Below are 72,089 nucleotides of genomic sequence, written 5' to 3' on the forward strand. Positions count from 1 at the left end.
CATGAAGTACAATATGTCACGAAAAAACAATCTCAGAATCAGGGGGATCCGTTGAAGCGTTTCAGAGTAATTACCTCATAAAATGACAGTGGTCAGAATTGTAAATATTGGCTTGGTCATTAACGTGCAAACCACCCTCGGGGGTAAAGGGGTTAAGGGAAAAAGAAATCTAAAACTACAGGGCCCTGTGTGAAAAAGTGATTGCCCCCCCCCCCGAAAAAAAAAACATAAATTAACTGTGGTTTATCACATCTCTTTGAAGATGAGTTCAATTTCCCCACTTACACACAGGCCTGATTACTGCCACACCTGTACTCAATCAAGAAATCACTTAATCAGGACCAGCTTGACAAAGTGAAGTAGACCAAAAGATCCTCAAAAGCTAGACATCATGCTGCGATCCAAAGAAACTCAGGAACAAATGAGAAACAAAGTAATTGAGATCTGTCAGGTTGGAAAAGGTTATAAAGCCATTTCTAAAGCTTTGGTACTCCAGCGAACGACAGTGAGAGCCATTATCCACAAACGGCGAAAACATGGAACAGTGGTGAACCTTTCCAGGAGCAGCCGGAAAACCAAAATTACCCCAAGAGTGCAGCGATGACTCATCCAAGAGGTCACAAAAAAACCCACAACAACATCCAAAGAACTACAGGATTAACTATTTTATTCACTTATATAGCGCCATTAATTCAACAGTGCTTTACAGACATTATCATCGCTGTCCCCATTGGAGCTCACAATCTACATTCCCTATCAGTATGTCTTTGGAGTGTGGGAGAAAACCTGAGAACCCGGAGGAAACCTACACAAACACAGTGAAAGCATACAAACTCCTTGCAGATGTTGTCCTTGGTGGGATTTGAACCCAGGGCTGCCATCAAGGCATTACTGCCCTTGCTGCTGTATGGGGCCCGGTGACCAGAAGCAAAGAGCAGGGGCCCGGCTCGGGGCCCCCCCTCTTGTGCTTCTGCTCGCCGGGCTCCGGGGTCTCAGGTGCCGACGCGCTGCTGCTGGCGGCGTACATGTCCTCTGCACAGGGAGCCTTGGAGCTCTCACTGCCCTGCAGCTCCAAGGGAGTACCTCCTCCCCTTCAGTGATGCGCTGGAGACGGCGCATACACAATGACGTCATCACGTACAGCCGTCATATACCAGCACCAGGATGCCAGTTCACAAGTGGAGCTGCAGGGTATCGTATGAGACGTAAGTATGAAAACTTTTTTTTTAAATAGAATTAAATGGTCTTGGGAGGGTGGGGAGAGCACATGATGAACTGGAAGTGGGGAGAGCTCATAATGAACTGGGAGGTGGGGACAGCACATGATGAACTGGGAGGTGGGGAGAGTGCATGATGAACTTGGAGTGGGAGGTGGGGAGAGCACATGATGAACTGGGAGGTGGGGAGAGCACATGATGAACTGGGAGTGGGAGGTGGGGAGAGCACATGATGAACTGGGAGTGGGAGGTGGGGAGAGCACATGATGAACTGGGAGTGGGAGGTGGGGAGAGCACATGATGAACTGGGAGGTGGGGAGAGCACATGATGAACTGGGAGTGGGAGGTGGGGAGAGCACATGATGAACTGGGAGTGGGAGGTGGGGAGAGCACATGATGAACTGGGAGTGGGAGGTGGGGAGAGCACATGATGAACTGGCAGGTGGGGAGAGCACATGATGAACTGGCAGGTGGGGGAGCACATGATGAACTGGGAGTGGGAGGTGGGGAGAGCACATGATGAACTGGGAGTGGGAGGTGGGGAGAGCACATGATGAACTGGGAGTGGAAGGTTGGGAGAGCACATGATGAACTGGGGATGGGGCGAGCACATGACGAATTGGGAGTGGGGTGGGAGCAAATGATGAATACAGGGTGGGGGAGAGAGAGGACATGACAATGAATTGGGGCGGAGGGGGGGCATGTAATTATAATGAATCGGGGAAGTGCGAGGTAGAGTGCGGGGCGTTGAGGTGTACAGGTTCTAATTAATTTATATATTTATTAGATGGGGAAAGTGGCTATTTATAGTTAGTGGGGGAGCACTGGTGGAGTACAATTTATATTTGGAATGGTAGGTTGCATAATAACTATATATTAATGGTGGGTACACTTCTGTATTCAGCTGTGTAGTGTAGAAGTTGGGGAATGTGCTCTAGATAACTGTTATTTTATGCAGAGAGGAGTCCTGGCTGGAAGAAGAGACAGTGGTCTGTGCTGGATGAAGGAGAAAAGCCAAGATGAAGGACTTTAACTAGAGACGTCACCAGTGAGTCAGTATGTAAAGCCACGGCCCCACTTTCAGTATCCGGTCAGTATTTTTCTCAGGAGTGGGTGATAAATGCAGAATTGCTGCACTTGTTTCTATTATACATTTGGACTGATTTCACGGGAATGTGGTCATATTATGGCCGTGTCACGTAAGTCGGAAAAAATCCAACTTATCCCAACTCTTTGCACCCTGCTTATCGTGTCAGCTCGTGAGTGACAATGTAACCCCATTTACCTCCACTATGCTGCAATGTGTGAGCGGCACACAGTGATCTCGGCTCTGCACGGTGTGTCACCCCAGCCTGGACCGGAACATGTTCCGTTCTACGATGTATCCGCACAACTTATCACCCCGGCCTGGATTGACCTGAATGTGTGTCATATGGGTATGTATCTGCACGATTTGCAGTCCCGGGCTATATCCGCATTGGAGTATCACCCTGGCCTGAACCAGAACGCTTGTTGTCCCATGATGTATCCGCTCAATGTATCACTCCGTCCTGGACCTGAACGTATGCCATCCCCGGTGTCCCGGCACGGTGTGGCCCCAGCCTGGACCTGAACGTGTGCCATCCCCGGTGTCCCGGCACAGTGTGGCCCCAGCCTGGACTTGAACGTGTCCCATCCCCGGTGTCCCGGCACGGTGTGGCCCCAGCCTGGACCTGAACGTGTGCCATCCCCGGTGTCCCGGCACGGTGTGGCCCCAGCCTGGACCTGAACGTGTGCCGTCCCCGGTGTCCCGGCACGGTGTGGCCCCAGCCTGGACCTGAACGTGTGCCGTCCCCGGTGTCCCGGCACGGTGTGGCCCCAGCCTGGACCTGAACGTATGCCAACCCCGGTGTCCCGGCACGGTGTGGCCCCAGCCTGGATCTGAACGTGTGCCATCCCCGGTGTCCCGGCACGGTGTGGCCCCAGCCTGGACCTGAACGTGTGCCATCCCCGGTGTCTCGGCACGGTGTGGCCCCCAGCCTGGACCTGAACGTGTGCCATCCCCGGTGTCTCGGCACGGTGTGGCCCCCAGCCTGGACCTGAACGTGTGCCATCCCCGGTGTCTCGGCACGGTGTGGCCCCCAGCCTGGACCTGAACGTATGCCATCCCCGGTGTCTCGGCACGGTGTGGCCCCCAGCCTGGACCTGAACATGTGTCATCCCCGGTGTCTCGGCACGGTGTGGCCCCAGCCTGGACCTGTGACGTCCCCGGAGTCTTGGTACGGTGCGGTCCCAGTCTGGACCTAAATATGTGCCATCCCTGGTGTCTCGGCACGGTGTGGCCCCAGCCTGGACCTGAACGCGTGAGGTGCTGGGGTGTATCCACAGGGTGGTGCAATATTAAGGTAATCAGTGATCACTACAAAGACCTAATAGCTCCTGTGATTCTACCATACAGCAGCACAGCTCTCCGCCCGCACAGCTCTTATCATGGCCGTTCATTCATAGGTATGTGTGGCATGTAACACTAGTGTACGCATCACCTGCTCATACACTATGGCCCCCTCCACCAGCAGACACCTGCCCACACAGCTCAGCTGGGATTTTAATGCCCCAGTTCTCACTCACATTGACCCCAGGGAGCGGCCGTACACACTCGTGCGTGGTACAAGGAAGTGGGTGTTGTTAGGCGGGGAATGAGGGCGCGGCAGGGTCACCTTGTTGCTAGGAGCCACTCACAATCCATGCGAGTGGTTGCTAAGGTCCCAGAATGAGTGGGCGTGGCTTCCGTAAAGGGGTGTGACTGATCACACGGCAGGTGTACTGAGGGCGGGGCGTAGTACGAGTGGGCGGGGCTCCGGCGGTGAAGTGCTGGTTCCAGTCTCACCTCTGTCGTTGTCACCTGTGTCTTCCCTTTCCGCCGGAACAGAAATGGTAAGAGGGGAGAACGGGGGTGAGGTACCGGGAATGCGGGGCCGGGAGCAGGGCACGTAGCGGTGCATGGGCAGCTCTGTGACTACATGACAGGTCCCGCTGACAGCTCGGTGCTCTGCTGTGCTGTGCCCGTCACAGGTGGTCATCATGGGCGGTGGGTGATCAGTGCAGGGGCTGATCATTAACCCTGTCATCCCCACCGGCCGTGCTGAGTTGCTGCCGATCCTCCTTGGGATGTCACATGAGACGTGCACAGGTGCCTGTGTGTGCTGCGTCTTCCCATACACAGATCAGTGTGCACAGGTACCTGTATGTGCTGCGCCCTCCCATACACAGATCAGTGTGCACAGGTACCTGTATGTGCTGCGTCCTCCCATACACAGATCAGTGTGCACAGGTACCTGTATGTGCTGCGTCCTCCCATACACAGATCAGTGTGCACAGGTACCTGTATGTGCTGCGTCCTCCCATACACAGATCAGTGTGCACTGGTGCCTGTATGTGCTGCGTCCTCCCATACACAGATCAGCTGCACAGGTACCTGTATGTGCTGCGTCCTCCCATACACAGATCAGCGTGCACAGGTACCTGTATGTGCTGCGTCCTCCCATACACAGATCAGCTGCACAGGTACCTGTATGTGCTGCGTCCTCCCATACACAGATCAGCTGCACAGGTACCTGTATGTGCTGCGTCCTCCCATACACAGATCAGCGTGCACAGGTACCTGTATGTGCTGCGTCATCCCATACACAGATCAGTGTGCACAGGTACCTGTATGTGCTGCGTCCTCCCATACACAGATCAGCTGCACAGGTACCTGTATGTGCTGCATCCTCCTATACACAGATCAGCGTGCACAGGTACCTGTATGTGCTGCGTCATCCCATACACAGATCAGCGTGCACAGGTACCTGTATGTGCTGCGTCATCCCATACACAGATCAGCGTGCACAGGTACCTGTATGTGCTGCGTCATCCCATACACAGATCAGCGTGCACAGGTACCTGTATGTGCTGCGTCCTCCCATACACAGATCAGTGTGCACAGGTACCTGTATGTGCTGCGTCCTCCCATACACAGATCAGCGTGCACAGGTACCTGTATGTGCTGCGTCATCCCATACACAGATCAGCGTGCACAGGTACCTGTATGTGCTGCGTCATCCCATACACAGATCAGCGTGCACAGGTACCTGTATGTGCTGCGTCATCCCATACACAGATCAGTGTGCACAGGTACCTGTATGTGCTGCGTCCTCCCATACACAGTTCAGTGTGCACAGGTACCTGTATGTGCTGCGTCCTCCCATACACAGATCAGTGTGCACAGGTACCTGTATGTGCTGCGTCCTCCCATACACAGATCAGCTGCACAGGTACCTGTATGTGCTGCGTCCTCCCATACACAGATCAGCTGCACAGGTACCTGTATGTGCTGCGTCCTCCCATACACAGATCAGTGTGCACAGGTACCTGTATGTGCTGCGTCCTCCCATACACAGATCAGTGTGCACAGGTACCTGTATGTGCTGCGTCATCCCATACACAGATCAGTGTGCACAGGTACCTGTATGTGCTGCGTCATCCCATACACAGATCAGTGTGCACAGGTACCTGTATGTGCTGCGTCATCCCATACACAGATCAGTGTGCACAGGTACCTGTATGTGCTGCGTCATCCCATACACAGATCAGTGTGCACAGGTACCTGTATGTGCTGCGTCATCCCATACACAGATCAGTGTGCACAGGTACCTGTATGTGCTGCGTCATCCCATACACAGATCAGTGTGCACAGGTACCTGTATGTGCTGCGTCATCCCATACACAGATCAGTGTGCACAGGTACCTGTATGTGCTGCGTCATCCCATACACAGATCAGTGTGCACAGGTACCTGTATGTGCTGCGTCATCCCATACACAGATCAGTGTGCACAGGTACCTGTATGTGCTGCGTCATCCCATACACAGATCAGTGTGCACAGGTACCTGTATGTGCTGCGTCCTCCCATACACAGATCAGTGTGCACAGGTACCTGTATGTGCTGCGTCCTCCCATACACAGATCAGTGTGCACAGGTACCTGTATGTGCTGCGTCCTCCCATACACAGATCAGTGTGCACAGGTACCTGTATGTGCTGCGTCCTCCCATACACAGATCAGTGTGCACAGGTACCTGTATGTGCTGCGTCCCCCCCCATACGCAGAGATCAGCCGCACGGGTGCCGCCTGTCTGTGCTGCGTCCTCCCATACGCAGAGATCAGCCGCACGGGTGCCGCCTGTCTGTGCTGCGTCCTCCCATACGCAGAGATCAGCCGCACGGGTGCCGCCTGTCTGTGCTGCGTCCTCCCATACGCAGAGATCAGCCGCACGGGTGCCGCCTGTCTGTGCTGCGTCCTCCCATACGCAGAGATCAGCCGCACGGGTGCCGCCTGTCTGTGCTGCGTCCTCCCATACGCAGAGATCAGCCGCACGGGTGCCGCCTGTCTGTGCTGCGTCCTCCCATACGCAGAGATCAGCCGCACGGGTGCCGCCTGTCTGTGCTGCGTCCTCCCATACGCAGAGATCAGCCGCACGGGTGCCGCCTGTCTGTGCTGCGTCCTCCCATACGCAGAGATCAGCCGCACGGGTGCCGCCTGTCTGTGCTGCGTCCTCCCATACGCAGAGATCAGCCGCACGGGTGCCGCCTGTCTGTGCTGCGTCCTCCAATACGCAGAGATCAGCTGCACAGGGGCCGCGTCCTCCCATATCAGAGGATCACACATAGTTATAGCAAGTTTAGAAACTGTTAAGAGCTCAGATCACAGAGCAGAAAAGCCCCCGCTGCTGTCACTTCTCCACATCCCACCTGTCAGTTTTGTTTTGTCGCCGCCTGTGTCTGATGCCTCCAAGGACACTACCTTGTATTCCTGCTGACAGACCAGCAGCGGGCCACACTGGGAATGTGACTACTCCACCCTAAGGGCTTGCTCACACCACAGTGTTTTCGGCCAACTGCTGTCCGTGAAGGCAAACGGAGCAATGTTATTCGATAATGCAGTGCAGATGAGTGATTTCCCTCCTTCCACTCTCCCACTGACCAAATTTGTGTGTGAAAAATCTCAGCATGCACTAGGATGACACGCGCCCATTCAAGTCTATGGGTGTGCAAAAAAATCGGATGCCGTACAAAGACACAGTACAGCATGCGGTTATTACGGATACATCACAATTCTGTAACAGGAAACTGTAAATGGTCTTGTGAATGATTAATAGCTGCCGAGAAAAAAACTGATTGAACACCTATGACAAGTGTGAAAGAAATCGTCCCGCTTTTCTGGATGAAACTCGGACCAATTTTTTCTGTGCTTGTGTGACACAATCCAGATCACAGGACTGTAAAAGTTTCTCCTATCATACAGTCAGTAAAAAACAGCTAGCAGATGAATGGTGTCCGAGCTTCGTCTCATTTTTTTCATGGCCTATAGACTTGCTTTAGCGTGTTTGATCCATGGCTCAGATTAAGGGCAGGTGCAGACGAGGGTATTTCAGTTCCAAGCTTGATCCAACAAAACATCGTATCACACTCAACTATTGGTGTTCTATGGGGCCATGCACATGTCAGATTTTTTTTTTTTTACCTTGGACCAAAGAAAATATCGCTGCATGCTGGAGTTTGATCTGAGATTTGGATTGCACTCAGTCATGTTAGTCAATGAGTGCGTGGAAAACATTGGACTGCACTCGGATGACATCTGAGTGCAGTACAATTACAACAGACTGACAGAATGGAGAAGATGGAGTCATTTTTTTTTTTCTCCATCTTCTCCTCATCCAAGAGAATCGGATCACAATATCATCACATTCTGATCACAGTGTCATTGGCATAATCGTCCCAATTCTCTCAGATTAAAGAATCTACGGCCGTCTGCACCTGCCCTGAAATTGGTCATGTGCTGTGGTGCAGACCTCTTAGGCCATATACGACAGGCATAGTTAGGGGTTCAGCTCAGGGGGAAAACAAAACATCTGAGTGGACCCGCTAACCAGTAACCCTGATTACAACTATGGTTGTGCACTGATATTACCACCGTATGGTGACACATAGTGGTAGACACCAGTCCTGCAGACCATATAAGAGATTACAGTACAGTTATAGATGGTGACTTACAGCTGACGTTTTTTCTGGTGGAGTCGTTCATTTTTAACGTCTTTTACATTTGGCTTAAAACGACATGACCACTTCTTCCAGCCAGGACTTGTCTGCAGAGATTACAGCAAAAACTCCTCGTCCTACTGATACCCCAGTACTGAGCCACTGCTGCCGTATGTGTCCCTATTACTGCACCTGCTATCTGGCACAATAACAGCGCTCCTCTTAGTGCCCCAGATAGTAATGCCCATCACTGTGCCCCCACATAATAATAATGCCTCCTTTGTGCCCTCTAAATCAGGGTTCCCCAACTCCAGTCCTCAAGGCCCACCAACAGGTCATGTTTTCAGGATTTCCTTAGTATTGCACAGGTGATAATTACATCACCTGCACAGGCAATAATTCCATCACCTGTGCAATACTAAGGAGATCCTGAAAACCTGACCTGTTGGTGGGCCTTGAGGACTGGAGTTGGGGAACCCTGCTCTAAATGGTAAAATTGCCCCTTAGAAAATATTATTGCCCTAGAAAACAGTGCCCACATTTTTCCCCTTTGACTGTTACAATACCCTGAGTGCTGGGCGTTTTAGTGCAGGGGTGATGGCGCAGATAATAATCACAGAGACAGTGGGGTGCAGTCTTCCGAGTTTACTCACAGTTGTTAAGTTCCTCAGGTTGCACTGTCCAGCTTACAGCCTCCCACGTCGCGCTGCGTTCACCAGGCAGGGGTTCAGCAATCCCTCAGGTAGTTCAAGAGTGCCTGACAGGACCCCTTTCTATGTGCCTTCCTCAGTCGTCTTCCAGCGCTGGCTCTTGCCCTCCAGCCCTGTGCCTCACAATCAGTGTCCCAATCCGGTAGCCTCGGGTCTTGTCGGGCGACCTGCAGTCCCCTGGACCCTCTGTGGCCACCTTTTCGGCGATATAATTGTGGTTGTGGCCACTGCACCTTGCAAGTACAGCAGCCTCCGGTTCCTAGCTGAGCCTTGTAGTTCTCCACTAGTTTAGAGGCTGGTCCCCTCTGCGGCTTGATCCCTCCACACCAGGTAGATTCGGGTGTATGGGTGGCCTCCAGCACTGCCCGTACCCCTAGGATCCCCTCGTTCCTCCTGCAGCCTTCTCTCCTGCTCCTCTCTGTATTGGGCCTCTCTGCTAGGCCCTGCTCCCTTCAACTCTCCTCTCAGACTGACCTGTCTTTCCAAGATGGTTCCCTCTTTTATACTGCTTCCTTTTATGTGCTCCCCTAATCTGCTTCCTCCACTCACACCCACTACATGCTTCCCCCTCACTTGGTTCCCCTCCACTCCAGCCAGGGACCAGGGACTGTGCTCTCCCTTAGGAGCAATCTCGCCCTGCCCTACTGAAGTGGATGTGTTGGATGCAGCTGTTAGGGTCACCGGCAGCACTCTATCCTTACCTGAGAGTGGGATACCACACCTCTGGGTGAGATGCAGTACCTCTGTGGCGACTGAACCCTCAGGGGCGCCACACAACCACCGACTTACAATTGGCGAGTCTGATCCGAAATACAAATCAAAGTAGTGCATGTTGTGTTTTGTTTTTTTTTTCTTTTTTTTTAACCACCTGTGCAAGAACTTTTATTTAAACCCATTAACTTGAACTGTTCCGTGTGTGGTCCATGTGCTTCCCATTTAACATGCGTAACATACGGTCCCATTATACACTCATCTGAATGAACCTGTGGACTGGGTTCAGACCACCATGAATATTATTGTCACGTGTGAGTGTAACGTGGCGCGGGGTTGTAGCCGTGGGTGAGATACTCGTTTCTTTAGCTGTTACATGACAGTGGGGGTCCTGGCTGGGTGTGTTGGCTTATGCTATGGGCAGGGCCGGCATCAGCAAATGCCGGGGCCCTGAGCAGGCAGAGGGGCCCACTGGCGGTCGCGTACCCCGCTGGGCTATGGGAGGAGGAGAGCGGTGTCAGCGCCCGCCCTTCTCCGCCGCTTGCTCAGGGCCCCGGCAGCTGGATACTTACCTCTCCCCGTGCCTCCGCAGATCAGCTGTCTTCCTGCTCTGCGCTCCCTGTGACGTCTCAGGTCAGAGGGCGCGGTGACGTCTTTACACCGCGCCCTCCCCTGAGCCATCACAGGGAGCGCTGAGCGGGAAGACACTGACAACGCTGGAGTTCGAACCCGAGCAGCGGGCAGCGGGCAGCAGGTAGCCGGTGAGGAGAAGGGAGGTGAGTATTTGATTTTTTTTTTTTTTTTAATGTATGGAAGCATGGGGCAGTATAAAGAGAAGGGGGGGGGCATCCTGCATGGGGCATTATAAAGAGGGGGGGGCATCCTGCATGGGGCATTATAAAGAGGGGGGGTGACATCCTGCATGGGGCATTATAAGGTGGGGAACAGCCTGCATGGGGCATTATAAAGGGGGGGGGCAGCCTGCATAGTGCATTATAAGGGGGGGGGCAGCCTGTATGGGGCATTATGTGGGGGGTAACAGCCTGCATGGAGCATTATAAGGGGGGGGACAGCCTGTGGGGATAACAGCCTGCATGCAGCATTATATGGGGACCGGTATCCTGTATGGAGCATTATAAGGGGACCGGTATCCTGTATGGAGCGTTATATGGGGGCCAGTATCCTGTATGGAGTTTTATATGGGGGCCAGTATCCTGTATGGAGCTTTATAAGGGGACCAGTATCCTGTATGGAGCCTTATATGGGGGCCAGTATTCCGTATGGAGCCTTATATGGGGGCCAGTATTCCGTATGGAGCCTTATATGGGGGCCAGTATTCCGTATGGAGCCTTATATTGGGGCCAGTATTCCGTATGGAGCCTTATATGGGGGCCAGTATTCTGTATGGAGCCTTATATGGGGGCCAGTATTCTGTATGGAGCCTTATATGGGGGCCAGTATTCTGTATGGAGCCTTATATGGGGGCCAGTATTCTGTATGGAGCCTTATATGGGGGCCAGTATTCTGTATGGAGCCTTATATGGGGGCCAGTATTCTGTGTGGAGCGATTCACCGGTTTCTGAGCTATTGTGGAATTTACAATAGATATCACTCATGTAATGTAAGAAGTGAAATCTTTGCATTGTAATATATATATATATATATATCAGTGGGTACGAAAAGTATTCAGACCCTTTAAATTTTTCACTCTTTGTTTTATTGCAGTCATTTGGTAAATTCTAAAAAGTTCATTTTTTTTCTCATTAAAGTACACTCTGCACCCCATCTTGACTGAAAAAAAACAGAAATGTAGAAATTTTTGCAAATTTATTAAAAAAGAAAAACTGAAATATCACATGGTCATAAGTATTCAGACCCTTTGCTCAGCCACTCATATTTAAGTCACATGCTGTCCATTTCCTTGTGATCCTCCTTGAGATGGTTCTCCTCCTTCTTTGGAGTCCAGCTGTGTTTAATTAAACTGATAGGACTTGATTTAGAAAGGCACACACCTGTCTATATAAGACCTCACAGCTCACAGTGCATGTCAGACCAAATGAGAATCATGAGCTGAAAGGAACTGCCCAAGGAGCTCAGAGACAGAATTGTGGCAAGGCATAGATCTGGCCAAGGTTACAAAATAATTTCTGCATTACTCAAGGATCCAAAGAGCACAGTAGTCTCCATAATCCTTAAATGGAAGAAGTTTGGGACCACAAGAAGTCTTCCTAGACCTGGACGTCCAGCCAAACTGAGCAATCGTGGGAGAAGAGCCTTGTTGAGAGAGGTAAAGAAGAACCCCAAGATCACTGTGGCTGAGCTCCAGAGATGCAGTAGGGAGATGGGAGAAAGTTCCACAAAGTCAACTATCACTGCAGCCCTCCACCAGTCAGACCTTTATGGCAGAGTGGCCCGACGGAAGCCTCTCCTCAGTGAAAGACATATGAAAGCCTGCATAGAGTTTGCTCAAAAACACATGAAGGACTCCCAGACTATGAGAAATAAGATTCTCTGGTCTGATGAGACGAAGATAGAACTTTTTGGTGATAATTTAAGCGGTATGTGTGGAGAAAACCAGGCACTGCTCATCACCTGCCCAATACAATTCCAACAGTGAAACATGGTGGTGGCAGCATCATGCTATGGGGGTGTTTTTCAGCTGCAGGGACAGGACGACTGGTTGCAATTGAAGGAAACATGAATGCGGCCAAGTATAGAGATATCCTGGATGAAAACCTCTTCCAGAGTGCTCTGGACCTTAGACTTGGCCGAAGGTTCACCTTCCAACAAGACAATGACCCTAAGCACACAGCTAAAATAACAAAGGAATGGCTTCAGAACAACTCTGGGACCATTCTTGACTGGCCCAGCCAGAGCCCTGACCTAAACCCAATTGAGCATCTCTGGAGAGACCTGAAAATGACTTTCCAGCAATGTTCACCATCCAACCTGACAGAAGTGGAGAGGATCTGCAAGGAAGAATGGCAGAGGATCCCCAAATCCAGGTGTGCAAAACTTGTTGCATCATTCCCAAGAAGACTCATGGCTGTACTAGCTCAAAAGGGTGCTTCTACTCAATACTGAGCCAAGGGTCTGAATACTTATGACCACGTGATATTTCAGTTTTTCTTTTTTAATAAATTTGCAAAAAATTCTACATTTCTGTTTTTTTTCAGTCAAGATGGGGTGCAGAGTGTACTTTAAAGAGAAAAAAAATGAACATTTTAGAATTTACCAAATGGCTGCAATGAAACAAAGAGTGAAAAATGTAAAGGGGTCTGAATACTTTTCGTACCCACTGTGTATATGTATATGTATATGTGTATATATATATATATATATATATATATATATATATATATATATATATATATATATATATATATATATATAATATATATTTCTCCGCCGTATCTCTGCATCATGAATCATGGTATGTGTTAAAGGGGCCCACTGAGACTCTTTCGCCCGGGGCCCAGAAAAACCTGGAGCCGGCCCTGGCTATGGGGGCACTACGTCCTTGCAGGTCGCATGGCATCGATGACTTGGGTTGGCCAGAAACAGATGTTCAGGACTTCAATGAGGGAGACCACCAGCCAAAAATAAACTTTTTAGTGAACGATAACTTAGTGGTTATTATGTAGATAGTGGGCACACAACTTCATGAATGAATTCATAATATGGAGCATTTTCTACAGTCTCAATTCCTTTCTTGTTACTAGTTGGTTCTCTATCTCCATTGTTTCACTGTCCTTCCCCACAGCCCAGCTCAGTACTATATTTCAGTTAGCAAGAGTCATATTCTCAACCCGTGAATCTGCGTCTTCTTTCCCCTCAAGGCAACTTTATTGCCAGTATGGCCCATACTTATCTCCTCTCCTACTGACTCCTTGGAACTCCCTTCCGGGGCACTCCTTGTCTGACATACTCTGTCCCGTTTTTGCCTGATACCTCTCTGAATTATGAAGTGTAGGCGTCCTCTCCCAGGACCCGTCTCCGTTTGATCACTCTGCCCTCCTGTCGGTTTTTCTTCTCTCTTTACTCTGGTTCACGCTAGCCACCGTCTCGTTCTCTCCTCACTTCAGGTCACCCACGTCATGCGGCACTGCTTACTATCCAGACCTTAGGTCTACTTCAGACTGGGCCTTATCTGATCTCCTGATAGGAAACTGTATCTGTCCCTTCACCTTATCCCCTCCCACTCTGGGCTAGTCCCAATCATTAACTCTCACTCTCCCTACTGTCAGGCAGAACACAATGCCTACATTATTAACGCATGTCACAGTTCACATTACACAGTACACTTGCTCTTCAAGAGGGAATGTGGGCAATATATAGTTTTATGGATGAGAATACTACATGTTGCACGTGGAAAACCGCTTATGTGCGCCAGTACACTGACTACCATGGGTCAGCAAGTGGTCTGACCACACACTGGCTGTAAATGCGCTCATATTAGCCCGCTCTGGGCTCATATTCACACTTAGTACTACTGATCCTTAATTCTGGACCTGTTTTGGGCCCATACTCTGCCTCCTTGTGCCTCTGATTTTATCAGATGCTGTATTATCCAGGCATTAGCCACACTGGCATTGTTGCTTGTGCAGAAGATGGAGTCACATGTGGGCACTGTATAGCAGCACACACATTGCCTTCACATCTATAATACAAATGTATGCTATGCTTTTAATATAGGATCTTATCGATGCATGTCAGTTTTTTCGGGGGTTCGGTGCTTCCTCGTGACAGTATTTGATTACAGATTGCATTTATCAGATTGTTCCTTATCTCTCGGTTCTCTTCTTTTTCTTATATGTGAGATTGCTGAATATTACAGCTGCAGCTGAGACAATGGCTCAGAGATAAACCCTTAGGATCGGCCTTTATTCTGTACTTCTTGTAAGCTTCTCCTGGTGGAGATGAAAGCTGTCAGGAATGGCATCATGCTGGGTGATCTATTACACCAGATCTGCAGGGGTCATGTAAGCAAATTCAGAAGTGTCTTAGTGTGTTGTCTGTTAGGCAGGGTATGGATCATTGCCGCCCATGAGATCACCTAGTCGTTACCGCTGGGTACATTTGCATTCAGAGATAATATTAATAATCCTTATTCATGTACATTTTCCACTGCGCTTTTACAATGAAATAAAGGGAAGTGCTTTCCCTGATCATAAGAGCTGACAATCTAAATGAAAGGGAGCAGTGACACAATAGGTACAGTACAGACCAAAAGTTTGGACACACCTTCTCATTGAAATATTTTTCTGTATTTTCATGACTATGAAAATTGTACATTCACTGAAGGCATCAAAACTATGAATTAACACATGTGGAATTATATACTTAACAAAAAAGTGTGAAACAACTGAAAATATGTCTTATATTCTAGTTCTTCAAAGTAGCCACCTTTTGCTTTGATGACTGCTTTGCACACTCTTGGCATTCTCTTGATGAGCTTCAAGAGGTAGTCACCGGAAATGGTTTTCACTTCACAGGTGTGCCCTGTCAGGTTTAACAAGTGGGATTTCTTGCCTTATAAATGGGGTTGGGACCATCAGTTGTGTTGTGCAGAAGTCAGGTGGATACACAGCTGATAGTCCTACTGAATAGACTGTTAGCTGCTTTTTTCTTGCCAGAATACAAATTCTAAGTAAAGAAAAACGAGTGGCCATCATTACTTTAAGAAATGAAGGTCAGTCAGTGCAAAAATTGGGAAAACTTTGAAAGTGTCCCCAAGTGCAGTTGCAAAAACCATCAAGCGCTACAAAGAAACTGGCTCACATGAGGACCGCCCCAGGAAAGGAAGACCAAGAGTCACCTCTGCTGCTGAGGATAAGTTTATCCGAGTCACCAGCCTCAGAAATCGCAGATTAACAGCAGCTCAGATTAGAGACCAGGTCAATGCCACACAGAGTTCTAGCAGCAGACACATCTCTACAACAACTGTTAAGAGGAGACTTTGTGCAGCAGGCCTTCATGGTAAAATAGCTGCTAGGAAACCACTGCTAAGGAGAGGCAACAAGCAGAAGAGACTTGTTGGGCTAAAGAACACAAGGAATGGACATTAGACCAGTGGAAATCTGTGCTTTGGTCTGATGAGTCCAAATTTGAGATCTTTGGTTCCAACCACCGTGTCTTTGTGCGACGCAGAAAAGGTGAATGGATGGACTCTACATGCCTGGTTCCCACCGTGAAGCATGGAGGAGGAGGTGTGATGGTGTGGGGGTGCTTTGCTGGTGACACTGTTGAGGATTTATTCAAAATTGAAGGCATACTGAACCAGCATGGCTACCACAGCATCTTGCAGCGGCATGCTGTTCCATCCGGTTTGCATTTAGTTGGACGATCATTTATTTTTCAACAGGACAATGACCCCAAACACACCTCCAGGCTGTGTAAAGGCTATTTGATCAAGAAGGAGAGTGATGGGGTGCTACGCCAGATGACCTGGCCTCCACAGTCACCAGACCTGAACCCAATCGAGATGGTTTGGGGTGAGCTGGACCGCAGAGTAAGGGCCAACAAGTGCTAAGCATCTCTGGGAACTCCTTCAAGATTGTTGGAAGACCATTTCCGGTGACTACCTCTTGAAGCTCATCAAGAGAATGCCAAGAGTGTGCAAAGCAGTCATCAAAGCAAAAGGTGGCTACTTTGAAGAACCTAGAATATAAGACATATTTTCAGTTGTTTCACACTTTTTTGTTAAGTATATAATTCCACATGTGTAAATTCATAGTTTTGATGCCTTTAGTGTGAATGTACAATTTTCAAAGTCATGAAAATACAGAAAAATCTTTAAATGAGAAGGTGTGTCCAAACTTTTGGTCTGTACTGTACATGGTGCTTTTTTATTTATTTATTTTTTTAAGGATCATTCCTTTGTCCTGTCATATGTAAAGCTTTTAGCCCTCGTCACCCCATCAGCATCTCAGACTCTGTTCACACTCTTTGTCTATCTGTTCCGTTTCAGGAACAGACAAGTTGAATAAGCGAGCAGTTACAGCAGTTATGCAAACGGAAGCAGAACGGAACGATTATTGTAGGGTCCGTTTGGTCTCCATTTTCTGGAACGGAAAAAATGTCCTCCGTTCTAAAAATAGACCCCATAATAATCAATGGCACCCCTTCTTACTTGATGTAACGGATCATTTACTGCGCATGGTAGTCTATTCCTAAAACAGAAAAGGCAAAAGAATGTCTGAATGGAGCCTGAGCCGACACTGATACAAGGGGGTGTAGCGGGCTGAATGGACTGGAGGTGTCTCAGACCAGTTAAGGTTGTGGATGGATATGGACCATCATGGTCATGTTACATACGTTCCCCTTAAAGAAATGATTATTTTTTAAGGGAAGCTTAAAATTCTGAATGTTAGGAGCAAGCCTTATATTCCAGGAGAGTAAGGTCTAGGGAATCGGTGCAGCGTGAGAGGAGGACTGCAGACGGGAGGATGAAAGCTTCAGGAGTGAGCGAAGAGCACATCTGGGTTGTAAGATGGGAAAAGAGAGCAGAGATGTATGATGGTGCACCGTTGTGGTGGGCTTTGTAGACTAGTCAGTGAAATGAGTGATGGAGGGCAGCAGGTTAGTCTAAGCCCAGGGCTACACACCACCATGTGTCATGCGACCGGAATTCTCACAGAAGTCCGACGACCAAAAACAATAATGCAACTGTTTTTGAGCTTTCATTTCAATGGAAAAAAAATCCAAATCATAGACTAGGGAACCATATGCTAGGACTCCCAAAAGAATGAAGGGCCATGACCCGCCCCATTGTTCTCTATTTGTTGGAGCTATAGGACAGATGGAGATAGCCGAGTGATTCACTCGGCTGTCTACGAGGATGACTGAGACAATGAGCAGATCATTGGGCATGCGTGATTATACCGCTCCATACAATACTGACTGCAGCTGAAAGTGTTGGGTGCTCGGGGACCCCCCATCCTGGCAATCGTAAGAGTCCAAATTGGTGAGACCCTCACCGATCAGACTATGTCATTCATGGGAAAACACCTTTACAATCTGCATAAAAAAATCAGACTGACTTTGTAAGTAATCTTCGTTGCCCACTGCCCTTTTTCAAATAAATTAGTGACTGTTTGTGCCAAGACCACCAAAGCCTAATCTGTTATTTGCAGGAGCACTCTGTTCTATCTCACTGAGGGGGTCTTTAGAAAGGGACCATTTGTATAATGTCCAATTGCCTTAGGGCATATTGTTAAACTGGGCCAGACTTTCAAACCTTGCAGATTTGCTCATTTGTTTGGACCCAGACCAAATTTGGCATATTTTGGTGCATATTTTCCCATCAAGTTTTAGACCTATTTAGCATGTGTTTTAAATGCTTTTTTCACCTCTCATCATGCAGGTGTGGTTTGTGAGGAGGATGTGACCTTAATCAGGTATTCCCATCTCCAAAGTCCTGTTCCAATATTTAGTAGGTATAATAATATTAGCAAATACCTCCAGTTAGAAATGTAGTATAGTTCTTCTCATCAGCTATGCTGCTTACCCCATGTGCACGGCATTGCAGTAGCTTAGTTATCCATGGTTACCACCACTCATGAAGTGACTGTTAGTGGTCGTAACCATGAATACCTAATAACTAAGCTACTGCAATGCCCTGCACATGAGGTGAGCAACATAGCGATTCAGAAGAACTATACAATATTTCTAATTGGAGGTAGTTGCTAATAATAATAATAATATTACACCTACTTTATATTGGGATAGGATCTTGGACATGTGAATACCCCTTTTAAGTGCATCAACTTGCACCCAGTGTTAGGCCACGTTCTGTATTTGGTCAGTATTTTACCTCCGTATCTGTAAGCCAAAACCAGGAGTGGGTGATAAATACAGAAGTGGTGACGGGTTTCTATTATACTTTCCCTCTGATTGTTCCACTCCTGGTTTTGGCTTACAGATACTGATGTAAAATACTGAACATGTGCACGTGGCCTTAGGGACAAAATAGTAGTTGAAGTAAACCAACCGGAAGTTGGTGTAAAATTTGGTCAAATTAAAATCCATCTTGAGCCACTGGTATAAATTTGTTGCATTTTCAGACTTTCTAGTCTGTTTCCATAGTTTATTGCCCAGGATTAATAAATCTGCCCCCGTGTGTCTCTTTAGCCTTTGTTTGCATGTACTTTTGGACATCCATCTATTTGTTCCATTTTAGGAGCAGACCAATGGAATAAGTCATCCTTTACATCCGTTGTACAATAGCGGGACGCCATTGATTATTATGGTGACTGTTGCAGAAAAAAATTCCTGCATGTAGAACTTTGTCTTCCATTCGGAACTCCGATAGACCCCTTAATAATCAATGGGGTCCCTCTGTTTCCCTCTGTTGCATAACTGATGATGCAACGGATCATTTATTCCGTTTGTCCTCTCCTAAAACGGACGGATGTGTGAAGAGAAAGCCTAAGATGTGGAACTGATCCAATAATAAGATTTGGCGCTACCTGGGGATTTCCAGGTCATTGCTCCTGCCATGCGAATCAGCCAGTATACACCGATCAGTCATTTTCTCACAGAACTAGAATTGGTTATGAATAAATCATAAATGCTTCTAATTCAGTGTAAAATCTAATTTTTAGAAAACATTGGTGATGCATTTACACCCACAGTGTGCTGTGTGCCTGCTTGTTCTTTCATCGCTGGCACATTGTATTAGTGGGGGCGCACAGCGGGTCTGGCTATATGATAGCAGCTTCTTAATTCTTATTAATGGAATTGGCTGAGATCTGACAGTGGAGTGGGACATGTGAAATTGTCCCTTCTCTTCCCACAACTGTAATATAGGGGAATTACTGCGTGGGCTGTTCTCTAATATTGATGTAATGTTTTTATACCTCCTAAGGTTAGAGCGTTATCTGTATCTGGAAGAGTTTTTATTGGAAATTATCAGAAGCTCATGGCTGTGCATACAGGCACAAGTATATTGTGCCAAGTACTGCTCATATAAGAGTGTGGTGGCCCACTCCTGCACATGGGCCCACCGGAGGGTTCTCCTGTACTCCTGTGGGCCAGTCCAAGCCTGCACGCTCTGTCCACACACTGCGTTGTAAAGTTCAGTCATCAGTCTCAGGGACATTTGCCAGTCAGTGGTTGGATATGAGTTTTAACTAAGGCTGTATATGTGCTCTCTGACACCCCTTTCCCTTGTACAGTCTCCTGTGGCTTTGTGCATACCGTATGTGGCACCTGTGGCATTGGTTAAACTTCTTGCCACTTTTACTTTGATCTAAGGCTACCTGGCAATAAATGATGGCTTGATCTAAAAATTGCAGTATTGTATTGCGACATGGTACCTAATAAGTGTCAATGGAGTCACATTGTGACCTGCAATCGCGACATGACCACCATAAAAAATCCAACACTAGATATTTTGGGTTGCCAAACGTGCCTGCAAACCTGTATGTGATTTGGATGTTGCATTACAGCTAAATTGAAGCTGCAGAGTTTAGTTCCCACTATGAGTTTTTGTTGCTGCGTATTTTCATTGCGGAAAAAAAACCGCAGCATTTCACAGTTCCAGCAAATTGGATAGAATTTAAGTAGGGAATATTTCCAGTAGATAGAGGGTACACAGCTTTATGAACGTTTCCTTCATGATACAGAGCATCCTCTACACAGTTTCAATTCCTTCCTCTTTACTCTCTTTTTCCACCTCCTGTTACCCTTAGGGGAGCTACTTTTGCCAGTATGGCCGATGCTTATCCTCTTTGTTTCTGATGCTCTGGAACGCTCTTCCGGGTCACTCTCTTTGTCTTCTGTACTATGTCCCGATAGGCCCGTTACCTCTCTGCGTTGTAAACTCTATGCCATCCTGCTAAGCGTCCTGACCCAGGACCCGTCTCCGATCGATCCCTCTGTTCCGTCAGTCACTTCTCTTCTACTTCTCTGCTTAGGATCTCGCTATCCCCTGTCTCTGCCTCCTCTCATTAGGGACACCCACAACATGCTCACTTCAGACCTTAGGTCCTCTTTCTATGCACAATAGGCCCTAATTGATGTTCTGACAGGAACTGTCTCTTGTTCCTTCAGCCTAGCCCCCTTACATTCTGGGCTAGTTCCAGTAATTGACTATAACTGTCCCTGTCCACTACCTGTTGCTGGGCACAATACAATACCAACATCATAACCCATTTCACAGTTCACATTACACATCAACAATAAACATATTCTTAAAGGGGGAACATGGGAAGCATTTCCATCTCCTTACAGAATTACAATTTATTTTTAAGTTAGGGTTTGTGGAAAATATACAAATCACACATAGGACATAATATGGTGCGTATTAGCTGAACATTATGGTAGCATGATAGATAATACAAATTAAGGTAAATTATTTTACTTTAAAGGGGTTGGGTTGTTTTGATAATTGGGTAAAATTGCAGAGTGCGTGTAAAAACAAGCAACTTTGCATTTTTTCTCTGATTTAAAAAATGATCTTCGTTCTCAAGAACAGAAGAATTTTTAAGTTCATAGTTTACTGCTCATTGATTAGGTTACCAGCCACCTCTACAGTGTTTCAGAGCGCATCGAAGAACGACCATTTTGGCCCAGTGGAGTGACTGTGCTGCTTGTCCAAACCGTCAAGGAGCCTAACCCCCTCCCCCTTCCTCAACAAACGGGAAGCAAGGGAAGCGATGCACTCCTTAAGAAAAGAATTAGAAAACCCAGTTTTTCCAGGTCAAGTACAAGAAGTAGTAATAATTTTGGCATCGCTGTGCATTTCTGAAAACGAATACCGACTAAAACTATAAATGAGTTATTTAACAGACTTCAATGATTTGTACACTGACAGTCTTTCTAGATGGAAATCCAACCTGGACGGCTTTTATTTATTTTACTCACTTATTTAGCGCCATTAATTCAGCACTTTACAGACATCATGATCTCTGTCCCCATTGGGGCTCACAATCTAAATTTCCTAGTAGTATTTCTATGGACTGTGGAAGGAAACTGGAGGAAACCCACGCAAACACGGGGAGAACATACAAACTCCTTACAGATATTGTCTTGGTGGGGATGTAAACCCAAGACCCCAATGCTAACCACAGAGCCACCATGCTGCCCTCAAAATATGCTGGTTGTTCCCAGTCTGCTGTGTGTAAAATTTTGTGCAACTATAAGCAAATTAGCACTGGTACAAAACAAAAAAAGAAGGGGTTGATCAAGGAAGTTGTCAAGGTGTCAGGATAATTATCTGGAAGCAATATGCCTTGAAAATAAAGTACTGAACCAAACAAATGGGGGGGAAAAAAAAAACAGGTGGAAACAGGAGTCAATATCTGTGACCGAGTTATAAGAAATCGTCTGAATGAAATGGGATTTTACCTATGGAAAATAAGCTAACGGACAATACAAGGTAGCACTTATTACCTAAAAAGTCTCTGCACAGGTTCTCTTACAGATTTTGGACACTTTTCTCATTCCTAGAATATGTTATAGATTTAGTGATGATTAAAGGGAATCTGTCATCGGGTTTTTGCTACCCCCATCTGAGAGCTATGTAAAAGTTTCCCAAAATCTTATTAAACTAGGGCACATCAACATGCATAAGTAAGAGTATGCCCATGCAACTCCTAAAACATGGAAAGAAACAGAGAAACTAGGAGTCTCTTATGCAAAAATATGACAATCTTTATTAAATACACATGTATACATAATTACAAATAGATAATAAAGATAAAAACAGTGTGCATAGGGGCCAGTGTAAGGAACCCCCCCCCACTAGGGAAAAAACAGTCAGAGATTATATGTAGCTCTCTGCAAGGTATAGGTCAGGAAAAGCGGAATGTTTTAGGCTAGTGGTAACAGGTTGACCCAGGTAATCTATATAGGGCAAGTGGTGAAAGTATAAGCACGTAGTGTGCCACTAAAATACGAACTCCCAGGGACACCATCAACAATTGTATAAGTGTCAAAATACTGGACCAAAGAGCCTATAACCGCTTACCCTAAATAGTAGTATCCCAAGGACCCTCAGAATGGTGGCTAGGGTGGTTTAGCTTCTTCCCAACGCGCATTTCGCATTGCTTGTGCGTTGCTTTCTCAAGGGAAGTAGTGGTGTTGTCCTTCCAGGACCTTAATGTATCGTGGCAGCCGATCACATGGGAAACCATGTGATCGGGAGCTGGCCAATGGTACTGCTGGAATCAACGCACGCTCCCTCGGGAAGCCACGGCCACCCACCCACCACGTGCCCGGCAGTCAGCCCACGGGAGGCGCGTGCTGCTCTGGAGAGAGTCACCACAGCGCCTGCGCTCACCTGCCGGACCGAGGCAGGTGAGCGCAGATCCAGGGGGAGCGCGCGCACCACAGCGCCACCAATGATACATATATGTGGAAGCCCCACAGACCTGTCTAGTACTGCAAGTATAGGTATAGATAACATCCACAAGGGAAATTATACATGTATGGGAAGAATTACAACAAAATATAATGTTCATAGATGTAAGGTATATCGGAATTCTTCCAAAACTTTTTGCAGGTATCCCATCCCAAAGGATTCTTCAAAAGGATGCAATAAGTCAAAAAACGATGGCCAATAAAAAATACCAAACATGGATAAAACCTGGACAAAAACAATGAAAAAGATTTTTGCAAACAATAAAAACAAAATATAATTAAAGAAATAATAAAGACAACACATAACAAATTACCAAAACACCCAATGCAATAAAAAATGCTGGAGAATTTTTTTTAAAAAAATATAAGGAAAGGAAAAAACGAAAGGGGCAACTAAAAATCAAAAAGTAGGGATAAAAGGGAGCGAAGGAGGGGGGCAGCACCAAATATAAACACATACTACAGTACATAGAAAAACAGAATGTTATAAGACAAAATACCGTTCTAAAGAAAAGAAGAAAAACTCGGGGACTCATTGAGTCCCTTGGGAGCCATTGTATCAAGAGTCACGATCCAGCGTGTCTCACGCTGTGCGAGGATTCTTTTAACATTCCCATCCCGTGTTCCTAAATGAATCAAATCAATGCCCCTAACCATGAGTGAGCGTGGATCGCAATTGTGGAAATCCCTGAAATGGCGAGGAATTGTCTTAAGTTCTGATGCGTTGGTCACTTGTCTGGCAGCTCGAATGTCTCTGACATGTTCGCGGACTCTGACTCTGAGCTCTCTGGAGGTGAGCCCCACGTAAATCAGTTGGCAGCCACATGTGGCGTAATAGATAACATTTATACTACCGCATGAGATCCAATGTTGGATTTTAAATTGGCGCTCACCCCCAGCAGAGTCAAAAGTCTTACAGCAAAGGACATTAGCGCATGCCAGGCAGTGACCGCACGGGAAGCACCCCACTGTGGGTGTAAAAGAAGCCAAAAAAGTATTCGCTGGAACGTAATGGCTCCTAACAAGAGGATCACTAAGATTGCGTGATCTCTTTGGTGTCATAGATGGTTTGTCTCCTAATAGTGGATACAGCGGAGGTTCGGTACTGAGGATGGACCAATGTTTTGTTAGAATTGATCTCATTGTGTTCCACTCGCTGTTATATGTAGAGATGAACCTAATCTTGTTGTCACCCGTGTCCTCTCTCCCACGAGAATACAAAAGTTGTGATCTCGGGGGTCCTTTTTGCCCTGGTGTACCCTCTTTTAATAGCCTGCCGGCTGTAACCCCATTGTATAAAACGGGTCTGAAGGTTCATAGCCTGTGTTTCAAACCGTTGGATGGAGGAGCAAGTCTGCCTCACCCGAAGGAACTGTCCGACCGGGACGGCCCTAATGGTAGCGGGATCATGGGCAGACGAGGCATGAATCAGTGCATTAACTGCAGTTGTCTTTCTGAAGACATCAGTCTGGACGGCCGACGCGGAGTCCACCTCCAGACTGACGTCCAGAAAGTCAATCCTGGTGGTATCATACTTATAGGTCAAACGGATATTTTTATCATTACAATTAAGTCTGTCCATGAATACAACGAGCTGCAGCTCTGTGCCCCCCCCCCTCCACATCAAAACAATATCGTCAATGTATCGGTACCAGCACAGCACATGGTCTGCGGCGCATGTCCCCCCATCACCAAAAATGGATCTCTCCCATGAGCCCAGGAAGAGATTGGCGTATGAGGGGGGCACAGGCAGCACCCATGGCCGTGCCGCGTACCTGTAGATAAAAAAGATCTTTAAAAGTAAAAAAATTGTGAGTAAGGACAAAGCGCAGCAGCTCCCGAATAAACCCGCATAGAGGACCGTCCAGGTCGGAGGCACCCAGAAAAAGGTGGACCGCCTCTAATCCATCGTCATGGTCAATACAAGTGTAGAGCGTTTCAACGTCCGCCGTGACAAGGAGAACATCATCGTCCACAAAGATGCCGTCAACCCGAGTTAGGATGTCCGTCATGTCCTTGATGTATGATGGGAGGGTCTCGACCAATGGCTTAAGATAGTGATCAATGAATTTACAAATTGGTTCGCAGAGACCCTCAATCCCTGACACGATCGGACTTCCCGGTGGGCTGACGGCATCTTTGTGGATTTTAGGCAGTAGATAAAAGGTAGGGACTCTCGGAAACCGGACAGTTAGCACATCAAGCACCTTCTTAAGTATAATTCCTAATTCGAAGGCGCCAATAAGTATGGACTGAAGCTCTGCCGAGAAGGAGTGAGACAATTTGCAGTAGGTATTTTTGTCCCTCCGTTGTCGGAAGGCCTTGTGTTCGTATAGAGAGCAGGGCCATACCACGATATTCCCCCACCTTGTCCGCCTGTTTAAATACCACGTCTTGATAAAATTGTAAATCTTTAATGGCATTCCGCTGTGCATGAGTTAAATTATCATGCTTGCGTGTTGTAGATAGTTTTAAAATCTTCGGACACCAATTTTGTAAAGATTTCTATTACAGGACTTAGGGACAAAAGGGGGAAGTGTGTCGACTTAGATGAAATATGCTGAGGGAACCTACCTTGATGATTTGACGTTTGTTCATTCAATAACTCCTCCAATGCCTGTATTGCCTCCCTCTCGGCCGGACTCTCCAGGGCTAGAGTATTGTGGTTCTTATGGTGTAATTTTTTTAGAATTAACTTTCGAGAGAACAGTTGAAGGGCTTTCAAAGCTGTGAAATAATGAAAACCATTAGTAGGCGAAAAAGACAAACCCTTACTTAATACCTCAAGCTCATGTTTGGAGAGGACACGGGTAGACAAATTAATCACCTGAAGACCCCAGCATTATCTGTCGCTGTCTGACCACTAACAGGTCCCTGGCGTTTGGTATTTTGTCGCGTTTTCACTCGATACGTAGAATAAGAGGCGGCATGTGTCACAGGGTTGGAGCCTTTAGTGCTGAGTTGTATACAGTATTAACCTGAGAGGATGTGGATCTGAGGGAAGAGGATCTTGATCTAGAGGAAAAGTCCTCTCTAAAACATGGGTGGGATCTGTCTTGGGGATTCTGCCATTTATAGACTTGGTTGGTATTAAAGTCATTAATATCCCTTTTGAAGCTTCCTCATTTTGATTTTTTGTAGATCCTCAACCCATTTCTGTGTTTCCTGCTCGATTTCATCATTGAGCTTTTTGAGAGTACTAGCTGGAGCCTCTTTTTTTTAATAGTGGAGAGAAGTTCCTCAATTTCTTTCTCCATACTAGTCAATAAGGCGTGATTTCTTTCCTTAAAAAGCTCTATAAAGCCACGCGAGCAGGTATTAGCCTGACTTTCCCACTGACATTTAATGTTCTCATCCTCAATGGGAAATGAGGGGAAGATCTGGATACGCAGCCCTCTGGGGATAAGCCCCCTTTGGAGGTATTTTTCTAAAAATGCGTGAGTCCACCATGTACGTGTACGTGTTTTAATTAGATCTTTTAATTGAATAGTCAACGCGTTAGTACTTATATTAGTTCCTTCAGTGCTGCCTACAGCACTGTCATTGCACACATCATCATGTAAGGAGAGCCATGTATCATCACGGGCTCAGAAATCCATGGTAGGATTGGAAAAAACTGTGAGGAACACATCTGAGAGCTGCATAATGTAGGGGCAGGGACCCTGATTCCAGCAGGGTATCACTTTCTTTGCTAGTTGCTGTTATTTTTATAAAATCTCCTGTTTTATCTGCTGCAGTTCTCTGAGTGCTGAGCTCTGTATAACCCCGCCTACATCACTGATTGGCAGCTTTCTGCCCTTGTACAGTATACACGGAAAGCTGCCAATCAGTGGTGGGGGCGGGGTTATGTAGCGTTCATGAACATGGAGGACTACATGGCAGCAGGTTTACTAGTCCTCTAATGATCTTCTGCAGTTTTATAAAAACTACATCTAGCAGCTCAGTAAGTGACACATCGCTGGAATCGGGGTCTTTGCCCCTACATCCTGCTTCTCTCTAATTACATAGCAAAAACCTGCTGACAAATTCCCTTTAAGTAATCTTTTCAGGATGATAGTGAATTTCAAGCAAAGAGTGTTAAAGCTTTTTCTTCAGAAAAGGGAACTTAAGAACACTTGATGATGAGCAGCAAATGGTCCATGACAGCTTCAACATACAAAGCTGAGCTCTGCCGCACTTGGAGGAGTTGGAACCAGATTAATGTAGAATATGGTTTATCATTAGTGGAGTCCATGCCAGGTTGTCATGAAAGCCCAAAGAAGAATAACAAAGTACTAAATGGGATTTATTTTTTTTAGGTTTTTTTTTTTTAGTTTTTTGCTAATGATTTCTACTTGCGCTGGAAAAACATACGCCATAATTCACATAATTACACGAGCAAAAATGCAGTGGAAGATCCATTGTGGGAGTCTAGCCTTAACCCCTTACAGACATCTGTAGTACATGTACGGCTGAAGTCGGTAGCGGGTGTATGGAGCAGGCTCACTGGGTGAGCTCGCCCCAGACCCGGCAGGTAATGGCTGTGTGTTACAGAAAAGACCTGCCTCTAACAATCACAGTTGGCACGGAGCTTCTCTCAACTGTTAACCTGTTAAATACTGCTGTCAAACTCTGACAGTGGCATTAACAGCGTGCCGGCATGTGGGTGCGTCATTCTATACCCCCATCAGTGCTCCAGTGATGCGATCGCGGGATGTCGATGGGTTCTTATGACAGCCGGGGGTCGAAGACCTCTGTGCCTGTCATTATGGATCTCCCTTGAAGTCCAGCCTGTAACTGGGCTTCAAAGGAGACCATGATTTTTTTTCTATATGCAGCAATTCTGTGGTATTGCAGTGTATAGCAAAAGTGATCAGACGATAACAGCTTCTAACAAGTACAGTGAAAAGTTAAAAAAAAAAAAATAGTTTTAAAAAATATGAACACTTCCCCCCCCCACCCATAAAAGTTCAAATCACCCCCTTTTTCCCCCATTAAACATAAATAAAATACACTTATGCGATATCGCCGTGTCAAGAATAGTTTGATCTTTCTAAAGACAATTAACCCGATCGGTAAATACAATAAACAGAAAAATAAAAATTAAAAACGCCAAATTTAGCTTTTTTTGGGTCCCTGCAATATCGACAAAAATGCTGTAAGAAGCGATCAAAATGGTATCAATATAAATGTCGTCTTGTCTCACAAAAAATAAGCCCTCACACAGCTCCATCAACCAAAAAATGAAAATAAATGTTACGTGTCTTGGAAAATATCGACACAATCCCCCACCCCCAATTTTCTTTTAAAGTTCTGATTTTTTTTTTTCCTCAACGCTAAAATAATCAGGACAAGTTTCGTATCGCCATAATCGTACTGATGAGAATCAAACTGCGAGGTAATTTTTTTACCACACAATGTGCGCATTAAGCACAATTCCTAAAAAACAATGTCAGAATTGCATTTTTTTTCTTCCTAATTTCACCGCACTTGGAATATTTTTTCCCATTTTACACTATGGGGTAAAATGAATAGTGTCATTCATGTGCCCTGAAAAATGAAAAAAATGATGGGTCTTGGAAAAAATGAAAAAAATAAGAAACAAATTGGACATGTCGGGAAGGGGTTAAAGCTGTAATAAGTTGTAGAAAGAGAAGACTAATAATATTCCTTTCTGTAACTAGAATGATGGGACCTAAAATGACCTTGAATTTTGTTATTTTGTTCATGCGTAACATACAGGTTTTGGAGACTCTGGTAAATGTACAGTATAGGAGAGCTCTTGTTCTGTCATTTTCCTTTGTGCATTATTATTAGTATTTCTATTTATACACTTGACCACTTCTCCTTTGGATGACTTTGTAACACACATCACCAAAGGCAAATTTGTGTTTAGGTGTGTTTGTGTTTAAATACAGGCGATATTATCATGTTGGTACATGAAACATGTTATTGGAAGCTTCCAACTTCTCCTTTTCCTTAAACACTTAGGAGACGATCGTCCACTTGTAAAATTGTTCTATTTGTGTTTCTGTTTTAAAGGGAGAACTTCTACCGGTATGAACTAACAACTAGGTCGCTCTGAGCTACTCTTGTTCATGAGCAGTATGCTTTCTTTCAGTGACATATTTTAGGAACTTTGGATAGACTATTAGGAAACTGTATGGCCTTCAATTCCTTGAAGGGGATGTCTCACAAACAAAGTTCCTTTTTTAATCAATAGATCTTGGAATAATAATAATTTCCACAATTTGATGTGTTTAAATAAAATGTCCCTGTGCTGAGATAATCTTATAAATGTGCCCCTGCTGTGTACTGTGTAATGGCTGTGTCTGACCGTGCAGAGACATGGTCTGATCATACCACAGCTCCTGGGCAGGTGAGGACGCAAAAGAGTATACAGACATTACAGTACTGTATGGGATTGCAGCTGATTCTTCCTGTGAGGTAAAACATTTTTTTTTAACAAGCAGGGAGATGTTTTACCTCACATAAACAATCCGCTACGACTCCATGCTGTCCTGGCTGTATACTGTTTTGCTTCTTCCTCTGCCCAGGAGGATTACCTCAGCACAGGAACATTTTTTTTTTAACACCTCCAATTGTGGAACTTATTTTTATTACTAGAGCTATTGAATATAATATACTTTACTCGTGGGAAAACCCCTGTGAACCTCTTAAAGGGAACCTGTCATGTCTCCAAAAGCTATTAACCTGATGTCTGAAAGAGGCCTTCTACTTAGGATGGGTCATCAGTATCTCATTGTGGAGGTGTGACAACAGCTGATGGTGTGGGCACCTGGTATCTCCAGCAGTGGCCGGACGTACAGTGTCAGGAGACAAACTGTAGAGCTCAGACATATTGTTTAGTGGCGACTAGAATACTGCAGATCAGCTCTTAGTCAGGAAATGGGAATCCTAAAGATGGGCCATCAGTATCCGAATAGAGGAAAACCACTTTGCAGCACGCACTTTGTTGGTCACTGAATTCTTTTATTTCTCACTCAAATTCTTTTTATTTGCTAAAAATCTAATTGTGTATAATTTTGTTTTTCAGTAATCCTATATGTGATAAGTTTTATATGTACCGTAATTCACATTAGCCATACTTGCTTACTTAACCTTTCTTTATTTCCTTTACTGCGGAAAAAACTATAGCATCTGGCACAACTTTAATGTATTACAAACAGTCCTCCTTCACCCATAGTAAAATAGTACAAACTGCAGACTCATTGTCTTGCTATGTCGTGGTGCTCGTGGAAAGGAGGTACACGGACAGAAAACAGGTCCTGGCATTCACGTGTTGAATGAATAACTGCTATTTATTTCAATGCAGATCCCGTTTGGACGTTTCAGCCTCACAGGCTTTTTTTCATCTTTAACCCATCTTTAACTTCAATGTATGACACAGGTTATACAGATTTATTACAAATGGCCCTTTTTTTTTTTTTGTCTTTGGCTGATGTAACCTTTTAATTGTGTTTTTTGTGTCTTTACGGAGATTCCCGGGATACATTTGTTTTTGAGTAAGATTGTATTTTATCTATGTCGTATTTAAAATAACCTCTGTGTTAATGTATGTGTTTTGCACTATATTCTAATTATCTAATCATTATTGATGTGGGGGTTGAACCTTTGCAGTGATTGGTGATCTATTGTGAACCACACTAAGGACAGCCCCATGTTTTTTCACCTATACTTGACAAAGACCCACGCAGGGTCGAAACGTTGTGTGTTTTGGGATGGCGGATTAAACACCTTTTGCAATTGAACACCCTGCCATGGACGCTGTCCTTTACGTCCTCTGGAGCTGGTGTTACGGCAGCAGGGATGGTGTGGCTCTCCACAGGTAGAGCTAGCTCCAGGGAAGTGTAGGGTGTGTAAGTTGCGCTGGGCGTTGTAGTGCCGGGAGAGAGAGATGGCGCTGATGAAAGAAGGGACGGAGGCAGTACAGTGCAGTCATCCGAGTCTTTACTCACAGTTCTTATGACAGTTCTACTGGTGCACTGTACAGGTGTCAGCCTCCCACATCGCGCTACGTTCACCAGGCCGGGGTTCAGCACTTCCTCAGGCAGATCAGGAGTACCTGGCAGAACCCCACTTTCTTGTGTTCCTAGCTAGACCGTCTTCACGCTGGGTCTTTCTCCCTCCTGCCCTGCGCTTCCCACTCTCCATCCCGCTCGGGTGCTCTGAAGTCCCTCCTGTCTCGTCGGAGTTCCCAGACCTGCTTGACCCTCACGGAGATTAGAATGAGGCTTCGGCAACTGACTATATAAGCCAGGAGCCTCCGGTTTTCCCAGCCGAGACGTAAAGTAGCACGGCTGGACCAGGGGCCGGTCCCCTTCTTGTGGCCAACGATCCCTCTGTCTTCTGACAGATGCGGGCGTACGGGTGCCGTCTTTCACTCGCCGTACCCCCTAGGATCCCTTGTTAGAACGAAGCTTACTCCTCTGCTCCCCACCTGGGCCTCTAGGACTGGGCCCTACTTGAGGAGCAGAGCTCCTAAAGAGACTCTGCTCCCTGACTGACTTTATTAGTATTATTAGTATTTAGTCAGCTACCAATTGTGCAAGTTCTCCCACTTAAAAAGATGAGAGAGACCTGTAATTGACATCATAGGTCGACCTCAACTATGAGAGACAAAATGAGAAAACAAATCCTGAAAATCACATTGTCTGATTTGGAAAGTTTTTTTTTTTCTTCAAATTTTGGTGGAAAATTAAGTATTTGGTCACCTACAAACAAGCAAGATTTCTGGCTCTCACAGACCTGTAACGTCTTCTTTAAGAGACTCCTCTGTCCTCCACTCATTACCTGTAGTACTGGAACCTGTTTGAACTTATTATCAGTATAAAAGACGCCTGTCCACAACCTCAAACAGTCACACTCCAAACTCCACTATGGTGAAGACCAAAGAGCTGTCAAAGGACACCAGGAACAAAATTGTAGCCCTGCACCAGGCTGGGAAGACTGAATCTGCAATAGGCAAGTAGCTTGGTGTGAACAAATCAACCGTGGGAGCAATAGTTAGAAAATGGAAGACATATAAGACCACTGATAATCTCCCTCCATCTGGGGCTCCACACAAGATCTCACCCCGTGGGGTCAAAATGATCTCAAGAACGGTGAGCAAAAATCCCAGAACCACACGGGGGGACCTAGTGAATGACTTGCAGAGAGCAAGGACCAACGTTACACAGGCTACCATCAGTAACACACTACGCCGCCAAGGACTCAGATCCTGCAGTGCCATACGTGTCCCCCCTGCTTAAGCCATTACATGTCCGAGCCCGTCTGAAGTTTGCTAGAGAGCATTTGGATGATCCAGAAGAGTATTGGGAGAATGTCATATGGTCAGATGAAACCAAAGTAGAACTGTTTAGTAGAAACACAACTCGTCGTGTTTGGAGGAGAAAGAACGCTGAGTTGCATCCAAAGAACACCATACCTACTGTGAAGCATGGGGGTGGCAACATCAAGCTTTGGGGCTGTTTCTCTTTCAAGGGACCAGGACGACTGATCCGTGTACTTGAATGAATGGGGCCATATATCGTGAGATTTTGAGTGCAAACCTCCTTCCATCAGCAAGTGCATTGAAGATGAAACGTGGCTGGGTCTTTCAGCATGACAATGATCCCAAGCACACCGCCAGGGCAACGAAGGAGTGGCTTCGTAAGGAGCATTTCAAGGTCCTGGAGTGGCCTAGCTAGTCTCCAGATCTAAACCCTATAGAAAACCTTTGGAGGGAGTTGAAAGTCCGTGTTGTACAGCGACAGCCCCAAAACATCACTCACTGCTCTAGAGGAGATCTGCATGGAGGAATGGGCCAACATACCAGCAACAGTGTGTGCCAATCTTGTGAAGAACTACAGAAAACGTTTGACCACTATCATTGCCAACAAAGGATATATAACAAAGTATTGAGATGACCTTTTGTAGGTGACCAAATACTTATTTTCCACCAAAATTTGAAAAAAATTTCTTTCCAAATCAGACAATGTGACTTTTCAGGATTTGTTTCCTCATTTTGTGTCTCATAGTTAAGACCTACCTGTGATGTCAATTACAGGCCTCTCTCATCTTTTTAAGTGGGAGAACTTGCACAATTGGTGGCTGACTAAATAGTCCAAATGAGGCTCAGTATTTTGTGTGGCCTCCACGTGCCTGTATGAACTCCCTACAACGCCTGGGCATGCTCCTGATGAGGTTGCAGATGGTCTCCTGTGGGATTTCCTCCCAGACCTGGACTAAAGCATCCGCCAACTCCTGGACAGTCTGTGGTGCAACGTGACATTCGTGGATGGAGCGAGACATGATGTCCCAGATGTGCTCAATCGGATTCAGGTCTGGGGAACGGGCGGGCCAGTCCATAGCTTCAATGCCTTCATCTTGCAGGAATTGCTGACACACTCCAGCCACATGAGGTCTGGCATTGTCCTGCATTAGGAGGAACCCAGAGCCAACCGCACCAGCATATGGTCTCACAAGGGGTCTGAGGATCTCATCTCGGTACCTAATGGCAGTCAGGCTACCTCTGGCGAGCACATGGAGGGCTGTGCGGCCCTCCAAAGAAATGCCACCCCACACCATTACTGACCCACAGCCTAACCGGTCATGCTGAAAGATGTTGCAGGCAGCAGATCTCTCTCCACGGCATCCCCAGACTCTGTCACGTCTGTCACATGTGCTCAGTGTGAACCTGCTTTCATCTGTGAAGAGCACAGGGCCCCAGTGGCGACTTTGCCAATATATATATAATACAACCCCTGGAAAAAATTATGGAGTCACTGGGCTTGGAGGATGTTCATTCAGTGGTTTAATGTTGTTGAAAAAAAGCAGATCACAGACATGGCACAAAACTAAAGTCATTTCAAATGGCAACTTTAGGGCTTTAAGAAACACTAAAATAAATCAAGATTAAAAATGTGGTACTCAGTAAGGGTAATTTTTTTCAGACCAAGCAGAGGGAAAAAAATATGGAATCACTCAATTCTGAGGAAAAAATTATGGAATCATGAAAAACAAACACAAAAGAACACTCCAATGCATCACTAGTATTTTGTTGCACCACCTCTGGCTTTAATAACAGCTTGCAGTCTCTGAGGCATGGACTTAATGAGTGACAAACGGTACTCTTCATCAATCTGGCTCCAACTTTCTCTGATTGCTGTTGCCAGATCAGCTTTGCAGGTTGGAGCCTTGTCATGGACCATTTTCTTCAACTTCCACCAAAGATTTTCAATTGGATTCAGATCCGGACTATTTGCAGGCCATGACATTGACCTTATGTGTCTTCTTTCAAGGAATGTTTTCACAGTTTTTGCTATATGGCAGGATGCATTATCATCTTGAAAAATGATGTCATCATCCCTAAACATCCTTTCACTTGATGAGATAAGAAAACTGTCCAAACTTTCAATGTAAAGTTGGGCATTTATTGAAGATGTAATGACAGCCATCTCCCCAGTGCCTTTACCTGACATGCAGCCCCATATCATCAATGACTGTGGAAATTTGCATGTTCTCTTCATGCAGTCATCTTTAGAAATCTCATTGAAACGACACCAAACAAAAGTTCCAGCATCATCACCTTGCCCAATGCAGATTCGCGATTCATCACTGAATATGACTTTCATCCAGTCATCCACAGTCCACGATTGCTTTTCCTTAGCCCATTGTAACCTTGTTTTTTTCTGTTTAGGTGTTAATGATGGCTTATGTTTAGCTTTTCTGTATGTAAATCCCTTTTCCTTTAGGCAGTTTCTTACAGTTCGGTCACAGACATTGACTCCAGTTTCCTCCCATTCGTTCCTCATTTGTTTTGTTGTGCATTTCCTGTTTTGGAGACATATTGCTTTAAGTTTCCGGTCTTGATGCTTTGATGTCTTCCTTGGTCTACCAGTATGTTTGCCTTTAACAACCTTCCCATGTTGTTTGTATTTGGTCCAGATTTTAGACACAGCTGACTGTGAACAACCAACATCTTTTGCAACATTGCGTGATGATGTACCTTCTTTTAAGAGTTTGATAATCCTCTCCTTTGTTTCAATTGACATCTCTTGTGTTGGAGCCATGATTCATGTCAGTCCACTTGCTGCAACAGCTCTTCAAGGTGTGATCACTCCTTTTTAGATGCAGACTAATGAGCAGATCTAATTTGATGCAGGTGTTAGTTTTGGAAATTAAATTTTACAGGGTGATTCCATAATTTTTTCCCTCTGCTTGATCTGAAAAAAATTACTCTTACAGAGTACCACATTTTTAATCTTGATTTCTTTCAGTGTTTCTTAAAGCCCAAAAGTTGCCATTTGAAATTACTTTAGTTTTGTGCCTTTTTTCAACATTAAACAACTGAATGAACATCCTCCGAGCCCGGTGATTCCATAATTTTTGCCAGGGTTTGTGGGTGTGTATGTATGTATGTATGTATGTATGTGTATGTGTGTGTGTATGTATGTATGTATGTATAATATTGCTCAGTGGTTCAGTGGTTAGCACTGCAGCCTTACAGCGCTGGGGTCCTGGGTTCAAATCCCCACCAAGGACAACATCTGCAAGGAGTCTGTATGTTCTCCCCGTGTTTGCGTGGGTTTCCACCGGTTTCCTCCCACACTCCTCCAAAGACGTACTGTTAGGGAATCTAGATTGTGAGCCCCAATGGAGACAGTGCCCATAATGTCTGTGAACCGCTATGGAATTAATGGCGCTATATAAGTGAGTAAAATAAATATATTTTCTCTTTTTTTCCGTCTAAGGACTCCGGCCTAAATAAAGAATGACATTTGTTGGAATAAAACTACTCAGCTGAAGAATTTGACAAGAGGGGTTGGTTTCATTGCACCAGAAGGGAAATGTTATCCATGTGCAGAATTTTGCCTTCTCTTTAATCAGTTAAGAGAAGACATGTAGCTATAAAGTAAATGGTGTCGGCGCTGGGAAGCTCATGAACGCCCAGTAAAATGACTGTACAAGTAATCGAAGGATGAAAGTCTCTAGATTACTAGGGGAGCTGGGTGTTCTTGCTGTGGTTTATAATGTTGTGTTTGGATGGGAGGTTTCTTGTGCGGTAATGATATATTATATGATAATGGGTTTCTACCTCACCCCATGCTTGTGTAATAGCTTTATTACTGTGGGTAGGGTTCATTGTAAAGCTGAAGACTTTTAAGGTACAATTGATTAAGTAAACAAGTATTAGCAATTCTTACCCTGATTATCATCCTATTTCATATATCAAAGCGTAAAAAAAACAAAAACGTGTTTTTCCCATGGAAATATTTGCTTTTACCTTGCTCAGCCCTTACCACCAGTATTACAATTTAGGGGATTATAGATTTGGGCAGAAGCAGGAAAACTGGGAGGAAGCTCACTGCAACATAAACTAATCAGCACTGCATAGTGTGGAGGCCAAGAAAAGCAAACCAGTTCGCCCCTTCCAAAATTCTTTTTCATCATGGTACAGATCAGGACCCCTGTTTGCCCATGTTTTACTAGACTGTCAGATCAGTTTTTCAGACTGACACAAAGATGTTCTAGGTTTACTGTCCTTTTAAATGTAAGAATTGTGTAAATACTTTGTACAGCAAAGTTTTCATGAACTTTTAAGAGTTTTCCAAGTATAAGTATTTTAAAGGGAACCTGTCACCATGAAAATGCCATCCAATCTACACCCACTATGATATAGAGCAGGGGGAGCAGAATGATTCTCATTTTGTGAGTAAAGATTCAGTATATCCTGAGTGTTAGTCATTGAAACTTCTGCTCTTTCTGGGATTTTCAGGACCACCCTCTAGACTATCAGTGACTGACAGCTTTCTCCACCCAATGTACCAAAAATCCCAGAAAGAGCAGAGTTTAAATTAATAAAACACAGGATATACTGATTCTTTTCTTACAAAATTATAGATCAATCCACTTGGATCCTCCTGCTCTATAACAAGGTGCCCGTGGAGTAAACTGCATTTTCATGGTGACAGGTTCCATTTCATGGCTATAGGCTCCCTCTAGGTCAGGGGTGGGAATGGATCCGTTTTTTTTTTTTGCGCGAAGGATCATTTGGATATTTATACCATCATTCAGGGGCCATACAAGATTATCAACTTGAAAATTGCACTGCCACATTTGGTCAAACAATTAACTCACCCCTAATGTGATGGCTGGAGCTGCTTACGTGTGATGTTAGGTGGTATTGATCATGTTGCTACTCGCAATTGCAAACCAGGTTTGTGTCAGTCTTTACCACAGTCGACTCTTTGTGATGATACTTCTGTAAGTTCTTTACAAGACTTAAGTTCTGAACACAGATATAAATTACACTGCATGTTCCCTCAAAGTGGGGAATTCATCACTGCTAATGTTACATGTATAGAACTCAAGCAGTGGAAGGTCTGCATAATACATCACATAGAAGACACTGAGACTGCTGTATACATCATATAGGAGACGCTGGGGCCGGAGCATGTACATTACATAGGAAACGCTGGGGCTGGAGTGTATATATATCACAGGAGACATTAGGGCTGGAGCATATACATCACATAGCAGACACTGGGGCTGGAACTTATACATCACATAGCAGATAAGGGGGCTGCTGCTGCTTCATCTGTGAGACGGGAGCGAATCATGCGCTAACTCAGCCTACAAAATACGTTCAGACGCTGGCACTGGCTAATGTCAGGGCGTAATCCTTCAAGGAAAAATAGATGGAGAGAGGGCACCACTATATTAAAAGGGATCAACCTATGGCATGCTTGAACAATGAAGATACAAAAAGAAGAAGAAAGTAAGCATGTCAAAGCAAGGGAGATCACCTATATGTTTATCAATGTACTATAAAAAAGAAACTGATGAAACACTCAAATTTAAAAGAATGAAAAAAAAAACAAAAATTGGTTACAAAAAATCACAACATGCTCATAATTAGTAAGTTTGTTTTTTAATTGTTTTTAAATTGTGTGTTTTTAGTCAGTTTTTTTTATAGTACGTTAACTTATATAAGTGACCTCCCTTGTTTTGGCATGCTTCCTTTCTTCCTTTGGTAGGGTGTAATCCTTCATTACATGCTCCGCTGTATCCAGTAGTGAACGCTATGTGCGCATGCTCGCAATGCAATTAAAGTTCTGGTGGCCGCTGGCCCGAGCACTGCGGTCCCTGAGAATCTGCCCGGGGCCTTTGGAAAAGGTCACCGTAGGCCACAAATGGCCCATGGGCTAAAGGTTCCCCACCGCTGCTCTAGGCGAAAATAATAAACTTATCACCAATGCAACTTGTGAACTAAGCGGGCAGCACCGGCTCCAGCATTGCCTCTCTGCCTCTACTCCTGTGTTTATTCACAGCTTGCAGCGGTAATACCACAACTACAGCGCATGTGACCGCTGTAGCTAATCACTTGACTTGAGGATGATACCAAGTAGTGGTGATGTCACCATTGCAGTCTGTCAACAAAGATGAGAGCAGCAGCAGAGCGGCTACACTGGAGCTGGGGAGGGCGATTAACAGCTGACTCTATTATTTTCAAATGGAGGAGGCTCGTTATCATTAGATATTTATACCGGAAAACCCCTTTAAGGTTGGGTATGTTTTTCTTATCATTCCTCTGGCTTGTCTTGCAGATTCGATTCCTCCTTCTGTTCAGCCGGCAAGGGAAATTAAGACTTCAGAAATGGTATACAACCCTGACTGAGAAAGAGAAACGCAAGATAACACGGGAGTTGATGCACATAATTCTTACCAGGAGTCCTAAGACCAGCAGCTTTGTGGACTGGAAGGATTTAAAACTTGTATACAAGAGGTATCTTGTCCATATACACATATTCTTCTACTGGCCTACTCATCAGCATCAGGTGCCTTCCCCCATTACGCCAGCATCTCTGATGCAGCATCGACATTAGGCATTGCTGGCACGGTGGTCGCAAAGCATCGACACTAGGCATTGCTAGCACGGTGGTGGGCACAAAGCATCGACACTAGGCATTGCTAGCACGGTGGTGGGCACAAAGCATCGACAATAGGCATTGCTAGCACGGTGGTGGCCGCAAAGCATCGACACTAGGCATTGCTGGCACACTGGTGAATGCAAAGCATCGACACTAGACATTGCTGGCATGGTGGTGGCCGCAAAGCCTTGACACTAGGCATTGCTGGCACTGTGGTGAATGCAAAGCATCGACACTAGGCATTGCTGGCACGGTGGTGGCCGCAAAGCATCGACACTAGGCATTGCTGGCACGGTGGTGGCCACAAAGCATCGACACTAGGCATTGCTGGCACAGTGGTGTATGCAACTGCAGCAAGAAGCTGGATGACTCATCACAGCGGAGCATTACTACCACTCCCTGGTCATTTATCGGCTGCTCTCTTCTCACAAACGTTTTATGAGATTTTGTTAGATATCATGTCTTTCTCCGTATACTACCCATAAAACAGTCTTCTCAAAACATTGCATATGAGATAGGAAAATTTTAGACCAAATACGAAACCTTAAGAAAAAATATTAAACAAAATATGAGACTAGTTAATACTAAAAAAATATAGAGGAAAATATTAACCCTTCTATATCAGTCCCTACCAATTCAGGCTTTTACCCTGGTACTATTTTTTTTTTTTTATTATTATAGGGAATCTGACTGTTCCCAACTACTACTATAGCAGTAAGTACTCCAATTCCTTTATTCCAAGGGTGCACAATATTTTTTTGGTCCAAGTGCCGCAATGCCTTACTGAACTAATCCCAAGGGCTGTAAAAAATTTAAAGGGGTACTTGCATTAATACGTCACCAGAACCAAGTTTTGAGTATTTGAGGAGGATTTGGATAGAATCTGCTCCAAAAAAAATGTGTGAACATATGCTAACTTACACTGCGATTTTGGAGCAGAAACTGAGCACAATCTGGCCAAATCCTCCTCATAATGTCAAAACTAAGGTTTGAGGATTTTTAAATTGTAACATGACCGTGGAGAAAGTTTTGGATTGCTACATGTGTACAAGATCAGAACCACTGGCAGCGCATGAATTCAGCACCAGAAGCACCGTAGTACATGATTGCAGTGCTAGAACCACCATCAATACATGAGTGCAGCGCCAGAACCACAGTCAGTAGATTACTGCATCATCAGAAGCACTGTCAGTACATGAATGCATTGGCAGAATCACCATAATACATGAATAAATCACCAACCTTAGGACAGCGATCAATTGCAATGTCAGGTCAGCCCCATGTATAATTGTATTGAATGAACCTACAACTCCCAGTACACTGAGCAAAAGGGTAACAATGTTTTGAACTTCTGACTTTCAGGCTTTATATCTCACCATCCACAACTGCTTCAAACCTGAGACTACCATAATTTTATAGACAATCATCTTGGCTATCTCATACATAAATTTGACTTGCAACTATTTAGCATATGAGTTAGTTATGCAGATTCTTGTCATGTCACTGCATGGTTACTGTTTTCCTCCTTAAAAAAAAAAAAAAAATCTAAATTTTTTTTTTATTATTTTGTAAATCCACCTTTTGGCTTTCAACCCTGCCTGAATCCTTCTGGGCATGCTCTTGATCAGATTCAAACATGTCTCGACCAAAATCTGGATCCAGGTCTCTTCTATATTTTCCCAAAGTTGGTGCATACTGGTCGACTCACTTGGGTATGTATACAGTATACCCACAAGTATATGTATACTCTACCCACAAGTGTTCTATTGGGTTGAGGTCTGGGGACTGTGGGGACCAATCCAGCACACTTCATCAGTGTCATTGAACCACTTCTTTGCCAATCTGGATGTATGCTTTTGGGTCTTGTCCTGCTGGAACACTATGTAGTCCTTTTCATACCCATAGCACTCAAGTGTATGAAGTAACTCGTCTTGTAGGATACTTGTATATAGCTCAGCATTGAGACCACCATTGATCCAGATCAAGTATCCAACGCCTTTGGCTGTGAAACAACCCCATATCATCAGGCTTCCTCCACCGAACTTGACAGTTCCTTCAATTTCTCGATCCATTAGCCCTTTTTCCTTTGTTTTTTTAAAGACCCATTTGCACCCATCAGGGCCTAGTCTATTGACTTTCGTCTCATCGCTCCAAATCACCCGTTTCCAATCTTCTACTGTCCACTTTTCATACTTTGTTACAAACACAAGCCAATGCTTCTTATGTCGATATTGAAGTCGAGGCTTCTTCACCTTTTTTTTGAGCCACCACTATACACTTGTGTAACGTGCATCGCACGGTGCTCGCATGGATGTCTATGATCTCACTATTACGAAGCATACGAGTCACCTCCACTGCCGTCGCATCAGAACTGATAACCTTGTGTTGAGCCAACTTGTTGACTCCAATATATTGCCTGGACGTCCACCTCTTGGCTTTTGAATGGATTCAAAACAGTGATCTTTCGCTTGGGAATCAACCCAATAACACACTGAGATAACACTGAGATATTATGGAATATGAGAACAGGTTGTATTCTGTAGTATACAGGAAGAAAAATATTTTTCCACCTCAAGGAGCAAAACAGTAACAATGCAGTGATATGACAAGAATCTGCATAACTAATCATATGCTAAATAGTTGTAGGTCAAATTTTTGGATGAGATAGCCAAGATGATTGTCTATAAAATGATGGCAGTCTCATGTTGGAAGCAGTAGTGGATGGTGAGATATGGAGCCTGAAAGTCTGAAGTTCAAAACATTGTTACCCTTTTGCTCGTCACTGTATGTCTTTAACAATGGTAAGGAGATACTGGGAGACTGTGGACCATACAGGAACCACAGCACTGATGAAACATAGTCAGTATCACAAATAAACAATTACATCCATGTGCCTTTTATATTTGACATCTTCTCTGATTGATGTCGTTCCCATCCCTTTTTGTCTCCATGTAGCACAGACGCCATAATGAGATTTCATGTCCATAGTTTGTCTCTGCAGACTTCCCTCTTCTCTCTCTTCAGCAGCGATTCCCGACAAAAATTTAAGTATCATTATACTGCCCCATAAATAAAGATATATCTTCTATGCTGTGCACCTGAATAAATAACTACCTGTGCTTCCTGCATAAAATATCCCTCCCCATACTGCCCCTCTCCAAAATGTCCCCCCACAGTGTGCCTCTCCAAAATACCCCCCCCCCCCACGCACGCACACATGCACACACTGCACCTTGGTAAAATATCTCTAGCATACTGCCCTCTGAATAAAGTACCCCCCCCCCCACCACCACCTCTAGCAAAACTATGCTCCTTTTCAAAATTGTCACCCCATTATTTGCCCTCACCGTGCCCTCAGTTAGATTATGCCCTCCCTACCTCATCCACAATGATGAGGCACTCAATCTTTGGCCCCCTGATGAAGCGCTTACCATTGGCTGAGCCATCTCTTCTCCTCTGCGGCGCTTCGTTGCCGGAAGCACTGTGATGACGTCAGCAGCATGTTGCCTTCCTCACGCTGCTGAGCTGCTCCAGTCCCGTCGCCACTGTGTTCAAATGTATACGTGTGTTTCAGACGCGAATACATTTGAATATAAGAAGGAGCGGCACATCCTGGACAGCTCCGCTGGCTGCGCAGCATCCTTCGGCAGGGCGCATGCTGGGCCATATGTTGTGGAGGGCTGCTTTATACTAATGAGATGTTTTCATGCAACTCACGAACTCCGCAATCATTGAGGATGGAACTTTTGGGCCCAATTCATTAATACTGGCGCTTTCCATGTTGGTCTTAATGAATGGGACTGCTGGAGCGAGATGTACCTAATTTATTAAGGGGAGCACTTGTAAAGAGCTTAATTCATAACTGCTGTGCGCCACCACTGGGAATGTTACTCCAGTCAGAAACTGGAGTACAATATTGATGAATTTTACATTACTAAAATGGCCATTGCCTCCTTTGCTCAGATCAGCGTTGTATTCACCCTGCTACTAAGATAGCACCACAATAGTGTGGGGGGTGCAGGAGTAAGTCAAAAGCTATCCCACAGCACAGGAAAGCCAGGTTCTATGGTGAGACGTACCACTACACTCCCCATACGGTGTTGGTCATCTTGGAAGCAGCAGTAAAGGAGCAGAGGAAGCAGCGGGAGGCAAATGGAGGACTCCAGGTAGAGTGACTATATATGAGAAATGTATGGTTACTTTTCAGACAAAGGGTGGGAGGCTCACTTTAATAATTTCTGGTTTTTGTATTGTTAAATCTGGTGACTAATCCACTTTAACAAAAAAATAAATAAAAAAATTTACCTTTCTGATGATCACAGGGACTAAATATTGTATCTGAGAAACAATGAGGTTGCTAACATGTTGGTGATATAAGAGGAAGAATCAGATTACTGATTAGATACAAAAGACCCCTAATCTTTAGGCAATAATCCTCCTCACAAAAATCCTTAGAAAACCCATGAATCATAACTGGAATAATAGACAGAATCAAGCTAATGACATCCATGCTAACTCTCCTGCAAGGAGGCACTCCGAATGTGTAGAAATCAATAACAATTGTTTTATTGAAGCAGACGGGTAGCATAAGACCCCGCTGTGTATGTGACCAGCGTCGTTCTGGAAGACGTAGTATATTCTCTGTCTACTTTACTCCACTGCTGTCCATTATTTTAAAGACGGTCTGTTGTGTTGGACCGAACCATCACTTTAAATTGCTTTGTATTGCTGGAATAAAAGAATTCTTACTGACTTCTGCATATTTGGAGTGCAGAGTTCTTCTTTGCGTACTCGACCTCAGGTTGTACTCTCCTGGAAATGGAGACCTCCATAATAAGTGGGCAGATCTTCCAGTGGGACCTGAAACCTCTAGAAAATCAGTGTTTCCAAAAAGTTTTGTTTGTGGAGAGGCAGGAAAGAGGTGACGCTTTATTACGTGTTCATTTCTGTTGCTGTCTCCATTGGGGCTCACAATCTAGATTCCCTATCAGTATGTCTTTGGAGTGTGGGAGGAAACCGGAGAACCCGGAGGAAACCCACACAAACATGGGGAGAACATATAAACTCCTTGCAGATACTATCCTTTCTGGGATGTGAACCAAAGAACCCAGAACTAGAAAGCAACAGTATTAACCACTGAGCCACCAGGCTGACCTAACAGTAGGCAACTCCCACTCCTGAGGGATCATTGAGATATTGAACTTGTTAAATCATTGAGAACTTCAGCCAAAACAGAATCTGTTATCTTTTGAGATTTCCTTCAAGATTAATTATCACTGATCTGCACTTTTATTTTTTTTTTTTTTATTTAATAAAACAGTGGGCAGCAACAGAATGGTGTCTCCCCAACCCCTCCCCACTATACATAATCTAGTAACAAAAACAGCAGAAATGGCTCTAATGGCCCCAGGAAGAGGCCGACTTTCTAGTAAAGTTGGGCCTGAACTTCTACGTTTGGGACGTAGAGCAAGATCCCACGTCTCTTCTTGTGTGTTGTAGCTTTAACTAAATAAGTGTTTTATCAGCAGGAGATTATCACTACATGACTAGTTGTCTTGTGCCATGTAGTCTTCCTACACTTTGAAACCCTGCCACACTAATAAATGGCAGCTTTCTGCCTATGCACAGTGTACACAGAAAGCTGCCAATCCGTGGTGTGGGCGGGGTTATACAGAACTCAGCATTCAGACAACTGGCAGATCTTCAGCAGAGAAAACAGTGATTTTATCAAAATGACAGCAAGCAGCCCAGTAAGTGACACATCGCTGGAATCCAGGTCTCTGCCCCTATATCTTACTGCTCTCGGATAACAAAGCAAGCACCTGGTGGCAGATTCCCTTCATAAAAGTACTCAGGAGTGCTGGGTTGGTGATAAGTGAGATCTCGCTTTTTCACTACAAAAGAGTCTGCAGAGGTATGCGGGATCTCGCTCTGGATGCTGCAATTTCACAATCTAGAAATTCGGACCCGACTTTACTAGAGAGGCGTGCCCTTTCGTTGGACATTAATGACCCTATTGAGGTGTTTTGTTACTGGACTATATTTTGAAAAATCACAAATCTTGGGTTGCTCACTCTTTTATTAAATAAAAAGGTCCGCCCCAGATCTGTGATACATACTCATTACATTTCCTGGAGTTGTCTTTGAGTATTATGGATTTTGCACATAGCTGATAGACCTTTGCTATTTGCCATCATTATATTGTTTTAACCACTTAAAGGGTTTGTCCAGCTATTCATTTTTTTTATTTAAACATATGTATTTCAGGTTAAAAATCATGTTTGCAATTGGGTTTAATTAAAAGTTTTGCACTCTTTGCTTTTCAAGGCGCCTTGTTTCCCTACATGTTCAAATTTGATATGGTCACAAATCAACAGAGAGGAAGTCAGAAAAATGAATTACAAACACTCTTGTCAGACCATCAGAATGAGAATGTCACTGATTAATTCTCAGTTAACTCAATCTGCAGTTAGCGGTAGACATTGCTACTCAGAACATGGTGCAATTTTTTTTAAAGTAAACCTGACAGCTACAGTAGTGTTCAAAATAATAGCAGTTGGTGCAGTAGATTCTAAGAAAACCAACAGACTCAGCATTCATGGTCTGCATGTTTTTGAGTCTGTGTATTTGAATAATTAATTGAAAGGGGGTGTGTTCAAAATAATAGCAGTGTGGAGTTAAATTAGCGAGGTCAATCATTCTGTGAAGAAACAGGTGTGAATTAGGTAGCCCTTATAAAATGATAAAGTCAGCACATGTTGTACATGCATTTCTCCTTGAAAGCCTGAGAAATATGGGTCGTTCAAGACATTGTTCAGAAGAACAGCGTACTTTGATTAAAAAGTTGATTGGAAAGGGTAAAACTTATAAAGAAGTGCAGACAATGATAGGCTGTTCAGCTAAAATGATCTCCAGTGCTTTAAAATGGAAAGCAAAACCAGAGATGTGGAAGAAAACTGAAAGACCTACCATTCAAATGGATTGAAGAATAGCCTGAATGGCAAAGGTTCAGCCAATGATCAGCTCCAGGATGATCAAAGACAGTCTGAAGTTACCTGTGAGTACTGTGACAATTACAACCCCTGGCAAAAATTATGGAATCACGGGGCTCGGAGGATGTTCATTCAGTTGTTTAATGTTGCTGAAAAAAAGCAGATCACAGACGTGGCACAAAACTAAAGTCATTTCAAATGGCAACTTAAGGGCTTTAAGAAACGCTAAAAGAAATCAAGATTAATAGTGTGATACTCAGTAAGGGTAATTTTTTTTCAGACCAAGCAGAGGGAAAAAATTGTGGAATCATGAAAAACAAACACACAAAAGAACACTCCAATACATCACTAGTATTTTGTTGCACCACCTCTGGCTTTAATAACAGCTTGCAGTCTCTGAGGCATGGACTTAATGAGTGACAAACAGTACTCTTCATCAATCTGGCTCCAACTTTCTCTGATTGCTGTTGCCAGATCAGCTTTGCAGGTTGGAGCCTTGTCATGGACCATTTTCTTCAACTTCCACCAAAGATTTTCAATTGGATTTGAGATCCGGCCTTTTTGTTGGCCATGACATTGACCTTATGTGTCTTCTTTCAAGGAATGTTTTCACAGTTTTTGCTCTATGGCAGGATGCATTATCATCTTGAAAAATGATGTCATCATCCCCAAACACCCTTTCACTTGATGGGATAAGAAAACTGTCCAAAATATCAATGTAAACTTGGGCATTTATTGAAGATGTAATGACAGCCATCTCCCCAGTGCCTTTACCTGACTTGCAGCCCCATATCATCCATGACTGTGGAAATTTGCATGTTCTCTTCATGCAGTCATCTTTATAAATCTCATTGGAACGGCACCAAACAAAAGTTCCAGCATCATCACCTTGCCTAATGCAGATTCGCGATTCATCACTGAATATGACTTTCATCCAGTCATACACAGTCCACGATTGCTTTTCCTTAGCCCATTGTAACCTTGTTTTTTTTCTGTTTAGGTGTTAATGATGGCTTATGTTTATCTTTTCTGTATGTAAATCCCTTTTCCTTTAGGCGGTTTCTTACAGTTCGGTCACAGACATTGACTCCAGTTTCCTCCCATTCGTTCCTCATTTGTTTTGTTGTGCATTTCCTGTTTTGGAGACATATTGCTTTAAGTTTCCGGTCTTGACGCTTTGATGTCTTCCTTGGTCTATCAGTATGTTTGCCTTTAACAACCTTCCCATGTTGCTTGTATTTGGTCCAGATTTTAGACACAGCTGACTGTGAACAACCAACATCTTTTGCAACATTACGTGATGATTTACCTTCTTTTAAGAGTTTGATAATCCTCTCCTTTGTTTCAATTGACATCTCTTGTGTTGGAGCCATGATTCATGTCAGTCCACTTGGTGCAACAGCTCTCCAAGGTGTGATCACTCCTTTTTAGATGCAGACTAACGAGCAGATCTAATTTGATGCAGGTGTTCGTTTTGGAAATGAAAATGTACAGGGTTATTCCATATTTTTTTCCCTCTGCTTGGTCTGAAAAAAATGACCCTTACGGAGTACCACATTTTTAATCTTGTGTTTTTTTTTTTGTTTTTTTTAGCGTTTCTTAAAGCCCAAAAGTTGCCATTTGAAATTACTTTAGTTTTGTGCCATGTCTGTGATCTGCTTTTTTTCAACAACATTAAACAACTGAATGAACATCCTCCGAGCCCGGTGATTCCATAATTTTTGCCAGGGGTTGTAGAAGACGCCTGTGTGAAGCTAATCTCTTGGCAAAAAATCCCCACAAGTCCCACTGTTAAAAAGATACAATTTGCCAAAGAACACATCAACTGACCTAAAGAGAAATGGAGAAACATTTTGTAGACTGTTGAAAGTAAAATTGTTCTTTTTGGATCCAAGGGCCGCAGACAGTTTGTCAGACGACCCCCAAACTCTGCATTCAAGCCACAGTACACTCTGAAGACAGTGAAGCACGGTGGTGTAAGCATCATGATATGGGCATGTTTCTCTTACTATGGTGCCGGACCTATTTACCGCATAACAGGGATCATGGACCCACAGTTTGCATACAGTGGGTACGGGAAGTATTCAGACCCCTTTAAATTTTTCACTCTGTTTCATTGCAGCCATTTGGTAAATTCTAAAAAGTTCATTTTTTTTTCTCATTAAAGTACACTCTTCACCCCATCTTGATTGCAAAAATTTCTACATTTCTGTTTTTTTTCAAATTTATTAAAAAAGAAAAACTGAAATATCACATGGTCATAAGTATTCAGACCCTTTGCTCAGTATTGAGTAGAATCACCCTTTTGAGCTAGTATAGCCATGAGTCTTCTTGTGAATGATGCAGCAAGTTTTTCACACCTGGATTTGGGGATCCTCTGCCATTCTTCCTTGCAGATCCTCTCCAGTTCCATCAGGTTGGATGATGAATGTTGGTGGACAGCCATTTTCAGGTCTCTCCAGAGATGCTCAATTGGGTTTAGGTCAGGGCTCTGGCTGGGCCAGTCAAGAATGGTCACAGAGTTGTTCTGAAGCCACTCCTTTGTTATTTTAGCTGTGTGCTTAGGGCCATTGTCTTGTTGGAAGGTGAACCTTTGGCCAAGTCTAAGGTCCAGAGCACTCTGGAAGAGGTTTTCATCCAAGATATCTCTGTACTTGGCCACATTCATGTTTTCTTCAATTGCAAGTAGTCAAGCTGTCCCTGCCACTGAAAAACACCCCCATAGCATGATGCTGCCACCACCATGTTTCACTGTTGGGATTGTATTGGGCAGGTAATGAGTAGTTCCTGGTTTTCTCCACACATACCGCTTAGAATTATCACCAAAAAGTTCTATCTTCGTCTCATCAGACCAGAGAATCTTATTTCTCATAGTCTGGGAGTCCTTCATGTGTTTTTGAGCAAACTCTATGCGGGCTTTCATGTCTTGCACTGAGGAGAGGCTTCCATCAGGCCACTCTGCCATAAAGGCCCAACTGGTGGAGGACTGCAGTGATAGTTGACTTTGTGGAACTTCCTCCCATCTCCCTACTGCATCTCTGGAGCTCAGCCACAGTGATCTTGGGGTTCTTCTTTACCTCTCTCACCAAGGCTCTTCTCCCACGATAGCTCAGTTTGGCTGGACGGCCAAGTCTAGAAAGACTTCTGGTGGTCCCAAACTTCTTCCATTTAAGGATTATGGAGGCCACTGTGCTCTTAGGAACCTTGAGTAATGCAGAAATTATTTTGTAACCTTGGCCAGATCTGTGCCTTGCCACAATTCTGTCTCTGAGCTCCTTGGGCAGTTCCTTTTTTGAGCTCATGATTCTCATTTGGTTTGACCTGCACTTTGAGCTCTGAGGTCTTATATAAACAGGTGCGTGTCTTTCCAAATCAAGCCCTATCAGTTTAATTAAACACAGCTGGACTCAAATGAAGGAGTAGAACGATCTCAAGGAGGATCACAAGGAAATGGACAGCATGTAACTTAAATATGAGCAAAGGGTCTGAATACTTATGACCATGTAATATTTCAGTTTTTCTTTTTTCATAAATTTGCAAAAAATGTCTACATTTCTGGGTTTTTTTTCAGTCAAGATGGGGTGCAGAGTGTACTTTAATGAGAAAAAAAATGAACTTTTTAGAATTTACCAAATGGTTGCAATGAAACAAAGAGTAAAAAAGGGGGTCTGAATACTTTCTGTACCCACTGTATATTTAAAATACCGGAAGAGGTCATGTTGCCTTACGCTGAAGAGGATATGCCCTTGAAATGGGTGTTTCAACAAGACAATGACCCTAAACATGCCAGTAAGCAACCAAATCTTGGTTCCAGTCCAACGAAATTGAGGTTATGGAGTGACCAGCCCAATCCCCCCCCGGACCTTAATCCGAAAGAACACTTATGGGGTGACCTCAAAAATGCCGTTTCTGAGGCAAAGCCAATAAATGCCAAAAAAATTGTGGGATGTAGTCAAAGCATCCTGGGCTGGAATAACAGTTGACAGGAGCCAGAAGTTGGTTGACTCTATGCAACATAGATGTGAAGCAGTTCTAAAAAACTGTGGGTATACAACTAAATACTAGGTTAGTGATTCACAGGAATGCAAAATCCTCAAAAAAAGAGAGTACATATTATGAGTTTGTAAAGACAAATGCAGACACTGCTATTTTTTTAGAACAGCCCAATGTTCATTTTTTGGTATTTTCTGTAAAGTAGTTAAAAAATTATATACATTTCTCTTCATGTTTTGAATTAGAAAACAGTGTGCAATGTTCCCAATGTATGGAAATAAAAACTCGTATAAAGATTTTATGATTAACTCATGTTTTTGAACACACTGCTATTATTTTGAACATTACTGTAATACATGCTGCCCAATCCACTGGTAGCATGTATCAGCCACTGGTTGTATGATCTCAGCCAGGTATGTTTGACACTGAAGCACTGCGGTGTTTCAGAGAAAAACGTACTTTAAAAGCCTCCAGGGACTGAGCCGCCCTGTAGATTAGTTGGATAGGTGGGCCCCAGTGACTTCTCTCCACCTGCCCTGAAGTGACAGGTCTTTCCCTACACACACACATGGTCAGAGACCTATCAATCCAGGGCCGGGGGCTGGGAGAAGCATCATGTGCGACTCTGTCCCCAGCAACTTTTAAAGTATATATTTTTTTCTGAAACGTTGCAGCATTTCAGTGTCCCATACCTGGCTGAGATCATACAGCCAATGTCTGATATATGCTGTCCGTGGATCAGGCAGCTCGTATCCACTGTCAGGTTCCCTTTAATGAAACCCAATTGTAAAAAATGAATTTTATCCCAAATTACATGCATTTAAGTAAGAAAAGAAAAGAAAATTGTCTCCAAAGGTGTACAATCCCTTTAATGACATTTTTTTACTTTACATCCTGTAATAGCAGCAATTGTGCAGTCACGGGTTGGATGCCCTGTTGTCAGAGACACGTGGTATAAGAGTCATGAATGTTTTTTAATCAGCAGTGTCTTCCAGATTGCTACCTACACTGCTTTATTAATAACGGAGAAAGAAGCAGCAATTAACCCAATTAATCTTGGCCTTTTATCTTCTGATTTTTCAGGTATGCCAGCCTGTACTTCTGCTGTGCCATAGAAGATCAAGATAATGAGCTGCTGACGTTGGAGATAGTTCATAGGCTTGTGGAGCTACTCGATAAATACTTTGGAAATGTAAGTTTTTTTTTTCTATTTTATTTCACCATCTTTTCATCTGTTAATGAAACAATAAAATGGGCACATGTTGATTTGACCACTAAAAACATAGAAGACACAACATCCAGTGCAAGCTCTTCCATGTATTGTAGCAATGGGTCGTGTGTGTGTCTCCTTGTGGAGAGTGACATGCCAGTGTAAGGAGGCTTATAAGCCATGCATGCTCCTCTGGGAAATTAAATATGTAAATTGTCTCTTCGGAGAGGAAGGAGATTAGAACTCTAGTGCCACCTACAGGAAGTAGCAATCCTAACAGTCAATATTGACTCTTTCTCGAGCCTTTCCACATGACTTAGGGCCCCGTCACACTAAGCGATGCAGCAGCGATCCCGACAACGATACGACCTGTCAGGGATCGTTGCTGCATCGCTAATACATCGCTGGTGAGCTGTCAAACAGGCAGGCTCACCAGCGATCAGGGGAGCAGCGATATCGTGGAAAGAATCGTTCCACGATGTCCTGCTCCCGTTACCAGCCTGCTGCAAGCAGGAGCAGGCTGGTAACTATGGTAAACATCGGGTTACTAAGTGCGCGTGTGCCCCTAGTAACCCGCTGTTTACCATGGATACCACTCTGCTACGGTGCGCGGGAGCCTCCGTGCACCGTAGCAGAGTGGTATCCATGGTAAACAGCGGGTTACTAAGTGCGCGCGTGCCCCTAGTAACCTGATGTTTACCATAGTTACCAGCCAGATCGTTGGTCCCGCTGGTCACACACAGCGATGTGTGCTGACCAGCGGGAGGCCAACGACCAAAAAATGGTCCAGGACACTTTGCAACGATCAGCGACCTCACAGCAGGGGCCTGATCGTTGCAAAGTGTCACACACAGCGACATCGCTGGTGAGGTCGCTGGTGAGTCACCAAAACCGTGACTCAGCAGCGATATTGCTAGCGATATCGCTATGTGAGACGGGGGCTTTAGGATAAAAGCCAAACCAGAATCACAATTTGCAGACACGTTTCGGGAGATCTCACCCCAATTGGCATTTTTGTTTTCTCTATTTTTCTTTATTTTTCAGTAGATTCCATGGTGGTAATGCATTTTTTTTTTAAGTAGGAGTCATGACTAAAAAAAACACAGTTCTGCCTGTTTTATTATTGTTTTGTCGTTATGACCTGTATATGTACATGTATATGTGTGAGTGCATTAATATACTCGCCTACCGCTGCTCACTCCGGTGTCCCACACCGTTCTCCTCTTCTTAGTGACGTCACCGCTCTGCAGACTCACACTAAATTACATGCACATATACACATACACTCATGGCCAAAAGTGTTGGCACCTTTGAAGTTGTTCCAGAAAATTATTGCTATTAGACATGTTTTGTTATACACATGTTTATTTCCTTTGTATGTATTGGAACAACACAAAAAAAAAACAGGGAAAAAAAGGCAAATTGGACATAATTTCACACACAACCCCAAAAATGGGCCGGGCAAAATTTTTGGCACCCTTAACTTAATATTTGGTTGCACATCCTTTGGAATAAATAACTGCAATCAATCACTTCCTGTAACCATCAACAACCTTCTTACACCTCTCAGCTGGAATTTTAGACCACTCTTCTTTTACAAACTGCTCCAGGTCTCATATTTGAAGGCACCTTCTCCCAAAAGCAATTTTAAGATCTGTCCACATGTGTTCAATGGGATTTAGATCCAGACCCATTGCTGCCCACTTCAGAACTCTCCAGCGCTTTGTTTCCATCCATTTCTGGGTGCTTCTGCTGGACCTGCTGGAAAACCCATGACCTAGGACATAAATCCAGCTTTCTAACACTGGGCACTACATTGGGACCCAAAATCCGTTGGTAATCTTCAGATTTCATGATACCTTGCACATAGTCAAAACACCCAGTGCCAGAGACGGCAAAACAACCCGAAAACCTCTTTGAACCTCCACCATATTTTACTTTAGGTACTGTGTTCTTTTCTTTGTAGGCCTCATTCCGTTTTTGGTAAACAGTAGAATGATGCTCTTTACCAAAAAGCTCTATCTTGATATTATCTGTCCACAAGACTCTTTCCCAGAAGGATTTTGGCTTACTCACAAACATTTTGGCAAACTGCAGTCTAGCTTTTTTATGTCTGTGTCAGCAGTGGGGTCCTCCTGGGTCTCCTGTCATAGCGTTTTGTTTCATTGAAATGTCGATTGATAGATGGCGCTGACACTGATCCTCCCTGAGCCTGCAAGGCAGTTTGAATTTCTTTGGAATTTGATTGGGGCTGCTTATCCACCATCCAGACTATCCTGCGTTGCAACCTTTCATCAATTTTTCTCTGCCGTCCAAGGAGATTAGCTACAATGCCACGGGTTGTAAACTTCTTGATTTTATGTTGCACACCATGGACTAAAGGAACATCAAGATCTCTAGATATGGGCTTGTAACCTAGAGATTGTTGATATTTTTCAACAATTTTGGTTCTCAAATCCTCAGACAATTCTCTTCTCCTCTTTCTGTTCTCCATGCTTAGTGTGGCACACACAGACGCACAATGCAAAGATTGAGTCAACTTCTCCCCTTTTCATCTGGTTTCAGGTGTGATTTTCATATTGCCCACACCTGTTGCTTGCCACATGTGAGTTTGAACGAGTATGACATGCTTGAAACAAAGTTGTTTACCCACAATTTTGGAAAAGTGACAACAATTTTGTCCGGCCCAATTTTGGGGTTTAGTGTGAAATTATGTCCAATTTGCCTTTTTTTTCTTCTGTTCTTTTTTTTGTGCTGTGCCAATACACACAAAGGAAATAAACATGTGTAATTACTATCATTTTCTGGAACAATTTCAAGGGTGCCAACACTTTCGGCCATGACTGTATATAATAAAAAACATATATACATGGGAGGGCCTCTTTAAGGAATTTGAACCTGTGATTATCCGATCTCTTATACTGTATACTACAATACCTGAGCATAGCAGTATATAATGAAAGTGTAAGTTTCCTTTGAAGCTGAAGTTGTGGTTCAGCTTCATAGTAGTACCAAGATGGCAGCAATGGGGTCCTTCAGTTGGTCCCTGGCAACCATATTAACCCACCGGTGCTCTGCGATCGTGTTGTGGAGGGGCCAAATTGAGCGCATGAGCTTCAGCATGCATTCCATTGAGTTTACAATCTCTAACAGCTGTGTTTTAAAGGGGATTTCCAGGACTTTTAATATTTTTGTGTATGGGGCTAAGAATTAACAGGAAGGTAGTTACTAACTATCTAACCGCCTGTTCTGCATCTGGACAGTCTCTACCGGCGATTCCCCCGCTTCATTTTATCCCTTGCCAACAGAGCAGCACCTTCTCTTCTGTCTTGCTCTGTTGACTGGATGTCACTGTCAAAGTAATGCTGATTTGACAGCCGGTCCCTCGCAGATGGGCAGTGGTAAGCTGGTTGTCAATAAGCATGACATTGGCAAAGATGCCCCCATCAACAGAGCAGAATGGCTGAGAAGGCGCTACTCTGTGGACGAGATGTTGCAGAGTCACCTGCAGGACCAGAGATTGGCACCAAGTAAAACAGGCAGGCAGTTAGCAACTATCTGCCTGTTAGTTCTTGGCCCCATATGCAAAAATATAAAAAATCTTGTATAACCTCTTTAAGGGAGTAACAGCAGCAATTGGAGCTCTGCTCTGGCTGCTGCTATTAACCACAGATAGTGGCTATGTTATATAGCTGGGATCTGCCACATGTGGACAGGGCTCAGTTGCTGTACCCTCTGTCCACACAATCACCCCAGTTCTGGCATACATGTAAGCGAGACTGTGCCAAGGGGTTAAGGAAGTGGCAGTCAAGCATGTGCATTGCAGCTTTATTTAAAGGCTATGGGACTGACGTGTTTAGATGAGCAATGTGCTCTAGTTAGTAGTGGGACCCTTACTGAATAGCTGGGATAGGAGATAAGTGGTAATCTAGGTACAATCCATTTAAATTACAACCAGATTGCAAAACAGTCGGATGCAAGTGAACAGTAAAAATGCAGACACATACTAATAAAATGGTTTTCCTAAAATTTGTGTAACTGCCGTATATTTTCTTCTGCTTTCCTAGGTCTGTGAACTGGACATCATTTTTAACTTTGAGAAAGCATACTTTATACTGGATGAGTTTCTCATGGGGGGTGAAGTTCAGGAGACCTCCAAAGAGTCTGTGGTGAGGGCCATTGAGGATTCGGATATGTTACAAGAGGTAATTTCCTTTGCGCTTAAAGTACTACCTGTACACTTGATAATGTTAGGCAAGCTATGGAGAGAAAAAAAATGTTTACTAAAAAACATGCCAACCATCTGGTACTTTTGTGGCAAAGACTGTAATCTTTCCTATGTAATCCTATCTTGGTGGATATTTTAGGCTTGGACGCACTCGGGTTAATCTGGTTTCACCCTTATTAATTTATATAGCCTTTAGTAAAGAAGGGAAAGGGAGGACATGATGGAAAACCTTCAATATCTTAAAGGTTTAAATAAGGTTCACTAGCAAAGTGTCTCAATCAGAGACTTAACACAAGAACAAGGAGGCACAAGATGAAATCGGTTCAGTGGAGGATGAGAAGCCATCTCAGAAAATAATGAACAAGTAGAAATAAAAAAGAAAGAAATAGTACAGACTAGATAGATCATGTATTTTATTTGCTGACAATTTTCCATGTTTCTGTTGCCATTATTAAGGAGTTATTCCCAACATTTAAAATTCTCACCTTTTCCTTGGAGGAGTTTCGCAGAAGGAAAGTGCTCCCTCTGAAAGCCCATCAAACCCCACCTCCCTCCACAGCATGATTTGTAGGATGCCAATGGGTTACTATGGCAATCACAGGCCTAACAATGGCGTCTGGGTATGCCAATCAACCACAGCCTATTTGTTCCTGCAGGAGTTGGGGTCTAATAGGCTGCATGTTACTATTACACTGACAGGGTGAGCTAATACACTGTAATACATAAGTAGTGCAGTGTATGATCTATGCTGCTGAAGGATCACATGTTCAAGTCTCCTTGTGGGACTAATACATATTGTATGAAGGTGTTTTCAAAAAGAATCAAAACCCCAGTTTTCCCAATAAAAAGTAGTTTAATCTGGAAAAAAAAAAATACCCTCCTTCCACCGCCCAAAAAAGCACATTTTCATTATTTATCCTGCACAGTGAAAGTTACAAAAATGGGAAAACATTAACTTGGTATGAATTGTCTGAAAGCCTGAATTGCTTTTTATTTTTTTCCATCCCACTTCACAAAAAAATAAGTAAAAAGTGATCAAAATGTTGTATGTACTCCAAAAATGCAAGCAGTAAAAACTAAAGTGTCTCAGTAAAATCCTATTTAAAGGAGTATTCCCATCTCCAAGATCCTATCCCAATATATAGTAGGTGTAGTAATAATAATATTAGCAAATACCTCCAATTAGAAATGTAGTATAGTATTTTTCATTCGCTATTTCGCTATGCCACTTACCTCATGTGCAGGCAATACAGGACCTTAGGTATCCACGGTTACGACCACTATCAGCTAGCTAACTGTCACTTTATCAGTGGATGTAACCATGGATACCTAAGGTCATGCAATGCCTGCACATGAGGAAAGAGACATAGCGAATCAGAAGAACTATACTACATTTCTAATTGTAGGTATTTGCTAATATTATTATTATTACACCTACTACATATTGGGATAGGATCTTGGAGATGGGAATACCCCTTTATGGCTATGTCTTCACAATGAGCTTTCGATGAGTTTTTTTTATGCAGTATTGGCATAGCCTCGCCGGTGGACCCGGGGAAGAATACCGCTCAATTTGTTTCTTTATAATAACCAACAGCCGGAGACACTTATTTTCTGAAAGGGAACAGCCCCTTTCAGTTTTGGTAACCTATCCCTAATGTAGGTCATCAAGATGAGATAGGTGGGGGTCCAGCACTCGGCGAAAGCCAGATGTAAGAGATGAACAGAGTGGAATAATGCAGCTCTGTATATTGTTTAGTGGCTGCTGCCGAGTACTGCAGGTTATCTCTCATTGAATAATGGTGCCAGGTTTCAGTCCCCCACCTATCTCCTAATGATGACCTATCCTATGGAAAGTCATCAATATATTAGTCCCAGCACAACCCCTTTAGGGGGTAAAAGGCATAGGACAGTATAATCAAGGAGAATCCTTACATTCATGCTTTTTTCTTTTATAGGATTTGTTGAATTTGGGAAAACCCATTTGCTAATATTCAGTTAGGCAATTCTGAGTGAGTAGGTCTTTCCTGTACAGGACCCTCCTCTAGGAGCAGGAGCGGTTCTGGAGGACCCGGGCAACCCATTCATTTAATTGCATTCATTTCTCCTGTGGAGGCGCTGCAGAGAATTGAACACTTGCTAAGGAGACATCCAATTATCAAATTATAGTCTGGGGACAAAAGGAAATTGTCCAAATCAGGCAAGCCCTTTTAAACTGTAGAACCCCGGATAGCAGACTTATTCTAACATAATTGTGATCTGCGGAAATATATGACAAAGAAAGAAAGAAATTGTGATCTGAATGATGGAATAATGTGCCAATATGTATTTTTTTGTATTTAGACAATGGAAGAATACATGAACAAACCAACATTTTAAGACTGCAACTCTAAGATCCGTCCACCGGAGCAGTAGACTCTGCAGTGAGATTTTTGATTGGGCAGAAGACATGGCAACTGCCCTGAAGGATCAGGTGGCACCGCTGAGCAGTCCTTCTGCCGTCCTGCTAGAGGGCGGCATGAAATCAAGTGGGACATGATTACCAAGACTGCTTTATTCAACCCTTTGCAGCTGTATGGACCTAGACTTCTACAAAGTGAATACACGTTTGCAAAGGGAACCTTGCTTTTTAAAGGAGAAAAAAAATATATTTTTTTTATGTATATTTTGACTCTTAGCAGAGTGACTGCTGGAAAATGATGACCAAAGCAAGGACTTAAGTGAATGATTTTTATATCTTAATACATCTTTATACGTTTGGTGTAAATGGGCTAATCAGGCCTCATTTATTAAAGCTGTCTAACAGAAAAGCAACCAATCACAGCACAGCTTTCATTGTTTCACAACAGGTTAAATATTGAAAGCTGAGCTCTGATTGGTTGCCATGGGAAACGAGGACAATTGCTCTACTATCTTTTTTCGATAAATGATTCCCAGCGCTTTCTTTCTTGGTGTAGAATGATCTACCGAAAATTAATGCAGATCCTGAATATCACGCAAATATACTAACTAAATAAATGGAAAAGGTTATCATTTAATCAAAGCGCTTTGCAACATTAGATTTTTTTTAAGTATTTTTTTTTTAATGGTTAAGGTTCTTATGAGCACAAAATAATATTAAATAGTCTCTGTCTCTCTGTCTCTCTGTCTCTCTGTCTCTCTGTCTGTCTGTCTGTCTGGATGGCAATTCCATTGGCAAGTGACAGGCAGACAATCAGCAAAATCAGTACATTTTAGCCCTACTCCTGTTACTACCCAAAACCCACTTAGGAATGCCCACTTTCAATAAAACCTGCCATATTGTAGCTCCGAAGATTGTCCCAGCAAGTATGATGGAGTCTGACAATTTTACTGTTTAGCTACTGCTACTGACTTTTCTGCAAAAGCCAAGCTAGATATCAGATTGGATTGCCGATATCTAGGTTATCACAGATATCAGCCTATGTACGTAGTGGAGATGATCAAATCGGTTCACAGGCCCCTGATCCAACGGCCATGTCAGTATACCGCCTCTTACCTGCCAACATTCACAGATCCTCTTTTGATTAGCCAACCTGGTGCAACATCATCATTGTGGTGTGATGCACGATGACACCGCACTACGCCGGCTAATCAACAGAGGAGCTGGGGATCATCATTATGGTGTGATGCACAGATGACACAGCTCTACGCTGACTAATCAACAGAGGAGCTGGGGATCATCATCATTATGGTGTGATGCACAGATGACACAGGGCTAAGCTGGCTAATCAACAGAGACAACAGAGGAGCTGTGTATGCTGGCAGGTGGGAGGTGGTATACTGATGTGTCTGCTGGAGCAGGGTCCTAAAAATCTATTTGTTCATCTCTAGCTGGTAGCAGTAAATGTTTGGACCTGTTAGGGATATCTTTGGAATAAAAGAGCAGTATTTTACTGGAACAACATCTTCTGTGATGAGTGTAGACTGGAGATGGGAGCATATTCACCTAACAGCACATATAGAAATGTAACCCTCACCCTCTATCAAACTGAATAATGTAATAAATTAAAGGGATTGTCTACTACTAGGACAATCCCTTCTCACTCTGAAAGTTTGCCCCTGTTAAAATAAAAATCCTTATAGTCACCTCCAGTGTCAGCGCTGTTTGAGGTGTCTGCATTCGTTCTCTCGGGGCTCACATGAAGTTGTCACACAAGCCCTGCGCCCAGTCGGCAGTGGTGTCGCTGTCTCCGTCTTCAAACGTATAAGTCATCAAGAGGAGGTGAGTGGCCAGCCGCAGCTGTCATTTCATCTTGATTGCTTATATGTCTGAAACCGAAGGTGGGGATAGTGACGGCAGCGATGGGCTCACGCATAACATATCAGCCTCATGTGAGCCTCTGGAACGGCACCGGCACCGGCACAGGAGGTGAGTATAGCTGTTTTTATTTTAATGGGGGCAAACCTTCAGAGCGAGAAGGAGTTGTCCTAGAAGTGGACAACCCCTTTAAATTCATCCAGTCTCCTGGAATTGGGATATTTATGTTGCTTTTATATCACAGTTAGTGATAATCTATATTAGCAACATGAATAAGAAAATGTTTTTCTATTTTTGTTTGTTTTCATGCACAATGTTTCTCTCTTTAATTAAAAAAAAAAATCTGTAATTAAACATTGTTTTCTCATTATATTAACTTAGCATTTACAACTGGAAGCCCAAATTTGTTCAATAGGTTACTAAAAGTGACCGACGTTGTATGTCTGGACTGTTGGCAATCAATGCAAATCTTTTGAATTGTCTTCTCTAATGACTTTTTTGAGAAAAACCATTGCTGGTCTAATGAACATGTCTTGGCTCGCCAGCAATGTACAGTGGTGTGAAAAAGTGTTTGCCCCTTCCTGATTTCTTATTCTTTAGCATGTTGGTCACACTTAAATGTTTCAGATCACAAAACAAATTGAAACATTAGACAAATGCAGTTTTTAAATGAAGGTCTTTATTATTAAGGGAAAAAGAAATCCAAACCTACAGGGCACTGTGTGAAAAAGTGATTGACCCCTAAACCTAATAACTGATTGGACCACCCTTAGCAGCAAAAAATGTAATCAAGCATTTGCGATAACTGACAATGAGTCTTTTCTAACGCTCTGGAGGAATTTGGGCCCACTCATCTTTGCAAAATTGTTGTTATTCAGCCACATTGGAGGTTTCTGAACATGAACCACCATTTTAAGGTCATGTCACAGCATCTCAATCGGATTAAAGTCAGGACTTTGACTAGTCTACTCCATAGTCTTAATTTTGTTTTTCTTAAGCCATTCAGAGGTGGACTTGCTGGTGTGTTTTGGATCATTGACCTGCTGCATAACCCAAGTGCGCTTCAGCTTGAGGTCACAAACAGATGGCTGCAGATGGCTCCTTTTAGGATTTTTGGTCTTCCAGATCCTAAGGCAGAAAAACAGCCCCAGACCATCACACTACCTCCACCATATTTTACTGTTGGTATGATGTTCCTTTTTTGAAATGCTGTGTTACTTCTAGGCCAGATGTGATGGGACATACATCTTCCAAAATGTTAAACTTTTGTGTCGTCAGTCCAGAGTATTCTCCCAAAAGTCTTGACGATCAACAAGATGTTTTCTTGCAAAACTCATACGAGCCTTTGGGTTCTTTTGGCTCAGCAGTGGTTTTCTTCTTGTAACTCTGCCATGCATGCCATTTTTTGCCCAGTCTCATTCTTATGGTGGAGTCATGAACACTGACCTTAACTGAGGCAAGTGAGGCCTGCAGTTCTTTGGATGTTGTTGTGGGGTCCTTTGTGACCTCTTGGAGTCACCTCTGCACTCTTTGGGTAATTTTGGTCCGCCGACCACTCCTGGGAAAGTTCACCACTGTTCCATGTTTTCGCCATTTGTGGATAATGGCTCTCACTGTGATTCACTGGAGTCCCAAAACTCTAGAAATGGCTTTATAACATTTTCCAGACTGATAGATCTCAATTACTTTGTTTCTCATTTGTTCCTGAATTTATTTGGATCGCAGCATGATGTCTAGCTTTTGAGGATCTTTTGGTCTTCTTCACTTTGTCAGTGATTTCTTGATTTAAGAACAGGTGTGGCAGTAATCAGGTCTGTGTGTGGCTAGGGAAATTGAACTCAGCTTTCCAAAGATGTGATAAACCACAGTTAATTTATGTTTTAAGGGGGAGGGGGAGGAACTTTTTCACACAGGGCCCTGTAGGTTTGGATTTCTTTTTCCTTTAATAATAAAAAGCTTAATTCAAAACTGCATTTTGAGCTTGCTTGTGTTATCTTTGTCTAATATTTAAATTTGTTTTGTGATCTGAAACAACATTTAAGTGTGACAAACATGCAAAAGAATAAGAAATCAGGAAGAGGGCAAACACTTTTTCACACCACTGTATATAAAGAAGCCAGTAAGGGGAATGCCACATGTCACAGTCTCTAAGTTCTATAGAAAGTGGCAATGGACAAGGACTGGAAGACAGAAAATGGGTTTGTTCAACAAAGAATAAGGTAAATAAGCAGAAGAATAGTGGGTGGGTAGGAACATGGGCAGACAATGTGGACATAAGGATGTCTAAACCAAATGACCCCTTTTAAGGGAATCTATCAGCAGATTTTTGCTATGTAATCCGAGGACAGCATAAGGTTGGGCTGAAACACAGATTTCAGTGATATGTCACTTATCAGGCTGTGTGCTGTTGTTTCAATACAATGAATGTTTTATCACCAGGATATTATCACTGCCTAGACTACAGCTCATGTGAGCCTTGGTCTGACCACGTCCCCTCCACTGATAAGCAGCTTACTCTCCATAGATAATGTACACAGAAAGCAGTGGTGTGGGGGATGGGGTCAGCTTTCTGAGCTCTGCTACGTCTCACAACTGTTCCACCCAGCAAACTAAACAATGTATCACTGGAATCAAGTTCTCTTTTTCTACACTATGCTGCTCTCAGATGAGGTAGCAAAAACCTGGTGACATGTTCCCTTTAAAGGGAACCTGTCACCACAAAAATTGCTATTAACCTGCAGATATGGGGTTAACAGTGTTATTAACCTGCCCGGCGCCCGCACTAGGCTGAATACTACGGGATGAAAATTAACTTTATTCTTCTCGGCAGCGTTCGGGTTTCAGCCACGGGGTGTGGATTCAGTCATCATTCTGAGTATACAGTGCGGCGGCTGTAACCGTGCCCATGGCCCTGACTGACAGCAGCTCAGCTCAGCATTGGGGCCGGCTGTCAGTCCGGGTTAGAGGCATGGTTACAGCTGCCGCTCTCTATACACAGAACAGTGACAGAACCTGAATCGGCATCGCCCCCTGTGTCTGAAACCGAATGCTGCTCCCCTCAGTGTTCGGCTATGTGCATGTTGGGCAGGTTAATGATGCTATTAGCCTGAAGATTAACCCATATATTCAGGTTAATAGCATTTTTAGTGTTAACAGGTTCCCTTTAAATGATACTAGCCCATGATTAATACTTGAGCCTACTTGATAAACCAGAGGCCACACGACAGGCCACTAGTAATATCAGACCAACCCACCAGACTTCCTGAGGATCCCGTTGGGCCCAAGCTATGACACAATAATGGACCCTAATACAACAGGACCCAATGGTGCAGTAGAGGACACTCTCTTTGTTTGTTTTTTTTACATATTTTTCATGGTTAATGCCAACACATTAAGTACTTTTGATGGTTTATGAAAAGAATGCTGCTCTTTTCTTTGATCTGTTTTTTTGTGAACATTTTATTCCTTGATTTTGTTGAAGGTCAACTATGATCCGTCCACCAGTTAAATAATTAATTCATCTTTCTCATTTAATCTTTCTTCTTGTGTCCAAGTAACTACCTTACAAGTCTTATTTTTTTGTATTCTTTTTGATCAAATGTATACAACAGTAATGTACCACACAGACAAAAACAGAACGATATTGCAAAATAATGTTCAAATTTTCTATTCATGTTTTTTTTTTTTTATATTGTAATTGTATTCTGGACAAAAACTACTTAGAAAAATTTAGATAATTATTTGTAAAATCATATAGTTTTTATTCACATGGCACATTGCTAGTACATATCCTAGTATGTGTTTGTCCAGGCGCCTAGACATATGAGACTGTTGAGTTTGGTTCAGGAGATCAGTGGCCAGTCTGGACATCGCTGACCCTACTTGGACTGTCAATGTTGGAATCGTGGATTGGGCCTTAACTTTCCATAGCTTCTACATGAAGCCTTGCCCTAAACATTATGTGACTTGTGGCATTTATTTCATTACAGTTTATCTGGCATATTTTCCATAGGTTTATCTGTAGGGCTTGAAAAACGCCAAACCAAACACGTGTACAAAATGCTTAATATTAAGAAAATTTGTAAAACAAAAACAAAAAAACAAAACTGCCATGATTTTTTTTTAGGTATATTCATGCTTAGAGGGTCTTTCACTGGATTTTGTAATTTAAGCTGAGAGACTCCTTCAAGTGCCACTGCGCCACTGATTCTGGAGCAGTTTTTCTTTTTCTTCTGTGCCACTCCTTTCCAAAGTTATGCCCTCTGGTAGTAATGGTGCAAAATTTCCTTTGAGCCGACTAGGCGTTTACCACAGCACTTCCCTGTGGAAGTGGCCACACTTTTGATTGGCCAGCATCAGAGGAGAAAAATAAAACGCCCACAAAGCAGTTCTGTGGTTCAGTTTGATTGAAGGGAAAATTTGCATTTTTATTATTGGGGGACATCATTTTGGAACGGACAGAAAAACTGTTACAGAATGAGTGGAGCAGCACTAACTGGAGGAGGGACTCAGTTTAATTTACAAAAATCCTTTGAAGGGTCCACTTTAAAATGATATGTGAGACTGGAAACACATGCGCTTTTTAATGAATTAATCCCAGAAATTATATAGTAAATTATACACTGTGTGCAGAATTATTAGGCAAGTTGTATTTTAGAGGATTATTTTTATTATTGATCAACAACTATGTTCTCAATCAACCCAAAAGACTCAAATATCCAAGCTTAATATTTTTGGAAGTTGGAGTGTTTTTTATTAATTTTTTTTAGATTTGGCTATCTTAGGAGGATATCTGTTTGTGCAGGTGGTAACTATTACTGTGCAGAATTATTAGGCAACTTAATAAAAACCAAATATAATCCCATCTCGCTTGTTTATTTTCACCAGGTAAACCAATATCAGTGCACAAAATTTAGAAATAAACATTTCTGACATGCAAAAACAAAAAAATTAGTGATCAATATATTAGTCACCTTTCTTTATGATGACACTCAGCAGCCTTCCATCCATAGATTCTGTCAGTTGCTTGATCTGTTTTCGATCAACATTGAGTGCAGCAGCCACCACAGCCTCCAGACACTGTTCCGAGAGGTGTACTGTTTTCCCTCCCTGTAGATCTCACATTTTATGATGGACCACAGGTTCTCTATGGGGTTCAGATCAGGTGAACAAGGGGGCCATGTCATTATTTTTTCTTCTTTTAGACCTTTACTGGCCAGGCACGCTGTGGAGTAGTTGGATGCATGTGATGGAGCATTGTCCTGCATGAAAATCATGTTTTTCTTTAATGATACCAACTTCTTCCTCTACCACTGCTTGAAGAAGTTGTCTTCCAGAAACTGGCAGTAGGTCTGGGAGTTGAGCTTCACTCCATCCTCAACCCGAAAAGGTCCCACAAGTTCATCTTTGATGATACCAGCCCATACCAGTACCCCACCTCCACCTTGCTGGTGTCTGAGTCGGAGTGGAGCTCTCTGCCCTTTACTGATCCAGCCTCTGGCCATCCATCTGGCCCATCACGAGTCACTCTCACTCATTTCATTAGTCCATAAAACCTTTGAAAAATCAGTCTTAAGATATTTCTTGGCCCATTCTTGACGTTTTATCTTATGTTTCTTGTTCAAAGGTGGTCGTTTTTCAGCCCTCCTTACCTTGGCCATGTCCCTGAGTAGCGCACACCTTGTGCTTTTTGATACTCCAGTTACGTTGTAGCTCTGAAATATGGCAAAACTGGTGGCGAATGGCATCTTGGCAGCTTCACGCTGGATTTTCCTCAATTCATGGGCAGTTATTTTGCGCCTTTTTTGTCCAGCACGCTTCTTGCGACCCTGTTGGCTATTTGCCATGAAACGTTTGATTGTTCAGTGATTACGCTTCAAAAGTTTGGAAATTTCAAGACTGCTGCATCCCTCTGCAAGACATCTCAAAATTTTGGACTTTTCAGAGCCCGTCAAATCTCTCTTCTGACCCATTTTGCCAAAGGAAAAGAAGTTGCCTAATAATTAAGCACACCTTATATAGGGTGTTTGTCATTAGTCAACACCCCTCCTCATTACAGAGATGCACATCACCAGATTTACTTAATTGGTAGTTGGCTCTCAAGCCTATGCAGCTTGGAGTAGGACAACATGTATAAAAAGTATCATGTGATCAAAATACTCATTTGCCTAATAATTCTGCACACAGTGTACATACAATACTAATGCGTCTCGCTTTTGTATCCGTTTCTATGTTTGGATCGAAAACCTCCAGTAAAATTTCTATGTGTAGTTCCAACCATAGGGTTAAATAAAAATGTACTTTTTAAAAAATTTTGTGTATCACACATTCACTGACAGTGGTAAGATGTCAGTGAATACTGCTCACACCATAAGCATAATCACTGCAGGTGTTGACAACCCCAGGCATATGCACCATTTGGAGCGATTTGCATAATATCATTAGTCTGGCACGCTACTGATGTATGCGCAGAATTGGTGGAAAGTTAATTCACTTGAGTTAGAAACATATGGAAGCCTGTCCAATGTGTAGAATCCAATTCTTCTTAACTAATCATTCCCTGCACAGACACTTAAGACGGCAAATAAAGCTATGTATGAGCAGGCGGGCTGCTGCGGATACTGAGAAGGATCATCACAGAACGCATGGAAGATTTGGTGCTTGGATACCTGTTGCTTAGCAATATTATCAAGGCCTTAACTCATTAGTGTTGAGCGATAAGGAACGGACTTTTTTTGCTTCTACATAATAGGAAATATTAGAAGTTAATGCGCATTGGAGATTATCCATGTAAATACATTTATGAATCATTGCTGCAATTCTAGTGGGAAGGGATACAATGTAATATTATAGTTATTGAATAATTGAAGGGACACGGCATATTTCTTGGCAACATTCACAATTTGAGGCAGGAAATGTATTGTGAAATAGGATGGTCTGATTACAACCCATGTAGCTAAATCAGAAGTGGATCATACAGCAAGCAGAAATACATAAAGACCTGATGATCACTCCTATCCAGTAAAAGGACCCTGCCAAAAAAAGCTCCTAATATTCTTCTAGACACCTGTGGATGTGACAGTGAGAGTGGGGAAGCGGGGACCTAAGGTTCACACCACGTGCCGTGCAGGGAACTGCGACATCAATCCCTTTAAAGAAGCACTCCTCCTCCTCCCATCAAAATTTGTATCCTCTTAATATCTTGCAGTCATATTATATAGCACTGTGCACTTACAATTGCTCATTTTGTCTTTCTTCCCAGTTAATTCTTCTGTTTTCCATTAGGTCAATGACCTCATGTGATTAAAAACTGACTAGCTGAATATTTCTAATCTCTATGTAGAAACAGGAGGTAAATTTTTCCTGTATGACTCATAAATCACTGCAAAAGTCAATTGCAGCGGGGAGGAGCAGAGAATCTGGGTCAGGAGTTGAAGAGCAAGATGATTTTTGTTTCTACATAGAGCAGAGAAAAGAGAAGAATTTGCTGGGTAGAAAGACAAAATGAGCAATTGTAAGTGCACAGTGCTATATAATATGATTGCAATGTATTAGAAGAATAAACACTTTGATGGGAGAAGTGCTTCTTTAAGTTCACTTCACAGATTGTCACAGCATTTCATTTGGTAAAGTAATCTGCAGATTATCTTTTTATTTAACAATAATTTTGTCTCACCCCTAAATAATCACTCCAAAGTAAAGTACTATCTGTCTTCCTTCTTGCTAATTTACTGTCAAATCTAATCCATTTCCTGCAGCAGAGAATCAGAAATGGATTACAGGAAGTGAGGGAAATTCTTTATCTCGCTGCTCCTTCTCTCCTGTCTGTCAAACTGCAGGCCGGTTAAACAGGAGAGACGGCCTCTAAGTCAGGGCAGGCGAGACATTTGACAAATATACAATAAGAATGCATGCTGGGAAGTGTGGAATAGGAAGTTCCAGCACCTATAATACAGACAATAAGGAACTGCAAAAATGAGAGGATGGCAAAGTACAAAGCTTATGAATTGGGATAGTTTCTTGATCTATACAGTACAGATCAAAAGTTTGGACACACCTTCTCATTTAAAGATTTTTCTGTATTTTCTTGACTATGAAAATTGTACATTCACACTGAAGGCATCAAAACTATGAATTAACACATGTGGGAAACAATTGAAAATATGTCTTATATTCTAGGTTCTTCAAAGTAGCCACCTTTTGCTTTGATGACTGCTTTGCACACTCTTGGCATTCTCTTGATGAGCTTCAAGAGGTAGTCACCGGAAATGGTTTTCACTTCACAGGTGTGCCCTGTCAGGTTTAATAAGTGGGATTTCTTGCCTTATAAATGGGGTTGAGACCGTCAGTTGTGTTGTGCAGAAGTCTGGTGCATACACAGATGATAGTCCTACTGAATAGACTGTTAGCTGCTTTTTTCTTGCCATAATACAAATTCTAAGTAAAGAAAAACGAGTGGCCATCGATTTGAACGTGAGTTGTGCAAAATTTTTTGCAACTTTTGCCATTTCCATGCCAGTTATGGCCAAACTGGCCAAAATCAGCGGAGTTGGAGCAGAATGTGGGTGGAACGCCACAGTTTGTCTAATTCATAACTAGCTGTGGCATATCTTACACCAGAAATCCTATTCCGGTCTCTGACTTATAGCGAAGGCGCACGCCACTTGTCAGACGCGCCTCTTAATGAATCAGGAGCATCTGACTCCCACACGTCCTCTCATCCAGACCGGTGTTGATCATTATTTCTCATTTGTAAAAAAGGTGATAACATGAAGAAAAGTTCCTGTTCTCGTCCACATGAAGCAGAGCAAGGAAGTAGAAGTTTTAATACGGCTTCCAGACTTTAAATCTGCACCATGAATTTTGCAGCTGGAATAATATTAGAATATTTTTTCCATTTGAAAGCTAAGACTTTGGGTTTTAATATGATACCAAGAAATAGACTCTAGCCTTTATACTATAACTACCATTTAAATTCATGATGTACTACATATAACTTTGACAGTGAGACCATTTAAATGGCTTTTATATGTCGTCGGATATGATTTTTTTAGTTTTTGTTGCTACAGAGACACTATCTTACTTTCTTTCGCATGAACATTGGTTTACTACAATGTCAATTTATAAACATAAGATTACGAGTACGTGTATGCAGCGGCTTCTATGTTACCAGCAGAAATAGAATTCTAGAATTGATTGAGTCAGATGTATGTGTGACTGTGACAGTACTAATGCTTGTCAAAAGCGTGACCTTGGAAGATTTATGCAGGTTTAGTGTTACCATGGTGTTTCTTTATCTGCCAGCAATATGGAAAGCACGTGGTTGTCATGTATAGAATAACCATTAGCAGTCAATGGTGGGCACTGTACTACAAGTTGTACATGCATTGTGTCAGTCAATGTTACTAATCTCAGCTACAATTTAGCTCTTTAACCCTACAAATATATTTCACCTCTGGATTTACCTTGTCACATTCAGGATTTGGTTGGTACAGTACAGTGAACCCCAAAAGAGGTGTGGCTAAGAAAAACCACACACAAAAGTAATCATTTTGGGGGCATTCAGGAGGTGTTCTTGGGTGCAAAGTTGAATTGTCCTGAATGTAGTGTAAATGCTGGTATGTATGACAATGGAAACAAATCCAGGCAGGAAGAAAACCGAAAGCTGCCATGACATGCTCTCTGTTGGGAAAAAAAAAAAAAAAGTTATAACACTGGATTTTATAGGATCTTTTTACATATGCAGGCCTCATTCAGACTTCCAGTTTTTCATGTGCCTGACAAAACAAAAAACAAATGTATTTCCATGAGTGTTGTGGATCAGATTTTCATCAGTGTTTGGCCAGTGTGGCAGTTTTTACCATCAGTGTTTGGCCAGTGTGGCAGTTTTTACGATCCGTGTTTGGCCAGTGTGGCAGTTTTTACCATCAGTGTTTGGCCAGTGTGGCAGTTTTTACCATCGGTGTTTGGCCAGTGTGGCAGTTTTTACCATCGGTGTTTGGCCAGTGTGGCAGTTTTTACCATTGGTGTTTGGCCAGTGTGGCAGTTTTTACTATCCGTGTTTGGCCAGTGTGACAGTTTTTACTATCCGTGTTTGGCCAGTGTGGCAGTTTTTACCATCCGTGTTTGGCCAGTGTGGCAGTTTTTACCATCCGTGTTTGGCCAGTGTGGCAGTTTTTACCATCCGTGTTTGGCCAGTGTGGCAGTTTTTACCATCCGTGTTTGGCCAGTGTGGCAATTTTTACCATTCGTGTTTGGTCAGTGTGGCAGTTTTTACCATCCGTGTTTGGCCAGTGTGGCAGTTTTTACCCTCCGTGTTTGGCCAGTGTGGCAGTTTTTACCATCCGTGTTTGGCCAGTGTGGCAGTTTTTACCATCCGTGTTTGGTCAGTGTGGCAGTTTTTACCATCCGTGTTTGGCCAGTGTGGCAGTTTTTACCATCCGTGTTTGGCCAGTGTGGCAGTTTTTACCATCCGTGTTTGGTCAGTGTGGCAGTTTTTACCATCCGTGTTTGGTCAGTGTGGCAATTTTTACCATCCGTGTTTGGCCAGTGTGGCAGCTCTTACCATCTGTGTTTGGCCAGTGTGGTAATTTTTACCATTGGTGTTTGGCCAGTGTGGCAGTTTTTACCATCCGAGTTTGGCCAGTGTGGCAGTTTTTACCATCCGAGTTTGGCCAGTGTGGCAGTTTTTATCATCCGTGTTTCATCAATAATTTCCTTTTATGCAAAAAAAAAAAGAAGGAAATTGCAAAGCTTCTTCCGCCTAAAAGGGTATATGCACACTGCGTACCCTTTGAGATTTGACAAAGGACGATGCTTCAGAGCATGCCAGCAACTTTTCCTGAAGCATCATGTAGATCGTCTTTGGAAACCTGAAGCAGTTAAAAGCAGCTCAAAAAGACTGAACATATGGACAGCAAGTTGTTTTGACATTGTATTGCATATGTTTATTGTTTTTAACCTTTTTTAGGCACATAAGCGGATTTCGGAGCGGACGCGCCTGAAAAAGATGTCATGTGCACATACCCTTACTGTGTTAACAACGGACAACATGCAGCTTGGAAAAACTTATTTTTAGGCCACAACTCATCAAGTCTGGCATTTTGCACAATAATCTTGATGAAGTGTATACTGGAGTGAGATGTGACAAATTTATTAAGAAATGTTCACTTCTTAATGAACATCTTTTAGCTAATTAGCGTCACTGCAAAAAAAATGTACACCGTTCAGGGACTGCCTTACATTCCTGTCGTAATCTACGCTACTTTTGCATGTAAAACAAGCCTTACAGTTTTCACAGTACAATATTTTCCCTAAGTGGAAATTTTAGGAAATATACTATATACCCACGTTAGGTAGATTTTGGTGCCCAATTCATCTAAATGGAGCTTGTAGAAACCAAAGCACTTGATGCAAAAAATACCTAATTTGGATATATCTACAGTTTCAAGAATTTTTGCAAGAAATCTGCTGCAGTTAAATATACCCATACACATTTTAGTGTATTTTCTGTTCTGGTCTTGCAATTAGAATACATACAATACATACATGCCCTCTCTGTCTTATTTCAGAGCACTTTTGGTCTCCAGCATGACTACGGGAAGCCTGTTATTTTGGAAATCATTCTCATTTTGGTTATCAAATAAGCCATTATCTTCTGTCCTCCTTCCTCCTTCTAGACACTGCTCCAAAACTCCAAAATGGCACAGTACTTCCAACCAGCACACACCTTCACAGCATCTTTCACTGGCAAGGATATAGCGTATATCTGAGCATGTTGACTCCTGGAGTCTGTACTAATACTATTAATAATATTGGACATAAACTGCTAGCTTGTTGAGTGCTTATCATAGTGTACAGAACTGTGAATTAATGGTCAATTGGGAAAGGGTTATTGCCCCAAAAAATCAAGTCATCTTCTATCCATAACCCTTTGTGAACCTGAGATGGGGGCACTAGAACCCCAAGCATATGGCTTTGCAACCTCAGGCTATGGTCTTTGGAACTGCCAAGTGCGGCACTTAGCTATTTCTGGCCAAGTGCAAATGTGGCACCCCAGGGGTCTGGTTGCCACAGTGGCATTGCCTCCCTCACAAGAGGTGATGCCATGCCTGGAAGCAAGCAGGGGTCCCCTAGTCAGGTATACTAGCATGCAACACTTTCCTGGCTCCAGACCAGCAAGGGGAGCTCCTCCCCTTAGCAACTGGAATCTGGAGGCGGGGTTAGTTAGAGTTAGTGAGAGGAGTTGAAGACAGGATAGCGAAGAGGAAAGACCTGGGGAGTGGAGCTGCACGGCAACTCACCCCAGAGAGGAGCGTAGAAGAACCAGACACCGGAGTCCGAGGTTGTGGGGCACTGAAGGCCCAGCAGCAGAAACCGGAGGGCAGAAGACTGCTGGTCTCCTGGCACCATCAGAC

At 43.5% G+C, this 72,089-nt stretch overlaps 1 protein-coding gene across 1 annotated transcript; it reads left to right on the forward strand.

Annotated features, from left to right (window-relative positions):
• The first annotated feature begins 3,982 nt into the window (after positions 1-3,982).
• On the forward strand, positions 3,983-58,279 carry AP1S3 (adaptor related protein complex 1 subunit sigma 3). The gene is made up of 5 exons (XM_073674596.1): positions 3,983-4,130; positions 38,648-38,826; positions 51,040-51,148; positions 55,234-55,371; positions 57,738-58,279. The coding sequence occupies exons 1-5, from the start codon at positions 4,128-4,130 to the stop codon at positions 57,771-57,773; spliced, it is 465 nt and encodes a 154-aa protein (XP_073530697.1). The 5' UTR covers positions 3,983-4,127; the 3' UTR covers positions 57,774-58,279.
• The last annotated feature ends 13,810 nt before the right edge of the window (positions 58,280-72,089 follow it).

This window comes from Phyllobates terribilis, unplaced genomic scaffold, assembly GCF_046119375.1.
Source record: "Phyllobates terribilis strain yellow unplaced genomic scaffold, ASM4611937v1 Scaffold_3__8_contigs__length_932513732, whole genome shotgun sequence".
Taxonomy (NCBI): Eukaryota; Metazoa; Chordata; class Amphibia; order Anura; family Dendrobatidae; genus Phyllobates; species Phyllobates terribilis.

Bases quoted from the DNA above. Each gene is read 5' to 3' on its own strand.
- AP1S3 (XM_073674596.1), top strand. The intron at 51,149-55,233 runs GTAAGTTTTTTT...CTGCTTTCCTAG, and splicing joins TCGATAAATACTTTGGAAAT to GTCTGTGAACTGGACATCAT. The intron at 55,372-57,737 runs GTAATTTCCTTT...TTTTGTATTTAG, and splicing joins ATTCGGATATGTTACAAGAG to ACAATGGAAGAATACATGAA.